We start from the raw sequence: 72,089 nt of genomic DNA on the forward strand, positions 1-72,089 counted from the left end.
GACATATGGCATAGTGATCACATAGCATATGAGGTTAATAATCAATAGATGTTCATGCTAATCAATTATCTTCCTATTAATAGAAAATTAATTATTATTCACACACAAGGTTCTTTAGCAAGCTAAAATAACAAAAATTCACCAACTTAGAATTAATCCTACCAATCAATCAAACCATATTGTCAACTTTGTATCCCCAAACAGAAGTCTAAAGGTTTTAGCTCATAATTGAAGTAAATAACAGCAAACAAACAAAGTCAAATTGCTTAACCATAATGATAAAACAAAAGAATAAGTGGAATGATGAAATTTTGCCTCAATTACTCTCCGGGATTGAATTCTAGCTTCTTTCGTCGTCTTTTAGGGTTTTTCTGCCTTCTCAATCGCAGCTAAACTCTTCTGAATCGTTCCAGACTCCTCCTCTATCGTTCTGAGGAGTTATCTTTATATATACGAACCGACTCGTCGAGTCCCTCTCACATTCCCCGTATTGTGATAACTCTCTGGGATCCCGAGTCATTATCTTCTTGATTCTTCGATTGGACTCGCCGAGTCAGTGCCATTTTTAGTGTTTTTCTTCTTTATTCCATTCTTGATCTCTCAACCGCTTCTTCTGCTTCCTTCTGCTTCCGAGCTTCATTTTTGGACTGAAAATATAATTCGAACACTTTTAAGTACCTTTTGTCCATAAAATGCAATAATTTAGCTAATAAATGAATAAAAATATATACTTAATATGAATTAAATATGCACATATCAAAATACCCCACACTTGACTTTTGCTTGCCCCCAAGCAAAACTAAAATTTAAAACATTAGAATCATATATGACAACTCCAATTTAACCCAACCATTACGCCATGACCGCAACGCATGCATTTGTGTCTAAAATTTTTCCTAAGGACCTCCCATACTCCAAATACTCACAATCCTCATAAACACTCGCCTACTCACCCCGAACTATGCTCATTTTATGCAACCCTCCGAATCCATCCGCAGAAAACCTCTTACCCTCAAGGTGTTTTTAATTGAGCAACCCAAGCATACATAATCTATAATTACAACTTTTTCGATAACACTATGGAGCTCTTTTGGAATTCTTCACTTCCTTTAATAATTTGATCTTTGATCTCTTTGAATTCACCACCTTTATTGTTTGATTTTTGGTATCTTCAACTTTTTGAATCTTCGGAATTTTGATCTTCTAATTTCATACTTAACTTTTATGCTCCAAAAATTCTTCAACTTTTCTTGTAATTCTCTCTCTCTCTCTCTCTCTTTTTTTTTTTTTACATGTACCTCACTTTTTTTTCACTCAAATCCCTACATGCTTAAGCAGGGGCGCTCAACCTCAACCTTTATTGGCTAACGATAACAATTTTCTTGGATACATTTCCGGTTTAGGCTGCTAAACATATTGCATCCTTCAGGCTGAGCAGGGTCGTGTTTTTGTCCCATGATTTCACTGGAATAAGGAAGCCACAAATGCACTAGAACGTATATAGGCTCAACTAAACATTTGGGTCTTCATGCAATTATCAACACAACTCTAACATGGAATCCTAATTATCATTTTTACCAAAATTTTCTAAATTAAATCCTAAGTAATATTTTTAATATGCAACAAAATTTTAAAATTAACCTAAATTAAGACTCTAAATTTTCTAATATGTAACCAACCCCCTACCCCACACTTATTTTATGCAATGTCCTCATTGCATATTATGCATGATAAAAACATAAAAAGAGAATAAAGAGGGAATTGGAACAAACTCCCCTGGGATAGCAGTGGATAGGTTGGTCACTTTCATTTTAGCTTCAACTTCATTTGACTTTAGACATGGTAACATCTCATCCATGCCTTGGGTGTCAATTCTCGTGTGGGTAGCTCCAAATACGCGGAAAACAGTATAAGATCTTCAAAAGTTAATATGGAAAGAATAGATAGTCAAGTGGTACTCTAATCAGCATCAATTTAGCAGCCCCTTCGACATGAAACCAAACAACCCGTCGAGTATATACCAGACTCGTCGAGTTACTTCGGGAAATCTTCGGATTTTTGAGAATTAAGGGCGACTCGTCGAGTCAACTTAATGCACTCGACGAGTTGGTCACTGAATGAAAATAATAGCATTCTGCATCTGATCCAGCTTCCAATAAACTCTTTATACTTTCTATTCACTTCTAGACTCCCTTGCCAACATCTCTAAGGACTGGACTCAATACTTTAACTCTAACGCTCCTCTTTCTTGACTCTCTTTCTCACTTTGATTCTATGATTCTAAACCCTTTTGAAGCCAGCACTCCTAATTCAATTCTGAAAAATTTTCAAAGCATCAAACATCAAATAAACATCAAAAGCAAGTTTTAAAAACATTAAACAAACCAAATAAAAACAAACACAAAAATAAAAAGATTGTTTTTTTAAAAAAATCGCAATGAAACTAATCCTCATCATCATCATGATCATCTAGCCCTGCTCCACTTCCTCCTGCACCACTTCTTCTTGCACTTATCACCTCTTCCCATGATGGAATATATGGAAAGTTACCACCATCGATGTGCGGAATGTTAAAGTGGTCGAAAAGTCGGATATGTGATTGGTTACTAAAATTCAAGCGTCGCGCCATTTGATTTTGTAGCCACCTCATCTCCACATTGTACCAATCCATTGGTACTTCGTCGTTGTCAACCGGAATCACCGGTGGCTCTTCCTCAACATCCCGCTCCCTCCTCGATCTAACCCTTCTTCCCGGTGCTTCGGAACCAACTACCGGATCATCATTTGGAATGGCATAATGGCCACCACCATAGTCTTCAATAATCCTCGCTCTCCGGAAAAGAATTGGATTGAATGGAGGTATAGGGATCATCATCATGAAGTTCCATGCACTGCGGTTCATCAACCCGAATGAGTTGGCTAACCGGGTGACAAACATCCCACCATTGATTCGAGAAGTTTTGCGATCCTTGACCGCACCCTCCGAGAGATATGAAGCTAGACACCAAGGAATATTGCAAAAAACGCCGGGTGTGATAATGCTCCATAAATAGAAGACATCTAGGTTAGAAACCTTGTCATAATCCTTCCTTTGGTTGATGGTGGATGAAATGAGACGATGAATGAGGTGGTGTGTTGGGGATCGAATGCTCCCTTCTTGTGCCGACTTCGGAATATAGACCTTGTTACCAATTGTATTCCACCAGCCCGCGCTCGTAACTCCTTCGGGAAACACCATATGGGTTTGTGCCAAAAAGGCCCGAAAGATGGGTGTTGAGACCAAGGGCTGATCATAAACCCTTAATTGACAGGCAAGATCCACCACAGAGCATTAATGAAATTCTCCCTCAAGGCAGAAACTAAAGCTTGACGGGTGATAAACATCCACTCCCCCCGTGAAAGATACTGTGGAGAAGAACTCCAAACACAACTCCAAATAAACCGACTCTTGAATACGGAAGACCCGGCTCCACCCGTCGCAAATCATTGTTTCTCCTTCATGGTGAAACTCCTTTAAAAGATAAGGAGCCAACTCCTCCTCATAGCGTACACTTTGCAACCAATCCCAATCTATCCGGTTGGGCACGTAGATCTCTTTCTTCTTTATGTCAGCCAACTTCTTCTTCCACTTCCGCAATGTTGAAGCGGACTCGATTTGTGGGAAATTCAAACAAGGAAAGTCCCCTTGGTGGCCACCGGAACTTTGCCCCCTTCTGAACATGATTTCTTTTTAGATGGTACTTGAAAGATTCGAAGAATAATTGAAGGAAAACGATGAATGCTAGAGAAATTGGAGAGAAAAGGAGGCACGACGAGTGTGTGTGAAAGAAAACTGAAAACTTTAGGGTGAAAACCCTAATTACCGATTGTAAAAGTTAATATTTTTTTTCTGTGAATAAGACCGACTCGTCGAGTCAGGGTCAGACTCGGCAAGTCTGGTCGCGATGACACTTCCTTCTGAATTCTAAATGGACTCGTCGAGTCATGGTCAGACTCGGCGAGTGTCTTGCAAACCATTAAAAAATTTTAAAATTTTTATCATTTGTTTAGAAAAGAATCTTCATTTCACCCCACACTTAGTCCATGCATATTCTCAAGCAGACATGTTCGATGATTCAGAAAAAAAAAATAATCAAACAAAACCAAAAATCTAAAAAAAAATAAAAAAATAAAAGAAAGCAAACTCTAAACAACGGGTTGCCTCCCGTCAAGCGCTTCTTTTTAAGGAGTCATTAGCTAGACTCCTTCCCTTCTACGTTTCGTCATCTTCGAGCATCGGGAACGCACGCCTAACTTTTTGTGTTTGTACTTGGTCTTGTAAGCGTGAATCTTCTTCTTGTAAGCCCTTTTCAATGCATCTCTTTTCTTTTTCACAGCATCATCCTCAGCTGCTTGGGCTTCCCTTTTCCTCTTTTTCCTTCTTTACCCCATTCTTTTTCACCTTCTCTTGCACCTCCTTCTCTTTAAATTTAATTACTTCATATTTCGTGATGGTTCGTGCTTTAGGTTTAGTAGTGAATGGTTGATCAACTTCCACCCTCCTTTCCTTTGTCTCTTCATCCTTTCCTATGCTCAACTCATCTTCAAACGGAATCGTATCAAGACATGCTACATCGGCGTATTGAACTTTCATTCCCATTCCTCCTTCTGCTGTTTGTTCTTCTAAAGAATCATGAATAATATCTAAATCCAAGGTATGTGAAGAACTAGTAACAAACAGATCTAAGTCGGCCAAGTCTTTGTCAAATTCGACTGGACCCGTCGAGTCCATTAAAGTGACTCGACGAGTCTGATCGGGTTCCATCAATTCTTGGGTGTTTTCTGAGTTGGCTCCTTCCAGTAGCTTTTCTAACTCCTCAAAGTCCTTGTTAACATCTCCATCTTCTTCAGAGTGTATCAAAAACTTGCTTGGATCTTCTTTTAGCAAAAGTGCAAGCTCTTTTTGTAATATCTCATCATCCAATTGGATAAATGAGATTTCTTCATTCTTTTCTTCTTCTTGCTTGGCTTCTGGAATAGCTTTAAACATTACAGACTCATCACCCACCCTTAATGTCAATGTAGACTCACATATATCAATTAAAGCACACACGGTGTTCAAGAATGAACTCCCCAAAATAATTGGAATTTCGGGGTCTTCTTCCATATCAACTACCACGAAGTCTACTGGAAAAATAAACTTGTCAACTTTTATAAGGAGATCCTCACAAACGCCTTGTGGATGAATTATCGTCTTGTCCGCCAAATGGATCTTCATATTCACCGGCCTTGGTTCTGGTAAATTCAACTTCTTAAAGAATGAAAAAGGCATCAGATTGATGCTTGCCCCCGAATCAGCTAATGCTCGGGTGAAAACTTCATTACCAAATTGGCACGGAATCACAATATTTCCCGGATCACCCTTCTTTTCAGGTAGCTCACTCATTAATATTTCCGCGACCTCAGCCAAATCTTTCCTAGCAGCAAAAAGGCCCTTAAGCAAGTTGAAGTACTTAGGTGTTTGGAGCATTGTTTCCACAAATGGCATATTAACTTGTAAGGCTTTAACATGCTTCATGAAGGTTCTATATGCTTCGACTTTTTCTGCAGGCATGGCTTTAATTAGGGGGTTTAAAGGACTGACAGTTTTATCATTCACGCACGGACTCGTCGAGTCCATTAAAGGGACTCGGCGAGTCAGATCGGGTTTTGCTGGAATCGACTCTTCTGCCCTTTCTGTCTTCCTCTTGGAGATCCTTTGTGCATCTGTGAAAATTTCTTCTTTTCTGGAGGTCACTGCACTCACATTCTCCATTCTCGGATTGGTTTCGGTATTACTTGGAAGTTGACCCGGTCTTCCTTCGTTCACTTGGTGTGCAAGCTGTCCCAGCTGTTTCTCAGTGTTGAGAATGGATGCCTGCTGATTCCTTAGCATGTCTCTGGTCTCATGTATTGCAACATCGTGATCATTGTGTCGCTTTTCGGACGCGGCTATGAATCTAGTGAACATTTCTTCCAAATCAGCTTTCTTTTCTACCGGTTCTTCTCTTTGGTATAGTCCTCTCTCCTTCTGCTTGTATTTTTCCTCCTTATCCTTCTTATACTCTTCGTATGGGAGCCATTCCTTCTTAGGTTTTCGCCAATTTTTGTCGTATCGATCGCCACTTGAATAGAAGACTTGAGCTTTCTTATTTCCATTCTCATCCACATCACAATCTTTGGTGAGATGGGGCCCTCTACAATTTTCACATCCCACCCTCATAGCATGGATTGTTTGATCCATTTTTGTCATTCTTCTATCGAGACTATCATGCTTAGCTATCACCGCCGCTATGCTATCATTTGCCGCGTTCACTACTCCCCGACTTACTTCGTTTCTCGGATTGTGGTATTCTCTAGAGTGCTTAGAGAATTCTTCAATTAATTCTTTAATTATCAGGGGCGCCTTCTTCGTGAGCGGACCTTGAGAATCTAGCAATTGCCTTGTGGTGACATTGACTCCATCATAGAAGATGGAGACCTCTTGTTGGCTATTGAGGTCGTGATGTGGGAAATTTCTAAGAAAACTCTTGTATCTTTCCCATGCTTCATAAAGAGACTCTCCGGGCTGTTGCTCGAAGTTGGCAATTGCTTTCTTTAGCTTGGCTATTTTGGAGGGCGGACAAAAGTGATCAATGAACTCCTCTTTCATCTTGGCCCATGTGGTGACTGATCCGGGAGGAAGTGACTTTAACCAATCCTTTGCAGCTCCTTTGAACGTGACTGGGAGCATGCGAAGAAGTTGGGTCTCGCGGGGGACATTCGGTACATTAAAGTAGTCGACCACATCATTCACTTCGTCCAAGTGTTTGTAGGCGTCTTCGTGATCCTTCCCATAAAAAAGGATCTCCTTGAGTTGAGCGAGAATATGGCCTTTTAGTTTGAAAGTGGCGGTCGCGGGAATTGCGGGCTGCACAAGTCCCGGGCCGGTGTCATCGCGCATCCTCTTCTTCCATTCCCCCATGGGGACTTCATCGATATTAGCCATAGTGATGACTAAATCGTCTTCAAACTCGGAGTCGTGCTCGAATGTGGGTTCTTCTTCTTCCTCGGTCTCGTATTCGATATCTTCTTGAATTCGGTCTTCAATAGTCAAAGAGGAATTGGATGCTCCGGATTTGCTGCTCCTCTTCTTGCTGAAAACGGACTTGAGGTTTTTGAGTGGCGAGTTCTTTGACGAAGCGGATTCTCCAACGGCTTTGCCCTTGCTCTTCCTTAGCGCGGATTCCGGGTCTTCAAGAGGGGGGACCAGAGGTGTATCAGATCCTCGAGTCATGAAACAACTGTAAACAAAACAGAAAACACGTAAAAAGAACAAAAATAAAATAAAAAAATTTAAACTGAAACAGCGATGTACTCGCCGAGTCGGCACGAGTGCACTCGGCGAGTTCAAGGCAAAAACAAAAAAGAAAATTTCTAGTTACTCTAAAAAAGAAATTGTAATAAAACTAATTCTACTTACTGAATTGCTTCTTAAATAACTTTGTGTAAGATAAATCTCATACAAAGGGTCGATTAAACTAGAATTTAATGTTAATTTAGAACCGTTCCCCGGCAACGGCGCCAAAAACTTGATGTGTGCAAACTCACTTAGTTTTAAACCTACTTTTAATTATTAAATAACACACAAAAGGCAGTGAACCTATCAATTGTGGTATAACTAAATAAGCAGGGTATCGATCACAGGGAACGGTAAATTATAATTAAAAACTAATTTTATCTAAGTTAATTAATAAGTAGGGGTTTTCTCTAGTTTTACAAGACTATAAACTTACTAACTATTACTAATTTAAGAACTAGAAAATAAAGACTTAACTAGATTCATTAATTGGAAAGGAACTTCTGTTTAGTTCAACTTGGTTGACTCTATGGTTGATTTCGAGGTAATGGTGCAATGGATTAATTCTCGTTGGTTACCGATTCAAATGATTAGATTCGTATTCACTACCCTAATCCTTAGCAAATAAACTAACTTAAACAGTGGCCAGTTGTCTAATTTAATTAGATTCACTAGATTAATTATTCGGGTTAAGTTAGGCTTGCAATAGTTAACTAATTTATTCTTTTAATTAACTTCTTGTTCGATGGTCATCTTACAAGCTTGCACATGGATTTACTCAATTTTCTTATTAATTCTAGTTTCATATTCATTAATCCTAGATATATGGCATAGTGATCACATAGCATATGAGGTTAATAATCAATAGATGTTCATGCTAATCAATTATCTTCCTATTAATAGAAAATTAATTATTATTCACACACAAGGTTCTTTAGCAAGCTAAAATAACAAAAATTCACCAACTTAGAATTAATCCTACCAATCAATCAAACCATATTGTCAACTTTGTATCCCCAAACAGAAGTCTAAAGGTTTTAGCTCGTAATTGAAGTAAATAACAGCAAACAAACAAAGTCAAATTGCTTAACCATAATGATAAAACAAAAGAATAAGTGGAATGATGAAATTTTGCCTTAATTACTCTCCGAGATTGAATTCTAGCTTCTTTCGTCGTCTTCTAGGGTTTTTCTGCCTTCTCAATCGCAGCTAAACTCTTCTGAATCGTTCCAGACTCCTCCTCTATCGTTCTGAGGAGTTATCTTTATATATACGAAACGACTCGTCGAGTCAGGTGGTGACTCGTCGAGTCCCTCTCACATTCCCCGTATTGTGATAACTCTCTGGGATCCCGAGTCATTATCTTATCGATTCTTCGATTGGACTCGCCGAGTAGTCGATCTGACTCGCCAATTCAATGCCATTTTTAGTGTTTTTCTTCTTTATTTCATTCTTGATCTCTCAACCACTTCTCCTGCTTCCTTCTGCTTCCGAGCTTCATTTTTGGACTGAAAATATAATTCGAACACTTTTAAGTACCTTTTGTCCATAAAATGCAATAATTTAGCTAATAAATGAATAAAAATCTATACTTAATATGAATTAAATATGCACATATCACTACATTTTCCAAAGTGCTTTTTCTTACACTTATCACACCACTTCGCTTTGCCTCCTTTTCCTCCACCAAACTTTTTCGAATCAGATTTCAAAAATTTGCTTTTCTTACCGGAACCAGATGTTCCCTCAAACTTTCTCTTCTCACCAACCTCAACCTTGTTGGTGGTTCTCCCCTTAATCATGTTCTCAACAGACTTGGCTGCCCAGATAGTTGCCTTTAGAGTATGTGCCTGACGTACTGGCACCTCGTACTCCCATGAGAGTCCCTTCGCATACCAGTGCACCTTTGTCAACTCGTCTGGGACGATACGCAAGGCAAAATCCATCTTATCGGTAAAGTTATTAGTGTATTCATCAAATGACATGCTGCCTTTCGTCAATGCCAAAAACTTATTCTCCAACTCCAACAGATTTTGAGCCGAGCAGAGCTTGCGCTTGAACTGCACCAAGAACTCTGCCCATTTCAATTGCAGTGGCTCATTAGGGCTTAACGTCTTCCCTAGAGTGTTCCACCAATGAACGGCTCCACCTCGGAATTGACGCACTGCATAGATAGTCTACAACTTGCCTCTACAGCTACAAGTCATGAAGGCTAACTCCATTTCGGAGATCCAATCCATAACTCCAATCGGATCCTCCTTTCCATTGAAGGTCGATGGTTTGCAAGTTAGAAAGTCCTTGTACTTGCATCCCATTCCATCATGGTTGTTTTGCCTAACTATCGGTGGGTTGGCTTGACCAATAGACCCACTGAAGTTTCCACCTTCCAAGTGCCCTTCATTTAATTCGGGCTCTTCCACACGAATTGACAGTTGTTCACGATTCTGTTGAAGCAACCGCCTATTCTCCTCCATTTGACGATCCAACATTGTTTGTATCATCATTTGCACACCAGCCATGGTTATTGGCTCAGGTGCTGCTGCTACGACAGGTATTTGTTCAATCACTGGTGGTTGATTCCTGTTTTCATCAGCATTTCCAACTCCACTTCTTGTTCTCACCATTTTTGATCTACACACCGAATAAGGTGAAATTAGATCCTCATTCATGATAGATATTCAAATCATGATTATCACTCCGAAACGTTTACATGCTAGTTCTAAATTCGTAGACGTACGCTTAGAATCCTACACACATAAGGTTTCTAGATCCGGTCTGCAACAGAGCATAGATCCGAACAAGTAATATCATATATGGCAACATATAACATTTAGCACATTAGACCTGGCAATTCGTGTATTCGTGTCATGAAAACGGGTCGGCCACGAATTTAACACGATACGATTACACGATGAGAAATAAGCTTTATCTCAATTTTTAAGATGTATTCATGTCGTGTATTCGTGTTGTGTCGTGTCTCTCACAGATTCGTGTTTGCGTGTCTGAAATTGCCAGGTCTATAGCACATAAAGCATTTTAGGCAACTTTCCTAAAATAAACTAGTGCTCGTGTCTAAAACATAACAGTCACATATCTCAAAATTTCACTTACCATTCTAAGTTTAAGTCTAGAAATCCTACAAATTCCTAGTTCGCTTAAACTAATGCTCTGATACCAACTGTGACATCCCCAAAATCTCGGCAAGAAAAGACCGATTTTCATTTATGCTTAAAAATAATTTCAGAGTAAATCCTTTTGATTTGAAAGAGTTGCGAAATTTGTTCCCAAAAACAAAACGTGATAAAATAATATTTACCAAAGCATTTCATAAAGAAATGTATTTTCATTATATAATCAAAACTCGAGATGTCATGTTCCGATATAGACCATAAAGCATAAACGATAACATTACAAGTTATTCAACAAATATATACATATACAGACTTGTTAACAAAATAACTTGATGGTTCATCCATCTTATGCCCTTGCGCCACTTCCTGTAATACAAATAATCTGAGTGGGTCAGGCTTGGGAGCCTGGTGAACATATAGGGTTTTCAACCCACAATAAATAATTATATTTAATTTCCACCAACCAACAATAACCCAAATTACCCATTCCCGTTATTCTCACTTTACGTCCCTAAGACAACTAACATAAGGGACCTAGTATAAGAATATTTCATCGGGGCGACAACACATGCTTCGGGGGTTCCTCAGCAATATAAGTCAAATAAGGCAACCATAAGGGGATGGAATACAGCGAATGAACACCCAAGTTCATTAACACCTACAGGTTATGAGCCTGCTAGCGTTCCACTGGACTGTCTAGAAAAGTCCGTGCTCGTCATCTAAATTCCGCTAGATGACTGGATCAAAACAACATCGAGGTCTCTCATCTGTTTATTACACACCAACTATCTACCCATGTTCTATCCAACATATTAGTAGATAAAATATACATTTTTATACATAGTTTTAAAACCTGTTTAGCATGCTCAAACAATATATTTTCCACATAACAGATAAGGCACACACACATAATACGTATTTCATAGAGAAATAATCAGATCTATAAGATAGAAGAAAGTGAATATATATTCACACACATAACAACAAAATATACACATAACACGTATTTTATATAAAATACTTCATAATTATGCGTTAGAAGAAAGTAACTACACACTCACTTGATCAGAAGATGATCAAACAACACTACGGCTTGTAGAAGTAGTATTCTTCGGCAGATCTGGAAGATCTTCACAAAAACCGGACTCCTCGTGGGCAGAGCTTCGGCTCGGGAATCTTACTTCTCGGGATCTTCGGGACCTCGGGACTTGCTTCGGGGCTCGGGAATGATACCGGGGCTTCAGGATAATTCTTGCACGAAAAACGATGCAAAAACGCGAGAAAAAGGAAAAAATGAGCAAACAACTCGGTTGCCCTCGACCTCCTTTTATAAGGGATGGAACTTCAAATTACGCTGGGCGTAATATGAAATTACGTTGGGCGTAATGACGATAAGGTCGCTGACTCCCCAAGGATAATATCGGTTAATATATATTTAAATTAAATATCGAAAATATTTAATAAACTTCAAAAATTCATATCTTCCTCATACGAACTCCGTTTTCGATGTTCTTTATATCCCCGCGTAGGTGACACTACACTCTACAACTTTCGTTTAGACTCCGTCGGCTAATTTTGACTTTATTTTTATTATATATTTTTAGTAGGCCGGGACAGGAAAACTCCGTTATAAAATCATAACTTCTTCATCCGACGTCCGTTTTCGCCTATCTTTTTATCGTTTTACTCCTATTAACGAGACCTTCGATTCTCGTTTAGATTGTTTTGGCTAAAAACCGCTCGATCTCAAATCGAGTATTCGGGCTGCATACTGCTAAGTCGAAACTTCGAAAAATCATAACTTCCTCATTCGAAGTCAGATTTGGGCGTTCTTTTTATGCACGCTCTCAGTTTAACGAAATCTACGACTTTCGTTTAGATCACTAAGGCTAAATATTGCTCTAACGTAAATTTCACTTTTTACGTCATTCAGCGTTGTCGGTTCTATCGCGAAACTTCGACAGGTCATAACTTCTTCATTATAACTCGGATTTCGGCATTCTTTATATCTTCGAAATCCTTGTTTTGACCACTACGTCTTTATGAAAAGATATCGGGCTTATCTCACACTTCAATTTTGACGCTTAGTTTTATCATTTATTAATTATATCTTTATAATTAAGTAATAAGCACACAAATACACATAATTCACATAATACTCAAATATTTCATCATTAATACTCCAAAAAGAGTTACGAGGGTTAACTTAGACTATTACATCAATGATAATGCCTAGCCTGGAAACGCGGGCGTTACATATACGATCTGTTCCTTTGGCACTTGATCCATTCCTTTGTCAGACGACCATTCCTTTCTCAGATGATCCGTTCCTTTGTCACATGTTCCATGAGCCCCAAGTGCTCCATTGTGATCTAAGTGCTCCATGTTGGCCAAGACTTCATACACCAATAATCTCCCAATTGAAGGCTTAAACAACTTCATTTGCCATTCAAATTTCACCATTCCTCAAAGTACTCCCTCCCCTCCCCCTCTCTTTTCCAATCCCTTTTCTTCAAACTTCTGAAAGGTTAGTTGAAGCCATGCAAAGCTTCAACTTCTCCATGGGAACCACCTTGGTGAACATATCAGCTGGATTCTTCATTCCAAGTATTTTCTTCAAGTTTAGAGTTCCTTCATTGATTAACTCTCGAATGAAATGGTACCTCATCTGAATGTGTTTTGTTCTGCTCTGAAACACTAGATTCTTTGCTAAGTGAACTGCACTTTGGTTGTCATAATACAATACACAATCCTCTTGCTACATTCCAAGTTCTAACAAGAAACTCTTCAACCATATGAGCTTTTTGGTTGCTTCTGCAAGTGCCATGTATTATGCTTATGTGGTTGAAAGAGCAACACTCTTTTATAACCTTGACATCCAGTTGATTATTGTACCTCCAATTATGAACACATAACCCGTTGTGATCTTGCTTGAATCTGCACATCCACTTAAGTCTGCATCACCAAACCCTTCTAAAACTACTCATTTTCTTCTGAAACACAAGGAACACTCAGTTGTTCCTTTTAAGTAGTGTAGCAACCATTTCACTCCTTCCTAATGTTTTCATCCTGGATTTGACATGAATCTACTCACAACTCCCACTACATAAGAAATATATGGTTTGGTGCATACCATTGCATACATTAAACTACCAACTGCAGATACACAGGGAACTTTAGCCATGTATTCTTTGTCTTCTTCCATTTTTGGGGATTGCTTCTTAGTAAGTCTCAACTGACTCCCCAATGGTGTACTTCTGGCTTTCGCATCTGCCATGCTAAACTCATCTAAAACTTTCTTGATGTACTTGGCTTGTGAAAGTTGTAGTGTACTAGTAAATTTGTCCTTGGCTATGCTCATGCCCAATATTTGTTTAACAACCCCTAAGTCCTTCATCTCAAACTTATTGGCCAGCTGCTTCTTTAGCTTGTTGATCTCCTACATGTCGGGTTCAACAACCAACATGTCGTCAACATATAACAATAGGATGATATAATCATAAGAGGACTTGAATTTCTTTAAATAAAAGTAGTGATCCATCTCACATCTGTTGTACTCATTCCTCTGCATGAAGGTATCAAACTTCAAGTATTACTGCCTTGGATCCTGCTTCAAACCATATAGACTTTTCTTTAGTTTGCACACCATATTTTCCTTGCCAAATGTGGGAAAACCTTTTGGTTGTGCCATGTAGATGTCTTCTTTAAGGTCACCATGGAGAAAACCTGTTTTCACATCTATTTGCTCTAGATGGAGATCTTCAGAGGCCGTAATTCCAAAAACCATTCCCATTGTAGTCATCTTCACAAATTAGAGAAAAGATCTCATTATAATCAACCCCCCTCTTCTGTTGGAAACCCTTAACTACCAACCTTGTTTTGTATCTCTTGGTGTCGTTAATCTTATCCCTAACTCGAAACACCCACTTGTTTTGCAGTGCTTTCTTCCCTCCTGGGAGCTTGACCAAGGTCCAAGTGTGATTCTTCTTAAGTGAGCTCAATTCTTCTTCCATAGCCTTCTTCCACTATATGGATTCTTTCATTCTCAAGGCTTCTGGATAAGACTCATGTTCGCCATTCTCTTTCAGAAACAAGAAATTTGCTGAAGGAGAATACCTGACTGGAGGCCTTCATACTCTAGTAGATCTACGGACGGTAGGATTTTTAGTTTCTACACCTTCATTATTTGAACTACTATCATCCATGCTCCCACTTTCTCCAGTTTCATTAGAGCTCCCACTGCTTCCCGGACTTTCACCTATCTCTGGAGTATTGACAAGTTTTATAATGTTGTCTTTTGAAATTTCTTCTTACTCAACTTGTTCTACTTTTTCTGGTTGTTTTTTACTGCTTGAGCCCCTAGCAAGTTCATCCTTGTATAGCACATTTTCATTGAACACCACATCCTGACTTCTGATAACCTTTTTGTGCTCTTTATCATAGAAGCGGTATCCCATGTCATCCAACATATAGCCTTTAAAGGTGCACTTCCTTGATTTTGCCTCTAGCTTGTCTCTCTCAGAGTCTTTGCCTTTTACATACAAGACACAACTGAAGACCTTTATGTGTTTGAATGAAACTTCGCGACCTTGCCATTCTTCTTTTGGAATCTTGAACCCTACGGGAACTGAGGGTCCTCTATTGATTAGGTATGCAACTGTGTTGAATGTGTTTGACCAGAACATATTGGGTAAACCTGCGTGCAGTCTCATGTTCTTCACCCTTTCATTAAATGTTTTGTTCATCCTCTTAGCTACTCCATTCTGTTGAGGTGTTTCTGGAACAGCCGTCTACATCCTGATTCCATGTTCAACACATAAATCAACAAATTATTTGCTATTGTAGTCGCCCCCATTATCAGATATGAAACACTTGATTTTCAAGTTAGTTTCGTTTTCTAACACTGCTTTCCATTTCTTGAAAGCACTGAAAACTTCAGACTTCTGCTTCAAGAAATAGACCCAAATTTTCCTAGTGCGGTCATTTATGAAAGTAACATAATATCGGGATCCTCCCTCTATAGCAACTGAAGTGGGACCATAAACATCTGAATAAACAAGCTCCAATTTCCCTGTCTTTGGTGGATGTCCTATCTTTGCGAAAGTAACTTTCTTCTGTTTGCCAAGAACACATGGCTCACATAAATCTGCTATCACATTCTTCAAATATGGAATTCTTCCTTTGGAGGTAAGAATCTTCATTCCTTTTTCACCCATATGTCAAAGTCTTTGGTGCCATAGAGTAGAGGCCCCAACTTCTTCAACAACATGTGCCTCATCATCAGAAATTTCCACCATGTAAAAGTGACATGGTGACCTTCATCATCAGAAACCTCTAACAACCACCAAGTTTCCCTTTGTCACCTTCCACTGATGATCACTAAAAGTGACATTGTTACCTTTATCATCAAGTTACCCCACTGATATCAACATTCTTTGTAAGTCTGGAATGAACTTGACATTCTTCAAATTCTAGTTCGTGCCCAAAGTAGTCATGAGGACCATATCCCCAACACCTATAATATCAAGGCTCTTGTTGTCTGCTAGTCTGATTTTCCCTTGGTATTGTCTGAAATTCTGCATTACATCTTTGGAATGACTAGCATGGAATGACGCACCAGAATCCATGATCCAGGATTCAACTGCACAGATAAGAGCATCAACTTCAGAGTTTGATGCAATGTTCATCTCATTCTAGAATTTTTCTGCAAGAGGCTTCGGATATTGATTCCTGAAATGACCCTTTTCTTTGTAGTTCCAACATGTGATGTCCTTCCTGTTTTTCGATACACCTCTCTTCCTCGACTTTGATCTTCCTCTACCCCATTCCCTCTGTTGGACTTCTTTCCTCTTTCCTCAGTACTAAGAAGACTAGTAGAGGATTCTCCAGCACTTCGTTTGCACACAACCTCACCAAGGATTAAGTCGTGTATGCCTTCAAATGTCAGCTTGGCACCTCCAACTGAGCTGCTGACTGCTGTCATTATTTCTGACCAACTTTCATGTAATGATGATAATAGTAACAGTGCTTGGACTTCATCTTCAAATTTAATCTCAACTGATGTCAACCTTGACAAGATTGAATTAAATTCAGTGACATGATTAGTCACCGATCCACTTTCTTTCATCTTCAGGTTTACCAATTGTCGAATCAAATAAAAATGGAAATGATTTACAGTGAACCAAACCTTACCCCTTGTGGCAAAAACTGATGTACACAATAATGTTCATTTCTTTTATCTATCGACTACACACATAACAGGTCTGTGTCACTGCTAATGGTTTTAGCATCAAATTTATGGGCTTTTAAGCCTAGGAATTCACCACCAAAGCCGTTAGTGGCGACATGTCGCAATTACTACGTCGTCGCTATTAGCTCATGTCACAGTTAAATGTTTCGCCATATATATATATATATATATATATATATATATATATATATATATATATATATATATATATATATATACACAACAACTATTATTATACTATATTAAAATTATTATTTACATCTATAAAAATAGTATTTAAATTGCATAAATACATAATCCATAATACCATATAATATTCTTAATATATTAAAGTTTTTTATCAGACACAAAACATAAAATACGACTCTTTACTAGAATTACATGTCGACTATTATAATGATTCCCATAAAAAAAACATAAAATACGACGCTTTACAAGAATTACATATCGACTATTGTAACGATTGTCATTTATCAGTTTGGTTTTGTTAATACGATTCTTTTACTTTCTTATTAACTATGTTACTTTTTGATATTTGGCTACCGGACAACAAAATTCTCAAAACTATATATGTCTGGTCAAGATTAACACTTTTGACTTTATGGCATTGTTGTTAGCATTGCTCATTAATTATGAAATTCGTTCCATTATCATCTATGAACATTGAATTCTTGGCGACAAAAAACTATGAACAAGATTGATAACTTATTATTTACATCTTACTTAAAGATGCACCCATGCATTAGTTTGTTGATACATAGACCTAATGTGAAGAAAGCTTCATAGTTATGGGTAAGAGTAGTTAGGTGACCATTCCCTTTCCAAGAAATTCAATCCCAAAAAACCTCAAAATTCCCCATACTTGATGAAAGCCATCTTGTGGTCCTATCACTCAATCTATCAATTTGAATATGGACCCCAAAACTCTCGCCACCATATAGTAAAATGGGAAAGCAAAAACTTTCTAAAATTAGAAACCCTAGTAAGTTTGAGACTTTGAGTTGAAGAATTGGGACTTAGAAGTACGTAGGAAAACCTAATTATTGAATCATGGCCAACCAATCAAGAAGCTTATGTACCATACATCTATCTTTTTCTCTTTGTTTATGTCCTATTATACAAAGTACAGTTAGGCATGTCTTCCAACTTTGTTATTAAACAACTCTCTCAATAGTTGATGAGATTACCCTAGAAATCACCTCAAAGATGGAACTGCTCGACAACAATATGAACACCGCAGTTGAGAATTTCAACTCATCTGACGTTAATTTTCATGGGTTTATGCCTATGCAGTCTGGTGACAATTTCTCAGATCATCATCTTCGTCCTCAGAGGTCTCATCCTCTTCCGTTTATGCCTGTACAACAAGATAGTATTAATTCCATTCAGAGCTTTGCTTTCAATGGTGATCATCAATCTGGTGCAGTCTATGATTCTATCAACCATTTCCCTACAATGGTTGAAACATGTGTCCTTCAACGTGATGCAGGTATGGCCACAATAGTAGAAAGCTTCATGAATTCGAACCCTCCTCTCTATGACCCTGGATGTATTGGAGAAAACAAGGTAGCTTAAAATTGCTAAATTCTTCTTTCTTGAATCAGTTCAATCTCTCTTTTTGGGAGTTAAATAATTTCTTCGTTTTTGCTACAATTAACTTTGTACATCCTAGGGCTATGGTGGCAAAAAGAGAAAGAAAAACAAAGAAGCCAGTGGGGAGAAACCGAAAGATGTTGTTCATGTGAGAGCAAAGAGAGGTGAAGCTACTGATAGTCACAGTTTGGCTGAAAGGGTCTGTTTCATATCTTTCATTTATAATATGAAGAAAAGCAATTTATTCTTAAAGAAAACGCGCAAATCACAATTCTGAGCTAATTTTATGCTTTCAGAGTTCGTGTAATTCATCTGATTGGTTGTCTTTTTTGGATTAATTAGCTGAGAAGAGAGAAGATAAATGAAAAATTGCGACGCTTGCAAGATCTTGTTCCAGGATGCTATAAGGTCTGAATTAATCTTCATCTTTTCGTCTCATTCATGCTCTTCAATGTTCTTCGATTTCTTTATCGATCTTCATCATATAATATAAAATTTATCACCTTTTTTTGTCTGTTTTTTGTCATAGACAATGGGAATGGCGGTTATGTTGGATGTAATAATCAACTACGTTGGTTCATTGCAGCATCAAATCGAGGTAACAAGCATTATTTAAAGAAATTATGGCGATTGAATTCAAGATTGAAAAACTTAACTTAATTTCAAGATTTGTTATTATTCGGTTTTTAGTTTCTCTCAATGAAGCTTTCGGCAGCAAGCATGTTCTACGACTTTAACACCTCTGAAATGGATCCCTTGGATGCAATGAAGGTATAACATCTTTAACATGGCTTAAGTTAATCTCTAGTAGTTTTGAGGGCAATGGTTTGATAAAACAGACATGTGCATGCATATGAAGATGCTGAGTTGGTTATCCATTTTTCTAAAAACATGTTTAAAGCTTCTTTTGTTTGAAATATGTGAAAAATAATCAAGGTGCAGTTACTCTATAAAGAAGGCCAAATTCTAACCGATCATAGGAAGAAAGTGCTAATTAAACCTACAGTAATTATCTTTAATATGTTGTAAACCATGTAATAATATACACATATATTAGCATCTATATAGGAAATGAGCTCTAAATTAGATGTTAAACTTATTTTTGAAAACTAATTTTTTATAAAATGTAAATATATACTCTACCAAGTTCATAATATAGTCATTTTCTGGTTTTAAAATTACAGAGAAGCCATTTTTTTCTTAGGATGTTTATTTACTGTTTATTGATCTCATCTTTGTTCTTCTTCATATGCAGTAAATGGATCACATAGGCCGTTACTCTCACATTATATGAATAAAAAAAACAATAAATTTGTTGGATAAATAATATTAATATACTCGGATGAACTTACTATAGGGATAAAGTAGTAAAATAATACTCGTTCAATTGGATTAACATAAAGTAAAGTTAGATACTATTTATTAAGAGGGTTGAGTGATGTTCTTGCCTTATTATGGCTTTCACATTTTTTGACCTCTCTAGCCTCTCTCCAATTCTTTTCTAATAATATTACGGTTGCTCCAAAAAAGTAAAATTAGTAGAAGAAAAAACATTTTGAAAATTAACCATTTGGTTAGTACTTTTTAACAACTAAATTTCATTTAATGCAATGAGAAATAATGTTCAATTTATGGAAAATGTTGCAGGGAAATGGGCATGAGACACAAGTAATAGAGAAGATGATTGGAGAAGGGTATGGAGACCTTCCTCGCTTTCAATCAACATGGTCTCCTTGAATTAGATTGTTGGCATGAAACACAAGTAAGAGAGAAGTATGATTTGAGAAGGGTATGGAGACCCTCGCTTTCAAGTTTCAATCAACATGGTCTACTTGAATTCGATTGCTATTAAATAGACTTCATATATAATTTTACACTTGGAATATGCTATCCCATCTCTTTATTTTAAATTTAAATAAATGTAAAACGTGTTTGTTCATGACATAGGTTGTATGCTTTGTTTGAATATAAAACGTATTTGTTAATGTGAGACGGTCTAATTTTGTGACACCGTGAGATGCAATCCTAACAACTTATTTAATAGAAAAAAAAACATTTTTAAAATGCAAAATAATTAAAAAAATTTGAATTTTTTTTTCAAATATTATTTTCGGAATTTATATTTTCCAAAAAAAAACAAAAAAAATAAAAAAAAAAATACATTTTTTACATATTCTAATAGAATATTAGAATATTCTACATATCTGACTAATCTAGTAGAATATTCTAACATTTTAAAATCACATTAAATATTAACAGTGTAATATTCTATTATACTAGTTCATGTATTTAAAAAAAACGGTAATTTTTTTTTATATTTTATAGGTAATTAAAGTTCCAAAAATAATAATTAAAAAAAGAATTTTTGGATTTTTCCTTTTATTTTGCATTTTAAAATTATTTTTATATTTGCTCTCACGGTCTTACAAAATTAACACGGTCTCAAATAAACCTGAATATATATATATATATATATATATATATATATATATATATATATATATATATATATATATATATATATATATATATATATATATAGTTTTGAGACTGATATTTAGGCTATAATATAGTCTTCTTATTCACGTACTCATCTTTCTAAAGAAAACATGCATACTAGTCTGAGGAATGTTAGCATATCCTAGAAGCATGAAAAGGATATGTATGATTCTCACGCACATTAAAAATATTCACTACAAGAAAAGAGACCATTAAGCGGTGACACCTGAACTCCGTGATCCTCCGTTGTTTGGTGTTGCCGCAACTAATGAGGGTAAACATCGATTCGAGTGAAAGTTCAAGAGTGCACCCTTTTGTTGATCACTTATCTGAATTTGATGATTAAGTTTCAACTATTGTACAATATTATTAGCGGTGATTATGTCATCGTTAATACCCTAAAAAATGATAGAACATTTTCCCTCTATTACCACTTTGTGTCGTAGCTAATTGTTTTTATCGCCGCTAAAGTTCGTCATCTACATCAGATCCTTTCGACTTCATTTTCGACTTTATTTCCAGAATACACGATAACCCTCATTCTCTTCGTTCTCCTCGGCGATTTTGACCGAAGAACTACCTATGACGATCTCATACGCGTCAGTTAAACCACCATGCTACTAGTTACCACCGAATTAGAATTATCGACGATGTATTAAGGTATAATGACGGCGAAATCGAGCATCACTGGCGACGCTTTGCTTTCCTCCTTCCTCATTTCTCTTTCTCTATCTCTTGTATCTAAGATTTCCAGTTTAATGGTGGTAATTTCTTATTTTAGTGCATACCACCGTCGTCACTGCCTTCTCTCTTTTGTTGTTGTTCTTCGACGACCTACACCACCACAACACCGACGACTTAGGTGTTTCTCCTAACTCCTTTCTATTTCTCTTTCTTTTTTGAGATAAATGTCAAGATTAGTTGCAAAAAGTCTTTTGATTTTAGAAATACCACATTTACCAACAAATCTTTTATACATTAAAATACTTTGATTTATAAAACATTTTCTATCAATTGGTCCTATTTATAAAATATAGTCCTCAAATATTCTCATTTCATTTACAAATACATTTGTAAAGATATTCCTTTAGGTATTACAACCGATAAAATAAATCATAGTAAAGATGGTTGTTTACATCATGGAAGATACACGTAGTTTCTATACACTGGCTCTCTGTTATCCGTCTCAACTTAGCTCTCTAACTATATCCCAATACCTAGAATACATGGCATTTCAAACAAAATGCGTAAGACAAAAATTGTTTCATGAGCTACATGGGTTTAGACACAAAATAATTCGATACAACTATAATTTGACATGCACGTATAAACAAAATGCAAAGCATGTATACGTGTCCTCACTTATTGCAAATTGTTAGGAACCTTGTTTGATTTGATATTTCAATTGCTATTTTTTAGTGATTGCATTAGTACCATTGATGGTCATCAGGGATTGCATCCCTATTTTTTTAGTGATTGCATAAAGTCCAAGCCATAAAGATTGAAGATATGATCTGTATGTGTCAAGGATTGCTAAAAGATTAGGTTACCACAACAAAAGACTCCTATTTTTGTAGGGGATTGCATTTCCATGTTTATCTATCCTATATGTTAGGATAGATCTTTAGGTCTTCTGTTATACATATCGATACCCCATTGTGTAAGGTGTTATCAATCATGAGTGTGTACGTAATCACGTTTGTTCTCTAAATTACTTCTTGACTATTGAAACCTTTTAATCGTTAATATTTTGGTTTAAGTATTGTTATTGTTCATATCCATATTATTGCTTGTTGAATCTCTTGTTTTGGGACCAACAACTGGTATCAGAACAATGTTTAGATCTTCTAAACAATCCTCACAATGGATTCAACAAGTTCATCTTTGTTATCCTCCTTTCGATCAAGTTTTGTGAACAAATGTCTTACCTTTGATGAAAATAATTTCTCAATATGGTTAAGCAAAACCATGATGGTTATCGAAATCATGGATGTTTTTATGTATGAAATTCAAAAAGATGGTCCCTTTGTTTCTACAAGGACTATCGTGGAGATAGGAAAAGAGCCTGTCACTATCTGAGTCGCTATTTATCAGTGGAAGAAGATGAAAAAAAAGGCAATCTTGATGTTCGTTCTAAAGCTGCTATATGTGGTGCCCTTCCTTATTATATTTATCAAATTGTTGAAAACTGCTTTTCCAAAAAGGAGATTATTACTACTCTTAAAGTCACATATGAAGGTATTAATGAAGTGAAAAACAACTTGAAAAAATCTCTCATTCGTAAGTATGAGTATTTTTTTGCTTATAAAAAGGAGTCTCTCACAAATTCCTTCAATAGATTTAATATTCTAATTAATGACTTGAGAAACTTTAGTATCACAAAAGATAATGACATGTTCGTTCACAAATTTCCTGATTCTCTTGATGATAATTATGAGCATCATGTTGATATACTGATGAGAATTATGTGTGGTAGTCCATTCGTTTCTAGATAGAGAATCAGTGCTATGAGTGAACTGTCAAAATTATTGCTTGTGCATATGCATGGGATTCTTGATGTTAGAGGCGGTTATGATTAGGAAGTTTCCGAGATCTCCATCTGAGATTCAGAATCTCTTTGAGTTTGCTTGGTCTTTATCAAGAATATCATCTTGTGTTATGTTATACATTGCAAGGGTCAGGAATGCTATGTATCTGGTTGAGCTGATTTGAGTATAGGTATGTTTGCAATGTATGTTGGTGGTAGTTAAATCCATAAGTTGGGGAGGACTGGATATTCTACTTGTAGTATCATTGATATGTTAGATTTTATGGTTTAAGAAGAATAGGTCATAGGGATCTGTGGTTCGGGTTTGCGAGACTTTGGTTCAAGATTTGGTCAAGTCGAGGGTGCAGAGCAAGTTGCCATCAAATGTATGTGCTCAAGAATGCATGAATTGTCTTAGTGGTAGGAAGTTGTTGGAAAAGGAGCTCGTTGTAGCCAATGATTCCTTTCGGGATGCTGATAAAAAGATCAAGAGGTGTTTGGGTCACTCAAGTTGAGTATCGGTTATTGAGGGATTTGTTAGCTCATTATATAGATTGTTATTGATAATCTAGGTTGGGCAGTTGTTGATCGATAATCAACTTCAGAGTTAGGTATGTTTAGTTCCACATGGGTTTTGTTTAGTAGTGTATTTGATCAGTGGGTTAGTTTTCAATGCATTCTCGATCGTTGGCCATTTCGTTCATCGTTAATGGTTGAGGTTCTTCGAAAGTTTCTAGTTGTATCAGTGGAAGTTCAATGGATGCGTTAACTTATCATCAAAATATGTACATTATACCTTTTAGTTTCTGGGTATGGGTACCCTCAATTGTTGGTTATGGAAGTATTGTTCCTAGTGGGATCTTGTTTGGAAATTGTCCATGGTTATTGGGAGTTCGGACATTGGAGTGATATTGTTTAGTTTTTCACGTGTGACTTTGGATCGATGCAGAATCCAATTTGGCAAGTCATTTTGATATGTGTATATTTAGCTATATATTTAGTATAGATTTTTACCATTTATTAGCTAATTATTTACATATTATGGACAAAAGGTACTGAATAGTGTTCAAATTGTATTTGCAGTCCAAAAGAGAAGCTCAGATGCAAAAGGAAGCAGGAGATACGATCGAAAGCTTGGGAACTAAAGAAAGAAGAAAAAATGCCAAAACCTGAAGCTACTCGACGAGTAGGGACGTCTACTCGACGAGTACATACGGAGATTTGCAAAGCTACACGTGGAGTCCTTGTCATATACGGATTCCTCAAGGGGACTCGTCGAGTCGGTTGTCTACTCGACGAGTAGCCCCTGTTTTGGGATATCTATAAGTAGAAGCCATAAATCCGAATTGATTCTCTCTCTCTTTCTGGCTTTTAGGAAGGATACTTGGCGACTAAGGAGACTGCTGGAGATCTGAAGAACGTGAGAAGAACCCTAATCCTCAATTCTAAGAAGAATAAGGCAACTTAGGTTTAATTTTCCACTTTACCTTTGAATAGAACTATGTCTAGATTGTTTAAATTTGTTTTTGAGCTTGTTTCTACTACAATTATGAACTAAAACCTTTAACTTCTATTTAGGGTAGATGATTTTGTGAATATGAGTTGATTTTATGGTTAGGATTAATTTTAATTGGTGATATTGTTTTGTTAAGCTTGTTAAAGAACCTCATATATTAATAACAACTATTTTCTGTTAATAAATCAGTAACTAAATTGTATGAACATCTCTTAGTTATTAATTTCATATGATTTATGTGACCAAATAGTTACATGTCTAGGAATACCGAATGTGAAACTAGAATTAACTAGAAGATAGGTAAGTTAATATGTGAGCTTATGTGATACACCATCAACAAGAGGTTAATTGAATCACCAATTCAATTAACCATTACAAGTCTTACTTAACCCGAATTAACTAACTAGAGAACTTATTGATTTAGACAACTGACCACTGCTTGAATTAATCTGTTTTCTAAGGATTAGCAATAACGAACGTGAACCTAATCATCTCAATCGGTAGTCAATGAAAAGTTAATCCGATATATTTACCATAAAATCAACCATAGGATCAATTGATTCGAACCTAAAAAGAAGCCCTTTTATCATTGAATTTAGTTGCAATTTAATTGTTTAGCTGTTAGTTGCTTAGTTTAGTGTTAGTTAAGTTTTAATTAAGTTTCTATTCTTGTAAAACTAGAGAAACCCCTTCTACTTTAATATTTGTTTTAGATAATATTAGTAATTAGTTTAATTTCCGTTCCCTGAGTTCGATACCCTACTTATTCAACTATACCACAATCGATAGGTCCACTGCCTTTGTGTGTTTAATTCATAATGAAAGAGTAGGATAAAACTAGTTGGTTTCACACACATCAAGTTTTTGGCGCCGTTGCCGGGGAACGGTTTTCAAAAATTAATTCTAATTTCAAGTATTATCGACCCTTTGTGTGAGATTAATCTTGCACAAAGTTCCTGCTTTAGTAGTCTAGGCATTAGGTTTAGTTTTAATTTATTTAATTAGTTAGAACTTTTTGTTAATTTTTTTCAGTTTTAGCGTTGAACTCGCTGAGTGCACTTGAAGCTACTTGGCGAGTCCATCGTTGAAACCCAGTTTCGTTTCATTTTATGTTTGTTCTTTTTACGCGTGTTTTCTGTTTTGTTTACAGTTCGTTTATGAACAAGGGAGGAGGTACACCTTTGATCCCACCGCTTGAAGATCTGGAAGCAACCTTGAAGAAAAACAAAGGCAAGAACATAGGAGAAACCGCAACATCGAAGAATTTACCTTTGAAGAATCTAAAAGCTGTTTTTGGCAAGAAAAAAGAGCAAGAAAGTAGGAGAATCCAACTTCTCTTCAGTGGCGGACGAAGACCCGAAGAAGGGGGACACCGAGTATGAAACCGAAAGGGACGAATCCGAATCCGAGGAAGAAAGCGACTTTAGAGGGGAACCTGTTAACACCATGGCAAACATTGATGAAGTTCCCATGTGCAAATGGAAGAAGAGGATACGTGACGATACCGGACCGGGGCTCGTGCAACACGTGATTCCCATGACAGCTACTTTCGAACTCAAAGGCCACATACTAGCTCAACTTAAGGAATTTCCCTTCTACGGGAAAGATCACGAAGACGCTTACAAGCACTTAGACGAGGTCAACGATGTAGTCGATTACTTAAATGTTCCGAATGTGCCTCGTGAAGCCGTTTTGATTCGTATGCTTCCCATAACATTCAAAGGAGCTGCGAAATATTGGCTCAAATCACTCCCTCCCAGATCCATCACTACATGGACCAAGATGAAAGAAGAATTCATTGACCAGTTTTTTCCTCGTTCGAAGATAGCCAAGTTGAAGAAATCCATTTCCAAATTTGAACAACAAGCCGGAGAGTCACTTTATGAGGCTTGGGAGAGATACAAGGGCCTACTAAGGAACTGCCCACATCATGATCTAAACAGTCAACAAGAAGTCTCCATTTTCTATGATGAAGTCAATGTAAAAACTAAGCAGCTCCTTGACTCACAAGGACCTCTCACAAAGAAGGCACCCCTGGTGATCAAAGAACTAATTGAAGAATTCTCTAAGCACTCTAGAGAATATCATAACCCTAGGAATGACTTGACTCGAGGGGCGGTAAATTATATCACTGATGACATGGTAGCAATGATGGCAAAATTGGAAAGCATGGACCGAATAATGACTAAGATGGACCAATCCATCCATGCTATTAGAGAGGGATGTGAAAATTGTAGAGGGCCCCACCTTACAAAGGACTGTGATCTTGATGAGAATGGAAACCGGAAGGTACAAGTGTGCTATTCAAGTGGTGATAGGTTTGATGACAATTGGCGGAAACCAAAGAAAGAATGGCTACCATATGACAGTACAAAAAGAAAAATGAAGAGAAGTATAAGCAAAAGGAGAGAGGCTATTACCAAAAGGAGGAACCGGTACATGAAAAGAAATCAGATTTGGAAGACATGCTTAGAAGATTCGTGGCCGCATCCGAGAAAAGACACAATGATACTAATGCTACACTTAAAGATTAACAAAATATGTTGAGAGAACGTCAACTTAGGATGAAAGATCAACAAGCCTTGCTTAGGAATCAACAAGCATCTATCTTCAACATAGAAAAGCAGCTACGGCAACTTGCACAACAAGTGAATGAGAGAAGACCGGGTGGACTTCCTAGTAACACCGAAAGTAACCCGAAAGGTGCACATATAAATATTGTGACAACTAGGAGTGGGAAGATTATAACCCCTCTGACTCCTATTCAGCAAGAAGATCCTAAACTGGTGCAAGAGGATAAAGAAGAACATGAAGAATCACAGAAACCCGACTCGACTTGCCGAGTCGACGATATGGACTCGACGAGTCCCCCACTTGAACAGAAAAGCCAGCCTCCTGTTAAGCCATATCGGCCTCCACTTCCCTTTCTGGCTCGAGCTAGACAAGAAAAAAAAGAAGTTGACTACAAGAAGTTTCTAGAACATATAAAGGCTCTCCAGATTAATATGCCATTCATAGAGGCGGTTGCACAAATGCCGAAGTGTGCAAAATTCCTCAAGGAGCTTCTAACCAATAGAAAGAAGATGGAAGAGGTACGTGAATAAAGTGGTCCTAAATGAGAATTGTTCAGCTACCATGTTGAACAAACTACCTAAGAAAAAAGGTGATCCGGGAAGCTTAACATTGCCTTGCCAATTTGGAAACTTTGCTACCATTTATGCATTGGCTGATTCACGGGCAAGTGTAAATCTCATGCCATACTCGTTTTTCAAGAAATTAGATCATCCGGAGCCAAGTCCAATTCGAATGGTGATTCACCTAGCAAATAAAATGGTTACATTCCCAAGAGGAATATGTGAAGATCTATTAGTGAAGGTTGATAAGTTCTTGTTTCCTGCGGACTTCATAGTTTTAGACATGGAAGCGGATCCTCAAGTCCCGATAATACTTGGAAGACCTTTTCTTAATACCACAAGTGCTATAGTTGATATGAGAGATTCTAAACTTACCCTTTGGGTAGGAGACGAATCAACCACTTTTGGGGTTGACCAAGCCATGAAACATCCAAGGAGTAGTGATGACACAACATTTTCGGTTGACATGTTGGAAGAATTAATGGAGGAATGGGACGAAGACGAGTCAAACAAATCCACCGTCACACATGAAGAAGAATTTGATGCAGAAAAAGACATGTTGGAAATAAAAAGACTGCTCGAGGAAGCTGAGTATAATGATCTAATCAGAAGTGCAGAACACCCGACTCTCCGAGTAGCCTCGGCCGACTCGATGAGTCCATCCGAAGAAACCCGATCAGTCATGGATGTTGCCAAGGGCTCGACGAGTCCCCTCACTGGACTTGACGTGTTCAACATTCAGAAAACAAAAACTGAACTTAAGGCACTACCAAATCACTTAGAGTACGCGTTTCTTGAAGATGGACAACAAAAACCTGTAATTATAGCTGTTGATTTGGCCAAACATGAGAAAGAAAGTCTTATGGGAGTATTGAGGAAGAGGCAAGGTGCTATAGCATGGAAGATCACCGACATTAAGGGAATTAGTCCAGCTTATTGTTCCCATAAGATTAACTTAGAAGATGGAGCTAAACCTGTAGTTCAACGCCAAAGAAGACGTAACCCGAACATGCAAGAAGTTGTAAAAAAAGAGGTGGTTAAACTATGCGATGCCAGAATCATTTACTCAATCTCCGATAGCCCGTGGGTGAGCCCGGTGCAAGTAGTACCAAAAAAAGGAGGCATGACGGTGGTGGTCAATGAATATAACGAATTAATTCCAACAAGAACAGTAATCGGGTGGCGAGTTTGCATAGATTATAGGAAGCTAAATGATGCCACGTGTAAGGAACACTTTCCTTTACCCTTTATGGATCAAATGCTTGAAAGACTCTCCGACCATTTATACTATTGTTTTCTTGATGGGTTTTCAGGGTATTTTCAAATTCCAATAGACCCCCAAGACCAAGATAAGACCACTTTTACATGCCCGAGTGGAACATTTGCATATAGACGCATGCCTTTTGGGTTATGCAATGCACCAGCCACTTTCCAAAGGTATACGATGGCCATCTTTCATGATATGATAGAAAAGTTTATGGAGGTCTTCATGGATGATTTCTCGATATTCGGGTCATCTTTTGAAGATTGCTTATCTAATTTTGACTTGATGCTAGCTAGATGTGAGAAGACAAACCTTGTCCTTAATTAGGAAAAGTGCCACTTCATGGGGAAAGAAGGAATTGTATTGGGTCACAAAGTTTCATGGAAAGGGATAGAATTGGATAGAGCAAAAGTGGACACAATAGCTAAGCTACCCCCTCCAAGTAATGTAAAAGGGGTAAGGAGTTTTCTTGGCCATGCGGGATTTTATCGACGCTTCATCAAAGATTTTTCGAAGATTACTAGGCCTTTGACTCAATTACTATTGAAGGATGCCCCATTTGATTTCTCCAAGGAATTTCATGAAGCATTTCATTTGTTAAAGGAAAGATTAACCACTACTCCAATCATGATAGCACCAAATTGGAATCTTCCTTTCGAGCTAATGTGTGATGCAAGTGATTATGTTGTGGGAGACGTTTTGGGAAAAAGAGTTGACAAGCATTTTCAGCCGATCTACTATGCAAGCAAGACATTAAACCCAACTCAAGAGAACTACACTACTACCGAGAAGGAGCTACTAGTTGTGGTATACGCTTTTGATAAGTTTTGCCCTTATTTGGTATTATCCAGGACTATAGTTTTTACTGACCATTCGGCCCTAAAGTATCTTTTTACTAAACAATATGCTAAGCCCTGATTGATACGTTGGGTCTTACTTTTGCAAGAGTTTGACATTGAAATACGCGATAAAAAGGGAATGGAAAACATAGCGGCCGACCATTTGTCAAGATTAGATAACTCGCATTTGGAGGAGCTGGAAGAAAACAAGATTGGAGACGATTTTCCCGATGAATACCTTTTAGTAGTATCCGGGGAATTGCCATGGTTTGCGGATATAGCTAACTACTTAGCATGTAACGTCCCAAAATTCAATACTAAAAATTTCTTTTAATAAAGCATTACTTAAAGTAAAATCATCAATTCCAAACATAATCAGAGTATTAATTTCCAAAATACATATCCGTTATCAGAGTAAAACATTCCCAGGCTATCTAGTCTATGGTGTGTGCCATGCGATCACCCCGAGCTCTTCCCTCCGCTACCGGAAGTAGCTGAAACCAAAACTGAAAACCGTAAGCACGAAGCTTAGTGAGTTCCCTACCCTACCACATACCATGCATAACCACATACTGGGCCACGCCCGCTATCCTGGGCTTCGCTCCCTACCTCATGCCTCGCAGGATACAACGGCCCCACCGCTCTAGGCCCCGCCTGGCTTCGAGCCCCGCTCGGATACATATATGTTTCACTTAAGCCTCGCCTGTCATAGGGCCTCGCCCACTAACATATAATAGCACGTAAACATATCACAACACATAAGCTAAACACATACTAACGGATCTTGTCCAAAGGCCTCGCCTATCCTGGGCCTCGCCCTTATCCTGCTACTGATGGGTCATGGAACCCCGTCCATGCTCCTATCGATAGTGAGATACGGACCCAGCCCACACTCACTCTTTCCCTAACTTGGGCCTCGCCCCTGATCTGTTGCTAATGAGATGTGGAACACCATCCACACTCTGCTATTGGTGAGATACGGGACCTCGCCCACACTCACCTCCCTACCAGGCACATACAAGTATCACACAGACAACAAGTATAAACTATCAAATATACCATTCCTTGGGCACCCGCCCGCTATCATTGGACCTCGTCCCGAATATCATACTAGCATAGTGTGCCTAGGGCTAACCCCTGGGTCTTCTTACTAATAACTACATGGGCCGGCATTGTGGCCATAGACCCGTTCACACAAAAAGGAAACTCACATGCACTGGCTGAACTTGCTGATGATCCCACTAGCTGCTGCCCGACAACTCTCTAAACTCCTGCTCCACTAGCTCCCCGAGCTACCAATATCAATGCAACACTTAGTCTAACTGGCCCCCGAAAGACAACCAAGTCAACTCCGTTCAAAGTCAAAGTCCTGGTCAAGGTCAAACCTACTCGCCGAGTCACCCTACTGACTCGCCGAGTTCATATATTCAGAGTCCTTCCAATCACAACTCGAATCGCCGAGTCAATCCATGACTCGCCGAGTCTGCCGATTCCCGAGTCCTGACCTTCCCAACTCACCGGGTCTCCACTCGACTCACCGATTCGAGTCTCAACTCGAAGGGTTTGGGGGTTTTGTGACTTGACTCGCCGAGTCCAAGACAACCTTCAACAAACTCGCCGAGCTGTTCTTCCAACTCGCCGAGTTGTTCATCCCACTCGTCGAGTTCCTCCTAATCTTCATGCTACTCGCCGAGTCCATTCAGATATTCATACATGCATAGGACTTTTGAGTCATGCATGGACTCCAAACTGTAGATCTAACCTTCCCAAGCCTATTCCTCACGTAAAGTTGCAAACTTTACATGTAGAGAAGGATATCTAGGCTAAATACACCATAAACTAGGGTTTAAGGCAAAGCGGATCCATAATCAACTAAAGGGAAGATACTTTATACTTCTCAAGACCAAAATATGCTCAGATCCGAAGTAGCAACTTCAGAACTGGCTTCTAACTCAAATTGATACTAACCATGGCTAAAAAGCCCCAAAACTCACACATAGATCTAGGTGCAAAGGAGTCCAAGAACTAGTTTATTACCTCCAAATGTTCAGAAATATCTTCCCAATCCCAGATCTATAGCCCCTTCTTGCACCTCCAAGATCCTTTTTCCTTCTCCAAGCTTTAATGCACTCTTCAAGGAAATAATTGGCTCAACAATGGATATGGCGGCTAGGGTTTGGTGTTCTGGGTTAGAGAGGCAGTAAAGGAATCCTAGGGAAGAGAATAAGGCACTTAAATAGGCTCCAAGTCCCGAATTTAGGGTCTTCCTCATACAGACCAGACTCGACGAGTCTCCTTCGCCGACTCGCCGAGTCGGTCACTTACTCCTTGACCCGGATCCCGCTCGGACTCGCCGAGTTCCTCCTTGGACTCGACGAGTCGTCCCTTGAACTTAAGGTTTCCTTTCCTTTCTTGGCCTTCCTGACTTTGGGTGTTACATAGCAACCAATAACATTCCAAAAGACTTGACCCGCCAACAAAAGAAGATATTCTTTTCAAAAATTAAGTACTACTTTTGGGATGAGTCGTATCTCTTCCGAAACTGCGCAGACAGAATGATAAGAAGATGTGTTTTTGGGAAGGAAAGTCGAGAAATCTTGGCACACTATCACAGCGGGCCCGCCGGAGGACATCATGGAGCACACTACACAACTAGGAAAATTTTTGATATTGGGTTTTATTAGCCCAAAATTTTTAAAGATGCTGCTCAATTTGTCAAAGAATGTGATTCGTGCCAACGAGCGGGGGAATATATCATCCCAAAATGAAATGCCCCAACATTGTATTCAAATTTGTGAAATATTTGATGTGTGGAGGATTGATTTTATGGAACCTTTCCTAATGTCCAAAGGGAATAAATACATCTTGGTGGCGGTCAATTACATGTCTAAATGGGCGAAGGCACAAGCATCACCAACTAATAATGCTCGGGTGGTGGTGCGATTTCTAAAGAAGTTATTCTCAAGATTTGGAGTTCCTAAAGCTCTTATTAGTGACCGGGGCACTCACTTTGCAAATGATCAATTAGCCAAAGTGTTGAAAAAATATGGGGTACATCATAGGTTCTCCACATCTTATCATCCACAAACTAGTGGGCAAAATGAGGTGAAGAATAGAACGTTAATTTTTTTTAGAAAGATTGGTTTGAGGAAATCGAAAGGAATGGTTGGATAAATTAGATGATGCACTTTGGGCCTTTTGAACAGCTTTCAAGACACCTATTGGTACTACACCATATAGGCTAGTTTATGGAAAGAACTGCCACTTAGTGGTAGAAATTGAGCATAAAGTTTTTTGGGTTCTAAAGATATGCAATTCTGATTTGGCTGAACTTCGAGTCAACCGGTTGATGCAAATGAATGCCCTTGAAGAGCTTAGAAATAAGGCCTACACTAGTTCCTTGATATACAAAGAAAAGACAGAGAATTGGCATGACAAAAGATTAAAGGGTAATAAGGACTTTCATGAAGAACAAAAAGTGTTACTCTTTAATTCGAGGTTCAAAATTTTCCCGGGAGAGCAAAAGACACGATGGGATGGTCCATTTATAGTGAAGCAAGGTTTTCCACATGGAGCTATTGAGCTTATATCAAGAGACGGACCTCCTTTCAAGGTTAATGGTCATAGAGTGAAGAGATATGAAGAAGGAATTCCAAGAGAATAATGTCTTGAATAAGGGTTGCTTCTGGGAGGAACTACAGAAACTTAAGGTGGGAAGGAGTCCAACAAATGACTTCTTAAAAAGAAGCGCTTCTGGGAGGCAACCAGAGTTTAGAGTTTGCTTTCTTTTTCCTTTATTTTTCATTTTTATTTTTGTTGTTTTTCTTAGGATATGCTTTTATCATTCTTCTTCTGAGCTTATGATGATTGCTTGAGGGCAAGAAATGCTCAAGTGTGAGGTTGGCAACATATATTTCAAAAAAGTCAAAGTTTTTAGCTTTCTGAATAAAAGACCCGTCGAGTCCCTAAACCTGCTCGGCGAGTCCGCATAAGAAATCTCGATTAAACGCAGAATCGCGTTACTGCTCGGCGAGTAGGTATATCTACTCGGCGAGTCCACGTATTTTAACGAAAAAAATAATTATTTTTACATTTTGTAAAAGGAGTTTTACCCTAATTGTCAAACATTTTCAACCATTTACCCGGCCGCTACTCATACTCGACGAGCAAAACCCTCTCAAGCTTTCATCTTGATTTTTTCTAGTTTCTTGCAAATCCAACTTAAAGGTAATTATTTTCACTCTTAATCTTGTAAAAGTTTCAATCTTTGGTAGAGTTATACCCTTAATTTCTGCAAAATCCCAATTTTGACTAAACTTGGATTTTAGGGTTTTGAGTTCTTGATAAATTAGGATGGTTTAGATGAAATTTCTTACATAGTTATGCTCCTGGAACATACCAAAGCAAACCCCTAAATTAATCTATAGAAATTGCATAGTAAAGTTCATCCGACTGGATTGAACTTGCAATGTTCATCCTGCTCGCTGAGTCGGTTCGCGGACTCGGCGAGTCCGGGTCACAGATGCCCAAAATTTCATTGTTCTTAACTGTTTTTTGTTTTGTTTGTGGTCTTCTTGATTCTATTTTGCAGGAATTATGTCGGGGCATGGACAGAGTTCAAGGGGAGGCAGCCACGGGGATCTCTCATGGTTATCTTTTCCTAAAATAACCTCCAAGTCTTCCCTTGCCCGTGCAAAGAACAAGCTGACAGCTTTAAGGCGCAAGGAGATATATGTCCCTAATGAAATTGACTGGCACTGGATTGGACAAACTAGATTGGAGGAGGAGTTGACCTTTTACTTGGTCAAGTCTTTCAACAATAATGGGGTGACAATAATCTGTGATGGCTGGAGCTGACTCTTTAAAATTCAAGAATTTGTTTATCAGGAGTTGTGTTGGGAGTTCTTTTCTACCATCTCCTTCCGAGGTGGTAGTGACTATTACAATCCAAGTATTATATCTTTCTGTCTTGGAGGGGAGCTACTCCAATGCAGCCTTGTAGACCTTGTGTGGAGGATTGGGATTTATGATCAAGATGTGATAATGTCTGAAAATTTTGAATCATTTTTAGAACATTGTCACAAGGACTTACTCAAGGGAGTGCTTGCATCGACTTTGTGAAACACAATTGCCAATCGGGTCTACATTCCATCATCCGCGCAAGAGAAGAGTATCTGTTCCCCAATTCACCGCTTGATACATCGTCTGATCGCAAGTACAATTAACATGCGAAAGGATGACGATCAAGTCCCTACTCTTGACATTTTCTACATGTGGAGTATTATCACTCTTGATGTGTTCTGCAATCTTCCATATTTCTTGGTGAAATATCTGGCAGAGGGGGCAGTAAAAGAGCGGATCACCTTCAAGATTAACGGGGGCATGTTTGTCACAAGATTAGAAAGGACATATGGTATTTTGGGACAACGGGCCGCTCGAATGTTGACCATGATTCCTACTCCTCCTTTCAGCACCACATTATATTGGAGGGCAAGGATTGTGGAAGATTTTGGTGGGGGGCATTTTTGTTGGGTTTTGAGCAAAACATCAATCCTATGGTGTACATGCAAACCCTAATAGCTTTTGGATTTATTTTGTCTAATGAACATGCAATTGAATATCCAAAGCTATAAACCCTATATCTATCATATAAGAACTCAAATAAGGGTTTAGTAATTACCTTTGATTGTTATATTGCAATAACAATCAATTCCTTGCTTCGATCGGCTTCAGAAAGCTTAGTGCCTCAAGTGTTGCACCTCTAATGGAGTCACAAACACCACTAAGCAACAAGAATGAAGAGAGATGAGAGGGGAGGCACCAAAAATGGTTGGAAACCCTAATCCAAGTGTTGGCCACGTTTGTGGTGCCTAAGGGCTCATTATATACTTAGGCAATTAGGGTTATCTAACAAGGAAACCCTAATTTGACTGCTTAAGCCCTAAGCAGCCCATTGACTCCTTCTTTAGAAGCCTTGGACGACTTCTAACGGGTTTCCCCCATAGAATTTGTCTACTCCACCTTCTATGGAGCCCATAGGCCCATCTATGTAATTATCTTATAATTACACAATAAGTCCCTTAAATTTAATTAATCTCTTTTAGCCACAAAATTAATTCTTTATTAATTCTTGACTAATATTAATTAAACAATATGATTTCTCCTTTAATATATTATTCTCATAATATATTAATAAATCATATTTAAACCTTTCTTTCCTTAATTCATCCTACATATTGCTATGGTGAAGGCAACCCAAAAGGACCATGGTCATAATCGGGTCAAGTACATACCAAAATAGTTATGGACTTAGACACTAATCCAACAATTTTAGTATCCCTAATACGGATGAAGTATTAGAGCCCGAGGAGCAGGGAAGAAGGGTGAGGCAAAGGCGGGAGCAAGTCCGGTAAGACCCACTGATCATTCCGGTAGATGAAGAGTTGCCTATGGATTGATACAACATTGAAGCAAGAAGGTACCAAGATGACCTTGGGTAAAGTATGAATTATAACAATGAGTCATTTGTTTATTTGTTTGAACAAATGAATATCGCACCAAGTCCCGGACCCAGATTCCCCTATGTGCCAAGTTGGGAGGAAAGATTGCAAGCAAGGAGGAACCAAGCTAGTGGAAGCGGGATAGGAGGCGATGAAGAGGAGGATGATGATTGATATGTTTATTTGTTTTGTTTTGGATGTTTAAAAACTATTTCTTTTTGTTTTGTGGGTTTGAAACTTTTTGAAACTTTTAGGACGATAAGTAGGAATTTGTTTTTATCACTTGTGGTTGCTCTTATTTTTCAGATTGAGGCTAGGATGCATGCGAGAGTTTTAAGTGTCAAGGCTAGAGTGAGGGTCGTCTAGAAGAAAATGTGCAATTTTTGAGTTTAAGGTCGAGTCTGTTATCAAAGAGGATTTAAGAGTGTTGCTTATTAAAGAAAAATGAAGGAAAGACACTAAATTATCATACCCAACCACATCAGGAATGAACTCAAAAGCAGAAGATATGTTTATCACTCAGCGATGTACTCGTCGAGTGCATATTTTGGGCTCGGCGAGTCCGCTTGCGAAACCACGACTTTTTCTTCTAAAAGCCCTTCTGCTCGTCGAGCATTCGTATTTACTCGGCAAGTCACTCAATATTTCACTATCAAGATTTGGATTTTGACCACATTTGATATGGGTTTACTCGTATTCTTTAAAAGCTAATTCCCAAAGATTTTCCAAGACAATTTTCCTGCATATTTGGAGCTGTACCACACAAGATTTGACACCCAAAACATGGATGAGTTGTTCCCATGTTTAAAGTCAATTGAAGATAGAGCTTTCAAAGAAGGAAATCAACCTCGCGACTACTATCCCAGGGGAGTTTTTTCCAATTCTCTCTTTATTTTATTATTCTTTATCATGCATAACATGCAATGAGGACATTGCATAATTTAAGTTTGGGGTAGGGGTTGGTTATTACATTAGTTAAATTTTCAAAATTTTTGCATAAAATTGATAGGAATTGATTTAGAAAATTCAGTAAAAAGCAATTAGGAATCATGCTAGTATTATGTTTGGTGATTGCATGAAGACCCAAATGTTTAGTTGAGACTATATATGTTACAATGCATTTATGGCCCCCTTTATTATAGTGAAATCATGGGACAAAAACATAACCTCGCTTAGTTTGAGGGATGCAAAACGTTTAGCATCGTGTACTTGAAATGTATCCAGGAAAACTATTATCTTTAACTAATAAAGGTTGAAGTTGAGCGCCCCTGCTTAAGCATGTAGGGTTTAGAGTGAAAAAAAAGTGAGTTACATGTTAAAAAAACAATAGGGAGAGAATTACAAGAAAAGTTTGAAGAATTTTGGAGAAATTAAATTGAAGATCAAAAGATCAAAATTCTGAAGATTCAAATAATTGAAGATACCAAAAACCAAAAGGTGGTGAATTCCAGGAAATTAAAGTTGAATTATCAAAGAAGTGAAGAATTCCAAAATAGATCCATATTGGTATAAAAAAAATTGTAATTTCTAGTTAGGTATGTTTGGGTTGCTCAACCAAAAATACCTTGAGGTTAGGAGGTGTTCTGCGGATGGATTCGGAGGGATGCATAAAATGATCATGGTTCAAAAGAAGTGGGCAAGTATTTATGAGGATTGATAGTCTTTAGAATTGAGGGGGGTCCTTAGGAAAAAATTTAGACACAAATTCATGTGTTGCGGTCTTGGCATATTGGTTGGGTTCGATTGGAATTGTCTTATTTAATATTAGTATGCTTAAATTCAGTTTTGTTTGGGGGCAAGCAAAAGTCAAGTGTGGGGTATTTTGATATATGCATATTTAGCTATAAATATAGTATAGATTTTTACCATTTATTAGCTAATTATTTACATATTATGGACAAAAGGTACTGAATAGTGTTCAAATTGTATTTGCTGTCCAAAAGAGAAGCTCGGAAGCAAAAGGAAGCAGGAGATATGATCGAAAGCTTGGGAACGAAAGAAAGAAGAAAAAATACCAAAACCTGAAGCTACTCGGCGAGTAGGGACGTCTACTCGACGAGTACATACAAAGATTCACAAAGCTACATGTGGAGTCCTTGCCGTATACGGATTCCTCAAGGGGACTCGCCGAGTTGGTTTTCTACTCGACGAGTAGCCCCTGTTTTGAGATATCTATAAATAGAATCCATAAATCCGAAATAACTCTCTCTCTCTCTCTCTGGATTTTGGGAAGGATACTTAGCGACTAGGGAGACGGCTGGAGATCTGAAGAATGTGAGAAGAACCCTAATCCTCAATTCTAAGAAGAATAAGGCAACTTAGGTTTAATTTTCCACTTTACCTTTGAATAGAACTATGTCTAGATTGTTTAAATTCGTTTTCAAGCTTGTTTCTACTGCAATTATGAACTAAAACCTTTAACTTCTATTTAGTGTAGATGATTTTGTGAATATGAGTTGATTTTATGGTTAGGATTAATTTTAATTGGTGAGATTGTTTTGTTAAGCTTGTTAAAGAACCTCATATATTAATAACAACTATTTTCTATTAATAAATTAGTAATTAAGTTGTATGAACATCTCTTAGTTATTAATTTCATATGATTTATGTGACCACCTAGTTATATGTCTAGGAATATCGAATGTGAAACTAGAATTAACTAACAAGAGGTTATTTGAATCACCATTTCAATTAACCATTACAAGTCTTACTTAACCCGAATTAATTAACTAGGGAACTTATTGATTTAGACAACTGACCACTGCTTGAATTAATCTGTTTTCTAAGGATTAGCAATAACGAACGTGAACCTAATCATCTCAATCGGTAGCCAATGAAAAGTTAATCTGATATATTTACCATAAAATCAACCATAGGATCAATTGATTCGAACCTAAATAGAAGCCCTTTTATCATTGAATTTAGTTGCAATTTAATTGTTTAGTTGTTAGTTTCTTAGTTTAGTGTTAGTTAAGTTTTAATTAAGTTTCTAGTCTTGTAAAACTAGAGAATCCCCTTCCACTTTAATATTTGTTTTAGATAATATTAGTAATTAGTTTAATTTCCGTTCTCTGAGTTCAATACCCTACTTATTCAACTATACCACAATCGATAGGTCCACTGCCTTTGTGTGTTTAATTCATAATTAAAGAGTAGGATAAAACTAGTTGGTTTCACACACATCAAGTCGTTTCGACAGGGTTGGTATTTGGATTGATCCAACCAAGTTTTTAGTATCATTTCTAGATAAGTTTAGAAGTTTTATCGAGGTAGTTACATATTGGTGAAATCTGTTCAGTTTTGAGTCAAGGGATAGGACCTTGTTTCAGATGTTTATAAGGATGTTTTTGTTAACAATTGAAGATCTTCATTTCATTAATCTACTGGTACTTCACCCTTTAGGTAAGGTGGTGAGGAAAAAAGGAATGTAGTAGATCTAGGGTTGCTTTTGGGTCCTTTTGAGGGTGTGTATTGTAGTAAGTTCAATAGATATTGTCATGAGGGGTGTATGTGGACTGAACAAGAGAGCAAAGGGCACTTGGTTCGAATTGTAGGTATGGTTCTTATTTGGGTTATATCCTTTGAATTGGAACAACAATACAACAACCTATATCATTCTCTAGTTGTGTGTGTGACCATCTTTTCATCTAATTTTCCGTTGCTAGAAGTTTGTTCTATGAAAGGAATTAGGCGGTGTAGAAACGTATGGCTCATGTGGTGTTTGGTTAGTATTGAGAGTGATGTTGATTGGGTTCCTGGAAGTCAGTGAGTTGATGGTTGTATATCTGTAGGCTCTTGTGGATACAGTTGGAAACTTTATCCATTATGGAGCTATTAGGAACCAGATCTGAGCTTTAACGGAAATGTCTTAATGTATTTAGTGATTAAAATAAAGTTTGGCATGGATGCCGTACGCGGGGCATAATCTGGGCTATGCCTAATTTATCTTGATTCTTGTCCATTTTCTGGATAAGATTCTACACCCTGCATAGAATAAGATGTACGCCACACATAAGTCAACGAGAGGTAACATTAACTTTTTTACCAGTTTGACTTTTGGTCAACTGTGAGGGGTTAAGGACGTAGAAGGGAAAAATGATATTTTGCCCAAATGAGGATTTATCTTGGTATTTGGACTTGCTAAGTTGGAGTATTTACCTTAATTGCTAAATAGGGTTTGGTTTTGGATATGTTTAGTGTGAGAGACTTTAGCACTGACAGCTCGTGTATGAGATCTAATCATTTACCGATCGAGGTGAGTCTCCTCACTATAATGTAGGACACTAGATGCTATTGGATTGTTATTGTCTTTGTAACTCTCGCATGTTATGTATGTTGGGTAGTGCTCGATGAATACCGGACCGCGCCCGATGAGTGTCAGGCGGGACCCGATGTATGTTTGGTATGTAGTGTTTTGAGGAACTCACTAAGCTTTGTGCTTACGATTTATGTTTACGTTTCAGGTACTTCTGGTTCCAAAGGGAAGAACTCGACGTGATTGCATCGTGTCAACCATTGTTCCGCATTTTTTGACTTGTTTTTGTTGGATTAGGTGTCTAAGCCCATAACTATAATTGGTATGTAATTAAATTGATAGCAGTACAGTCCTTTTGGGTTGCCCTCAAACCTAGCAATTGGACAAGGAAATTATGAAATGAGAGAAATTAATTTATAATAAGATTAATAAATTAATATAAATGATTTATTAATGTGTTATGAAAATAATATATTAATTAGAAATCATAATATTTAATTAATAGTTAGCAAGAAATTAATTGGAATTAACTTTGGGGTTAATTGTATTAATTGTAAAGTATAGGGACTAGTTTGCAATTATTAAATAGTTAGAAGTGATGTTCTAGAACCTCATTTGAGGAGATGGAAGAAATTCATAGGGGAAACCCTAATGAATTCGACCAAGGCCTTGGATAAGGCTTCTGGATTTTCTTAGGCCTTAAGCATGGGGAATCCTAGGGTTATCCCTTAACCCCTAGCTTTGAGGTTAAGTTATCTTGACTATTTACGGAGCCTCCTAGCTCCTAATTTTAGCCATCCCTACTCTTGGAGAAATCCTGGCCGAAAATTGCATCCTTCATCTCCTCTCTCTATAGTTTCCTTATTGCTAGCACTTGGCTGTGATTCCATTAGAGGCACAACAATTGTGGTGCTAGGCTTCTAAGAAGATCAAGATCAAAGGATTGCCAATTGTTTACTTTAACAATTGAAATGTATGTAATTCTAAACCCCTTTCTAGTTATTTTCGAACATAGTGTAACACCCATAAAATTCAAGCCAGTTTAATACTTTTTAAAACATTTAAAACCATTAAGTTATTACAATTTACTTTCAAAATAGTTTAAAGATCAGAGTATCCCTAGAATCAATCATGATAATATAAGGAGATGCACGATCACACCTCCGCCTTCTCGCGATCATCAGAAGTACATGAAACAATAATCGATAAATGTAAGCTCGAAGGCTTAGTGAGTTACCCCCAAAATACCAACGCCAAAAATATATAACCATATCATATAACATATAAGCAAACATCATGCATAATGAGCCTTCAGCCTAATTGGATCGCCTCGCAGGCCTTCAGCCTATATGAACTGCTCTCCGAGCCTTCGGCATGTCTGGACCGCCTTGTAGGGCCTACAGCCTATCCGGACCGCTCGTTAGGCCTTCAATCTAACTGAAACCCTTTGCAGGGCCTTCAGTTTATCCGGACCGCCCTGGGTATGTTGGCCTTCAGCACAAAGCAGGACCGCCTCAACCCAACCCCTAATCAACAAACATGTGCACATACATATCATACGCTAGCATATATAACAGTCAAACTGATCCTAATAGATCACTAATCATAGCAACATCCTATTACCAGGATACAGACCTAACCGGTCACTAACATAGCATCATCCTATATACTAGGATACCCACCTAACCAGGTCACTAAGCATATCACCATCCTAACTACCAGGATGTAAATCAATAAGCATATCATGCAATAAACCAAGATACAAATCCGATAAGGGCCGACATTGGTGCCTTAGACCCAGTTGATATAGTGAGGATAACTCACCTTACAAGTATCACGCTGAAGTGATAAGCTCAAGCTCTCGGATCGCTGACACAAATTCCACCACCTATATTCACCATAGAACCATAACCATAAATTTCCAATTTCCCAAAATGCCCCAGAAGCCATCTAGTCAACCCCTGGTCAAAGTCCAAGTCAATGGTCAAGGTCAACAGTCCATGTTGACCCGACTCGTCGAGTGTAGTTCACCGACTCGTCGAGTCGTTCCTGAACTCGATAAGTCATGAAATCCCCCATCGATTCGTCGAGTCTTCCTATTGACTCGCCAAGTCCATGTAGAAACCCTTGCACGACAATCTTCATCGGACTCGCCGAGTTGACCATGCAACTCATCGAGTCCCTTCAGCCGTTTCTCCATTTAGATGTTTTTTAAGCCATTCCAAAGCTCCATAACGTAGATCTAAGCTCCTAAGGCATACTTCTTACGTAAAGTTGCAAACTTTACGTACATGCAAGGTGATAATGACTTAAATTAAGCTAAAGAAGAGATTTTAGGCAAGGTAAATACACTAGCATGCTAAAGACTGAGACTTTATGATTATAGGGACCAAGATGAGCCTAGATCTGAAGTTGCAACTTCAGATCTTGGTTCATCACTTGAAATGAAGTACCAACACACCAAAGTGGCCCTAAAACTCAAATATAGAAGGATCTAGCTAGAAGAAGATCAAGGTAACGACTTGATACCTTCAAATTATGCTAAACTGGGGTAGACTTCAGATCCACACACGTTCCTTGCCTCAAACTTCTTGATCTTCAAGCTCGTCTCACCAAGATCCACCTTCCAAGCTTAAAACACACAAGTATGGAGAGAAAACGGCGATTTAGGGTTTATGGACTCACAAGGGGCTGTAAAGGAGGATAAGGGAGGCTAATGAACCTTTAAATAGGGTGCAAAAGCCCAAAAATTAGGGTTTCATCCCCCAGCTCCAACTCGTCAAGTCGTGTCCTCCGACTCGCCGAGTTGGTCACTTAAACTCACGGTCAAAAGTGTTGCTACTCGACGAGTCAGGGCCTCCAACTCGTCGAGTAGACTTTTCAATATGAAAAATAAAGCTGGAAATTAATACCTAAGAGTCGAGGCGTTACAATTCTCCCCCATGTGAACTAAACTTCGTCCTCGAAGTCTGATGCGGTGAACATCTCCGGATAGTGCTCCCGCATCTCAGCCTTCGGCTCCCACGTCCACTCAGACCCTCTACGGTGCTCCCACTGTACCTTTACCAAAGGTATCTCCTTGTTCCGCAGAATCTTCACTTTCCTCTCTAGAATGGCCACGGGCCTCTCCACATAATTCAAGCACTCATCAACTTGAATGCCATCCAATGATACCACCATCTGCTCATCCAATGATACCACCATCTCCTTAGGAAGATCTAGTATATATGCCACCTTGTCAACCCTGTCAATGATCCTGAATGGTCCAATGTATCAGGGGCCCAATTTCCCCCTCTTCCTGAAGCGGATCACACCCTTCCAGGGCGAGACCTTCAGGAGTACCATATCACCGACCTGGAACTCTAACTCTGATTGGTTCCGGTCGGCGTAGCTCGTCTATCTACTCTGTGCGGTCTGCAGCCACTATCTAATCTGTTGAGTCATATCGGTAGTCTGCAAGACTACTTCTGTCCGACCCATCACCCTGTGGCCCACCTCACCCCAACAGACCAAGGTGCGACGTCTCTGCCCGTACAACAGCTTAACATGTGGGGCACCAATACTGGAATAAAGGTGTTGTTGTAGGCGAACTCTGCATGGGGTAGGTGGGAATCCCAGCTCCCACCGAAATTGATAATACAAGTCCTCAACATGTCCTTAAGGGTCTGTCTAGTCTGCTCACTCTGGCCATCGGTCTACGGATGATATGTTGTGCTAAAATGCAGCCGAGTGCCCAGCTCCTCATGCTACTTCTGCCAGAAACGAGAGGTGAATCTAACATCCCGATCGGACATAATAGAGACCGGAACTCTGTGGAAAGCAATGATCTCGCGGACGGACATGTCGGCCAGCTTCTTGGCCGATGAGCTCTCCTGTATGGCCAGGAAATTGGCATTCTTGATGAACCGACCCACGATGACCCATATAGCATTAAATCCCTTCGCCGTCCTCGGGAACTTGGTTATGAAGTCCATCGTGATATGTTCTCATTTCCACATGGGAATCTCTAGAGGGTGCAGCTATCCATGTTGCCTCTGATGCTCGCCATTGACCATCCGGCAGGTCAGGCACCTCTCAACGTACCAAGTGATTTCTCGCTTCATGCACAACCACCAATAGCTCAAGCTCAGATCTCGGTACATCTTAGTGGATCTCGGGTGAATAGAGAAGTGGGACTTATGAGCCTCCTCCATCACCGTATGCCTGGCCCCACCAGACATCGAAAACGCATACCTGACCGGATCGAGTCAATAATCCCCGACTATCCTGCACAAATCGGGTGTTCTCGCCCCTGATCCTCTCCAATTCCAGTTCTCGGGTTGCATGTCCTCAGCCTGAGCATCTCTAATAAAACTCACGAGTGGAGAGTCCACCGATATCCTCATTCATGACACTGGTGTGGAGGACCCAGCTGACTTGCAGTTCAAAGCATCCTCCACCACATTCGCTTTACCTGGGTGGTAGAGGATCTCACAGTCATAGTACTTGTCTACATCTAGCCACCCGCGCTGTCTCATGTTCAGGTTCGGCAGATCCATGATGTGTCTCAGACTCTTGTTGTCCATGTAGATGGTACAATGGACCCCATAGAGATAATGCCTCCAAATCTTGAGGACGAATACCACCGCCCCTAGCTCCAGATCATGAGTAGGGTACCTCGTCTCATACGACTTCAGCTGCCGTAATGCGTAGGCTATCACCCGTTCTCTCTGCATGAGAACCACTCCCAGTCCAGTGATGGATGCATCATAGAACACCACAAAATCCTCGACTCCCTCCGGAAGAGTCAATACTGGAGCCTCACACAAACACTGTCGGAGGGTCTCAAGCGCCCTCTGCTGCTCAGGGCCCCACCGGAAATCCACCCCTTTCCTCGTCACAAGAGTGAGGGTACTACAATCTTGGGAAATCATGTATGAATCTCCGGTAGTACCCTGCCAATCCAAAAAAGCTCCTGATGTCTGAGGGAGATTTCAGAACCTCCCACTGCATAACCGCCTCGATTTTGGCCGGATTGACCAAAATCCCCTCCTGGTTAATGAGATGCCCTAGGAACTGAACCTCTCATAACCAAAACTCACACTTCAAGAACTTAGTGTATACACGTTCTCAGCTCAAAACTCCTAATAACTCCCGTAGATGTTCCTCATGATACTCTCGGGTCTTGGAGTATACCAAGATATCATCTATGTTACAATGACCGAGCGATCGAGCATTGGTCTACAGACCCGATTCATCAGGTCCATCAATATTGTTGGTGCGTTGGTAAGCCCAAACGGCATCACCACGAACTCGTAATGTTCGTAACGAGTCTGGAATGCGGTCTTCTCCACTTCCTCCTCCCTAACCCTGACCTGATGGTACCCGGGCCTCAGGTCTATCTTGGAGAACCAAGATGCACCCTAAAACTGATCAAATAATTCATCTATCCTCGGGAGTGGATAATGGTTCTTCACTTTCAACTTGTTCGATTCCCAGTAGTCGATACACATCCGGTGTGAACCATCCTTCTTCCCGACGAAGAGTATCGGTGCTCCCCAGGGGGAACTGCTTGAACGGATGAACCGCTTGACTAGCAGTTCCTACAGTTATGATGATAGCTCATGCATCTTTGGTGGTGCCAAATGGTACAACGCCTTGGCGATGGGAGCCGCACCTGGCACTAAGTCGATCCTAAACTCGATCTGCCTCTCCGGAGGCACTCCGGGTAACTCTTCTGGGAATACATCAGCAAACTCTCTGACCACTGGAACCTCTGATACTAAAGTCTGATCTCTGAACTACGTATCCACCACATACGCTATATAACCCGCACACCCGTGCTGAACAAAACCCTGATCCCAACCTGGTACCCTCGCCATAGACAATCAGTTCTCCCCCACTTGGGGTTCGAACCACCACTCGCTGATCCTCACAGTCGATCATAGCACTGAAACAACTAAGCCAGTCCATACCCACAATCACACACACATCCCCCATGGCGTCGGAATCAAGTCGATTAGGAAGGACACCCCGAAGATCTCCAACTCACATCCTCGATAGACTGAAGAAGAAAAAACCCCGTGTTTGTTGGCGATAGAGACTTGCAACGAACACTCTAGCTCTCCTACTGGTACTCTTAACTCCCCACTAAACGCATGAGATACATACGACCGACTCACCCCCGATTCAAATAAAACCAATGCAGGCAAGGAGTTCACTAAAACGTACCTAATCACATGTACAACCGATACCCATAAAACGTATATAATTAATAAGATAAGGATAGAAACATACCAGCAACCACATCCGGTGCTGCTCTGGCCTCCTCGACTATGTGCTGGAAGGCGCGTCCCTAAGCCCTCGGGGGCTCTACTTTACCCTGCCTCCCATCGGTAATCCTCAGTGTAGCCGGCGCAGGAGCCTACATCGGCCTAGCAGCGAGCTGCGGACAGTTGGCCTTAATGTGACCAACCTGATGACAATGATAACATATCCTTATATCTGGGGTTAGGGCGGTCTGGCGGTAGTCCCTCGCATAATTCCCCTCCTTACCACATTTGTTGCACCCGCTACCTGATCGGCACACTCCTGAATGAACCTTCCCACACTTCCCACAAGTGTGGCCCTGCTGCCCTCCAAACCTAGAATCAGTGGTCTTAGACCGCTTCAGCACCGACTGTGACTGTGTCAGGGCCCGTCGCTGCTCCCTCAACTGCAGCTCAATCTCCAACTCACGCCGCCTACCAGCCTCCTATATCTCTAGTAGGGTATCACACCGATGCGTAGGACCAAACTAACGGATGTCAGTCTTGAGCATGTTTAGATAACATGTCATCTGATCCTGATCAGAGTCAAAATCTGGGCAAAACATCGCTCTCTCCGTGAACATACGGGTGATCTCAGTCACGGTCTCACCATCATGTCTCAAATCCAAAAACTCTTGAGCCAGACGCTCCCGCTCGACCTGTGGAATATAGCAGGAGCGAAACATATCCCTAAATTGCTCCCAAGTAACCGCAACTCTCTAGTCATCTAAATAAGACCTAGTCATCAACCTCCACCAGTCCTTTGCCTCGGACCTCAGCAGGTTCAGGGCACATCTGACCTTCTGGTCAGTAGGACATGAACATGTGAAGAAACACCCCTCCACATCCTATAGCCACCTCATGGCCTTGATGGGATCCTGAGTCCCATCAAAAGTAGGGGGCTTCGTGTTATCGAAGTCCCAGTACTGGAATGCCTACTAGCTCCTCCCCCTGCCGTTGTTATAGTCGCTGAAGCTGCTGCGGTAGTTGTCTCAGCAAGGGTTGCATATTTGTCATCAAAAAACTCCATCATAACGGTCTTAATAGACCCAAACATCTCCAGAATCTGACCCCGGACAATCTCGACCACCCCCTTGCGGATCATCTCCCTGACACGATCCTCCGACAACACTAACCCATCTTGGCTAATAACCTCGAGCATTGTCGGGGCCTCCTGATCGCCCTGCCCTGATCCGATCTGGATCCAGTCACAAAACGCCTTGTAACCACCATACTGAAAATATAACATGAAGATATCAGATAATCCGCATGAATAACAGGGAACCAACTCCCAACTAAACCCTAGGCATTGTGACTTCCTTGCTACGCGTATGGGTCATGTGCTTTCAGTAGTATGGGCCCATACTACCTTCCACACCTACCCATATTTGTCTCAAGTATCATCACAACAGCCAACAATATACACATACATGGTGGTCGCTCAATCCCTACTCCTAGAGGAAAACTAAATGTCGCATAACTGACCTACCGGCCTCACATAACCCACCCATCCATGAAACTTCCACTAACCCTGCAGCACCAATGTACGCTAGCCATACATAATGCTGGACCCTAAACACTTTCGAATACCTGATCCTCCCCTAATCCCTTCATCAAACAAGAACATGAAATAAGTCCAAACCAAACATTCTTAGGCTATAAGATCTGAATTATGTACGACCGTGATGCATACAGTAAGCAACTACAGTAATGATGTCAATTTCATATAAGGAAAACCCTAGACTATCAGGCATCATACAATCAGGAAATTCTACCATGCAATTCCTGAAGATCCCTAGCCTAGTACTAGCATGTTGTTTCTAACATATCACATAGTCAATATGCGTGGTATTTTGGGGTCTGCTTATTGGCTCCGGCTGAGCGTACACTCTGCATCCTGCTTTACTTATTTTGAAAACCATTTAAAAATCATTTTGAAAACCTTTCCATGATTTGAGAAGGGATTCACACGAGTGTTCCTCCAATTCACTCAAACCAAGGCTCTGATACCAACTTGTAACACTCATAAAATTCAAGCCAATTTAAAACTTTTTAAAACATTTAAAACCATTAAGTTATTACAATTTGCTTTCAAAATAGTTTAAACATCAGAGTATCCCCATAATCAATCATGAAAATATAAGGAGGTGAACGATCACGCCTTCGCCTTCCTGCGATCATCAGAAGTACATGAAACAATAATCGATAAATGTAAGCTCGAAGGCTTAGTGAGTTACCACCAAAATACCAACGCCAAACAGATATGACCATATCATATAACATATAAGCAAACAACATGCATAATGAGCCTTCAGTCTGACTGGACCACTCTCCGAGCCTTCGGCACGTCTGGACAGCCTCGAGGGCCTACAACCTATCTGGACCGCTCGTTCGGCCTTTGGCCTAACTGAACCCCTTTGCAGGGCCTTCAGTTTATCTGGACTGTCCTAGGTATGTTGGCCTTCAGCACAAAGCAGGACCACCTCAACCTAACCCCCTATCAACAAACATGTGCACATACATATCAAACGCTAGCATATATAACAATCAAACCGATCTAACAAATCACTATTCATAGCAACATCCTATTACCAAGATACAGACCTAACCGGTCACTAACGTAGCATCATCCTATATTCTAGGATACCTACCTAACCATGTCACTAAGCATATCACCATCCTAACTACTGGGATGTAAATCAATAAGCATATCATACAATAAACCTGGATACAAATCCGATAAGGACTGGAATTGGTGCCTTAGACCCAGTTGATAACTTGATATAGTGAGGATAACTCACCTCACAACTGTGAAGGTGAAGTGATAAGCTCAAGCTCTCGGATCACCGCCATAAACTCTACCACCTATATTTACCACTGAACCATATCCATAAATTTCCAATTTCCCAAAATGCCCTAGAAGTCAACTAGTCGACCCTTGGTCAAAGTCCAAGTCAATGGTCAAGGTGAACAATCCATGCTGACCCGACTCGTCGAGTGTAGTTCACCAACTCGTCGATTCCTTCCTGAACTCAAGAAGTTGTGAAATCCCCCATCGACTCGTCGAGTTTCATTGCAACTCGCCGAGTTCATGCATGTTCAAAAGTCGGGAAAACCCCAGCTAACTCGTCGAGTCTTCCTATTGACTCGCCGAGTCCATGTAGAAACCCTTGCACGACAATCTTCATCAGACTCGCCGAGTTGACCATGCAACTCATCGAGTCCCTTCAGTCGTTTCTCCATTTAGATGTTTTTTAAGCCATTCCAAAGCTCCAAAACATAGATCTAAGATCCTAAGGTATACTTCTTACGTAAAGTTGCAAACTTTACGTACATGCAAGGTGATAATGACTTAAATCAAGCTAAAGAAGAGATTCTAGGCAAGGTAAATACACTAGCATGCTAAAGACTGAGACTTTATGATTATAAGGACCAAGATGAGCCTAGATCTGAAGTTGCAACTTCAGATCTTGGTTCATCACTCGAAATGAAGTACCAACACACCAAAGTGGCCCTAAAACTCAAATATAGAAGGATCTAGCTAGAAGAATGTAACATCCCAAAATTCAAGGACAAAAATGTCATTTTTAAATACATTATTATATAAAACCATCAGTATAAAAACATTCATATTAATATCTCATGTCAAAACCAAAGTGTCAATAATCAAAACATATTATCATAAAACCATATCAGAGTGTAATCCCAAAGATCTCATGTGCGGAAAACATAGTGTGATGCGCTGCGATCAAGCCGGCTCCTTTCCTTTGAAAACGAGCACCTGAAACCAAAACTGTAAACCGTAAGCAAAAAAGCTTAGTGAGTTCCCCCATCATACCACATACCATACGATCATATAACATACATATACTGTCAGGCATATCTAGGTGCCCGACCTACCCCTTCGGTCCTCTCGACCAGATACTACCTAGCATATCTGGGTGCTAGCCTCCCCTTCGGTCCTCTCGACCGGATACTGCCTAGCATATCTGGGTGCTGGGCTCCCCTTCGGTCCTCTCGGCCGGGTACTGCCTAGCATATCTGGGTGTTGGCCTCCCCTTCGGTATCTTTCAACCGGTAACCGGGGACTATTTCACCCCCTAACACTACCACATAAAAGCATAGCATAAACACATAAGTCATATACTGCCTAGCATATCTGGGTGCTGGCCTACCCCTTCGGTCCTGTCGACCGGTAAGTGGGGACTATTTCACCCCCTACTACTACCACATAATATCATATCACATATATCATAATCTGTCTAGCATAGTTGGGTACTAATCTACCCCTTCGGCCCTATCGACCGATAATCGGGGACTATTTCACCCCCCCTACTACCACTATCACATAACATCATATCATGCTAGTACATAAACATAATAGGTAGTAGCAAACATAGACAATTATCACAAAGACAATCATCTAACAACAACTCCTACTGGTGGGCCGACATTTTGGCCGTAGACCCACCGCTACTGGAAGGTAACTCACCTCACACTGCTGAAGTCCCGTAGACACAATCCCATACTGTTGAAGTCCCACAGACTCAACCCCAGCTGCTGGCTGACAGATTCCCGAACTGTCAACACCAAAATAACACCCAATTAATAATTGGGTCCCACTACATAACCATAAGTACATTCTTTGGGTAATTACTACATTACCCCTAGCTTGGCTTATTCAAGCCCAAGGCCCAATCCATAGGCCCGAAGTCAATTAGGAATCAAAGCCCAACACATGGCCCAATTTTCCAAATTGGGCCTAGGCCTATACATGGTCTCATTCTAAGGCCCAACATCATATAATCATTAAGGCCCAAACTATGGCCCATCTAGACAATTTGCTTGATCTTGGATAGCCCATTTAATAACCCAATCACCAAGGCCCGATAGAAAGGCCCAACAATAAACCCAAGTGAAATTAGGGTTTCACATAAAATGATGATTAGGGTTAAGTTTCCTACTTAACCCATTAAGGACTTAATCCATTAAATCCAATATTGCTTAGATTAATTCCCGCCAAGGATTATTATTTAATATCTCAAGTTATTAAATAATTCTCGTGTGTGTGACCCGATTAGTTCTTAAAGTTAGGTTTTCATTGGCATTAGGGTTTTCCAATCCAAATATTAGCCCACTTATCAATTTGTTGGCCTTTTATGTCAATTAGGGGTTTATTGGGCCTATCAAGCCCACTAAAATCTTAATAAGCTCATTAGGGTTTTATTGGGTCCACTAGAGTCCATTAAGCTTCATTGGGCCCATTAGAGCTCCTTTGAGCCCATTAGGGTTTCAAGCATCCCCAATCGAGTCGACTCACAAGACAAGCACACCGCCACCCGACACGCCGGCCGGTGGCGGCAACCACCACCCTAAGGTGGTGGTTTTCAATTTTCTTTTTATTATTTTTCTTTCCGGTTACATTTTACAATGCTAAAACCCCAAATAATCACACACACACTAATACAACACATGTACACAATAACCTAATGGTGTTTGGCGGTGGCGAATGGTGGCAGCCACCATGGCTGGCGGCCATGGTGGTTTCTTGACAACTCCGGCCAACAGAAAATGACCATACACCCGATTACACTCTCATGGTGGTGACAACAGCGGACTTGGGATGGCAGCCACAATTAATCAACATGTGGACGGTAGTAGCCACCATGGTCGGCTGCCATGGTGGTTCTTCACAACCCTACTCGACCGACAGTCCACACACATAAACACAACGACATTTCGAGATGGCAAATGGTGACCAGAGCAACAAAACGTGCCAAACGGCGGCGACAGCGGTGCTCACGGCGGCATTTTGCGATTGCTAGAGCAGCGACTCGAACCACGATTGCAGCAGCAATAGCGACGAAGCCACAGGTGGTGTTTTGTGACGGCAGCGCAGCCCAATGGGGATCGAATCGGAAGAAAGAGAAGGAGAGAAAGAGCAGCATTCGGGAAATAGCAACAACATCCACAGTCTTGTCCTTCACGCTTGTTGCCGGAGTCACTCGATCGGTGGTTAGCAATATCGACGGAGGAGGGAACGGCCGCTGGAGATGAGGGAGGTATAAGGTGGTAGAGGGTCGGCGGCTGCAATGGGTTTCTAGGGTTCCAGAAGAGGGGATGGGTTATATACCCGATCCTTTAACTAATTTTCCATAATGACACTATTAGCCCTTCCCCTTCTCTTTTATTTCCAGTTAAGTCCATATTATACCTTTCCCACCCTGACTTTGGAATTCCTTTCAAGTCAAGTCCATAACTTTTACCAATGGCCCCTCTATAACGAATTCTTCTCAAAATAACTCTAATAGTTACTCTTTAACCCCTGATTTCATAAATTCTTACAAAATAAATCTGAAACTTACAGTTTTAACCCCCAACTTCTAAAATTTTGACCATTAGCTCTTCGAAGCCATCCTTTGATATATTATTATTTATTTTAAGCTACCATTCGTTCATTAACTTCTTTATTTAACTTAATAAATAAACGGGTGTTACAACTCTCCCCCACTTAAATTAGATTTCGTCCTCGAAATCATTCCTTACCATTCCTTACTCACCCAACCACTATAGTAGCATGGTCACCAACCTGGGCACGCCCTAGCCTTCCCAGGTAGTCATGACCAATCCTCGCAAAGCCCTAATATCCTTATATGAATGAATTCCTCGCAACAACATCACGTCTAATTCGTCTGAATCTACTATCTCGAGGTGGTCTGATTCCTTGACAGACCACTCATATTGATTCATCACCGACGAACACAGTCCGTTTATCCCTCGACCAACTACTCAACTTTTAATAGCTCGAAGCTCCCACTATAAAACAGTTTCACAGACCTAATTATCCTTGTAGATCACTTATTCTTGGTCGAGGCTCAGTTAATCCCGCTGGGAGTGACTTGTCACTTCCCAATCAACCAGCTTTTCCGTCCGAACTTGCAACCTATACACAAATACTAATAGTGACAATCGTTGAAACTGTCCTAACATTGAACTGCCTGAAGCAGTATGTTGCCACATGGCTGCTTCCCAACATCTACCGAGACCTACCTGGTCTCAATTTGTTTGCCAATCATCTGAAATATCGGGTTCTGACCCGGCTACGGAGCCAAAGGGACTCCCACTTAGTCGCCTCACACGACCTTCTAATGAAATCCTTCTCTGGAATTAGTTGCCACTAGTTATCATGCCACTGAGGCTCTAACAACTCTTTGATCTAACCGATCGGGTCCATGCGTCGAATCCTGTCATCATCAAATCCAAGGCTAAAAGTGACTGCCACCTAACCGATGGTAGCCTTATATCAAAAGCAATCTTATACAGTCCATTGCTTCCCTGATCTCATAACTGTAGTGGCGCTCCTATAGTCTCGTCATTGGCTCAACCAGACCTAATCCATCTGGTTAATTCCGAATCCAATCTGTAGATTTCCATATCCTCACTGCTACCCCCGAACTGGTGGGTACTACTGTTCCTTCCATGTCCTAACAACGCGCTCAAGCTATCTACCAACCTAGTGAATGCTACGGCTACACCGCCAGACTTACAACACTCTATCACTATCAGGCTGCTAGTGAATGCTACGGCTACACCCACAGACTTACAACACTCTAATACTATCTGGCTGCTAGTGAATGCTACGGCTACACCTGCAGACTTACAACACTTCCCATGCTAACTGACCACTAATGAATGCTACGGTTACCGCCGTAGTCTTACAACACTTTCCATACTAACTGACCACTAGTGAATGCTACGGCTACCCCCGTAGTCTTATAACACTTTCCAAACTATCTGACTACTAGTGAATGCTACGGCTACCCCCGTAGTCTTACAACACTTTCCAAACTAGGTCGAACACGCACTTGACCTAACACACAACTGAACTTGAGTCCTAGCTGGAACTCAAATCTGGTTCCCAAAACTTGCTATCACGTGATCCCACTGTATCAGTACCGCACCCATGCTCGTGATCCAAGCGTCACAGTAAACCACAAATTCATCTACACCCTCTATCAGGGTGAGAATCGGTGCCTTGCACAACTGTTGTCTGAGAGTCTCGAAGGCTGCTTGATGCTCAGGCCCCCAACGAAAGGCCACCGACTTCTTGGTCAGTCGGGTCAAAGGAACCACAATCTCAGAGAAGTCTCGTATAAGTCTCCGTTAATAACCTGCTAGACCCGGGAAACTCCGAATCTCAGATGGAGACCTCAGATTCTCCCACTGCATCACGACCTCTATCTTGGCCGGATTAACTAGAATACCCTTCTGGTTGACAAGGTGCCCAAGAGATTCCACCCCGTGCAACCAGAACTCACATTTGGAGAGCTTTATAAAAAGTATCTCCCCCACTTAGATTCAACTAAGTTTTCATAACACGCAAGAATTGAAGGATTCCCAATCCTTCTCGCTTTCTAGTATCCGACTGATGACAACCTGTACTTACCAATCCTAGCGATTAGTCACCGGTTAAACCTTAATATCGCCCATACTCGGGAATCTCGATGAGTACTCTTGAAATCTGGTCCAATCTGACACCTCAATCCACCTCACGTGCTAACACTAGAGGCCTTAATCTTCACTATGGCTGACGAGTCCTCGTTCCCACTTCCAATCTTACAGTACCACTGAACTCTAACCGAACACAGCCCATGCGGAAATACAATTCTCTTGAACATCCGATAACCAACCACTTATGCGCCTAGCACCCACAACTGACATTACCCTCTTCATGTTACCAGTCCTGTCCTAGCAACAGTAGTGCCTTGAAATCCAAAGTTCATCCATAGACAATTACCGACCATACCTGAACTAGGATAGAACCCCTAAACGTTGACTTCACTGGAGAACTATCACTCCAACCCTAACCGAGTATCCTCTAAATAACACTCCTGCATAGATCCCGAAAAAGATCAGGAATGGTAACGGTACGCGCGGAAGCGACTCTGCAAGATGCGTCCCTCTTTGGGTTCATCAAGGACCTTTCGGCATGCATGATGGCATATATAACCCTTGATAACCCAAACACTAGCAGAAAACTGACCCGAGGTCTGACTTATCCAAACTCACTCACAATTCCAAAGCGATATGTATTCCAAACATCCACATAATATCATAGAAGATGACATACCTGCAACATCTGGAGGAATACTGACCCCCTTCTGCTGACATGACCAATCCTGCTACCCTGTAGTAGCCTAAACCCTTGGAGTGACAAACTCCCTCATGTAATTTCTCGTACGCGCTGCACTGACTCAGGCCCTACTGGCCTTTCTCCCGATGATCAGAAGTCATGGGTCTCTTCCCGGGACCCTCTCCTATATGCACCTGGCATGAACCTCTCTTTCCAAGGTGCTCCCAAATCAATCCCGCATCTGCAACTCTTGGAAATCATGTCCTTCAGGGTCTGACACCCTGTCACGCTCACAAGCTCGCTTGCCAATGGCTATGCTGCAACAACTGGAACATCCTCTATCCCCAAACTGGGTCACGAACTCTTCCCCGAAGCTTCTTAGATTCTCCAAGACTCTCATTGATTCGAGTATGGATCATGTGCTTTCAGTAGTACGAGCCCGATACTACCTTCCACACCTATCCATACTTTCCTCAGCAATCCTCCCAAATCCTCCAAGTCACTTCCTCAAACTGGTACACCCAAGTCTAACTGAGCCTCACTACTAACTCACTGAAATATATCCTAGGCTTCCCTAGGTTCCCGAACTCACCCAGTCCTTAGCTGCTAAAAGATTCCCAGTAATTTCAACTAGCTACCTCATGAATATAGCCACATGCAACAGAGATCAGATAATCCTTCAAGTAACAGACTCATCCCTATAACGGTTAGACTCAAACGAGAGCTGCACAATAGGGTCAAATCTATCACTCTGAGATTATCCAGCCTGTGCCACATGTGACTTAGTATATTCACTTAATAGCTAACTCACATTACTAAGAGTCCCACAAAGCACAAAGCAAGCAGCATTCAGACAATGGAAAATCTAACCATCATATTCCAATCAAATCATTCTATCCTCTAATCAGGAATTTGTACATGCAATTCAAAGGCTCATATAATCAGGCATAACCTAAACAGGCTATCCTATTACTGACTGATCAGTACTAGCATGCAAGTCTACAAGCACATACAATAGGCATATAAGGCATCCTCCTAGATCCTTAGCCCTAATCTAGCATGCAATTCTCATAACCATATCATAACATAACATGTATGGGTATCTTGGGGAAAAACTTACATGAGCTCGGTTGATTGCACGCATCACACACTTTGTTCTTCTCAAAGTTCTTTTCTCTTTTCAGATTCTTTTCAAACTCCTTTTTATAAAATGGTTTTACTTTTGAAAATTTTAATACCAAGCCCTTAGTTTGAGTTCAGTCACACCCGAGAGTATGTCCGAATCCCTCAAACTAAGGCTCTGATACCAACTTGTAACATCCCAAAATTCAAGGCCAAAAATTTCATTTTTAAATACATTATTATATAAAACCATCAGTATAAAAACATTCATATTAATATCTCATGTCAAAACCAAAGTGTCAATAATCAAAACATATTATCATAAAACCATATCAGAGTGTAATCCCAAAGATCTCATGTGCGGAAAACATAGTATGATGCGCTACGATCAAGCCGACTCCTTTCCTTTGAAAACGAGCACCTGAAACCAAAACTGTAAACCGTAAGCAAAAAGCTTAGTGAGTTCCCCCATCATACCACATACCATACGATCATATAACATACATATACTGTCAGGCATATCTGGGTGCCCGACCTACCCCTTCGGTCCTCTCGACCGGATACTACCTAGCATATCTGGGTGCTAGCCTCCCCTTCGGTCCTCTCGACCGGATACTGCCTAGCATATCTGGGTGTTGGGCTCCCCTTCGGTCCTCTCGGTCGGGTTCTGCCTAGCATATCTGGGTGCTGGCCTCCCCTTCGGTATCTTTCAACCGGTAACCGGGGACTATTTCACCCCCTAACACTACCACATAAAAGCATAGCATAAACACATAAGTCATATACTGCCTAGCATATCTAGGTGCTGGCCTACCCCTTCGGTCCTGTCGACCGGTAAGTGGGGACTATTTCACCCCTACTACTACCACATAATATCATATCACATATATCATAATCTGTCTAGCATAGTTGGGTACTAATCTACCCCTTCGGCCCTATCGACCGATAATCGGGGACTATTTCACCCCCCTACTACCACTATCACATAACATCATATCATGCTAGTACATAAACATAACAGGTAGTAGCAAACATAGACAATTATCACAAAGACAATCATCTAACAACAACTCCTACTGGTGGGCCGACATTTTGGCCGTAGACCCACCGCTACTGGAAGGTAACTCACCTCACACTGCTGAAGTCCCGTAGACACAATCCCATACTGTTGAAGTCCCACAGACTCAACCCCAGCTGCTGGCTGACAGATTCCCGAACTGTCAATACCAAAATAACACCCAATTAATAATTGGGTCCCACTACATAACCATAAGTACATTCTTTGGGTAATTACTACATTACCCCTAGCTTGGCTTATTCAATCCCAAGGCCCAATCCATAGGCCCAAAGTCAATTAGGAATCAAAGCCTAACACATGGCCCAATTTTCCAAATTGGGCCTAGGCCTATACATGGTCTCATTCTAAGGCCCAACATCATATAATCATTAAGGCCCAAACTATGGCCCATCTATGGCCCGATTTTCCAAATTAGGCCCAAGACCCTTACATGGGCCTTACCCTAGGCCCATTAAATTACTCTAGACCATTTGCTTGATCTTGGATAGCCCATTTAATAACCCAATCATCAAGGCCCGATAGAAAGTCCCAACAATAAACCCAAGTGAAATTAGGGTTTCACATAAAATGATGATTAGGGTTAAGTTTCCTACTTAACCCATTAAGGACTTAATCCATTAAATCCAATATTGCTTAGATTAATTCCCGCCAATGATTATTATTTAATATCTCAAGTTATTAAATAATTCTCGTGTGTGTGACCCGATTAATTCTTAAAGTTAGGATTTCATTGGCATTAGGGTTTTCCAATCCAAATATTAGCCCACTTATCAATTTGTTGGCCTTTTATGTCAATTAGGGGTTTATTGGGCCTATCAAGCCCACTAAAATCTTAATAAGCCCATTAGGGTTTTATTGGGTCCACTAGAGTCCGTTAAGCTTCATTGGGCCCATTAGAGCTCCTTTGAGCCCATTAGGGTTTCAAGCATCCCCAATCGAGTCGACTCACAAGACAAGCACACCGCCACCCGACACGCCGGCCGGTGGCGGCAGGAGGCGGCAGCCACCACCCTAAGGTGGTGGTTTTCAATTTTCTTTTTATTATTTTTCTTTCCGGTTACATTTTACAATGCTAAAACCCCAAATAATCACACAAGCACTAATACAACACATGTACACAACAACCTAATGGTGTTTGGCGGTGGCGAACGACGGTAGCCACCATGGCTGGCGGCCATGGTGGTTTCTTGACAACTCCGGCCAACAGAAAATGACCATACACCCGATTACACACTCATAGCGGAGACAACAGCGGACTTGGGATGGCAGCCACAATTAATCGACATGTGGATGGTAGTAGCCACCATGGCCGGCTGCCATGGTGGTTCTTCACAACCCTACTCGACCGACAGTCCATACACACGAACACAACGACATTTCGAGATGGCAAATGGTGACCAGAGCAACAAAACGTGCCAAACGGCGGTGACAGCGGTGCTCACGGCGGCATTTTGCGATTGTTAGAGCAGCGACTCGAGCCACGATTGCAGCAGCAACAGCAACGAAGCCACAGGTGGTGTTTAGTGACGGCGGCGCAACCTAACGGGGATCGAATCGGAAGAAAGAGAAGGAGAGAAAGAGCAGCATTCGGGAAATAGCAACAGCAGCCATAGTCTCGTCCTTCACGCTTGTTGCCGAAGTCACTCGATCGGTGGTTAGCAATATCGACGAAGGAGGGAACGACCGCTGGAGATGAGGGAGGTATAAGGTGGTAGAGGGTTGGTGGATGCAATGGTTTCTAGGGTTCCAGAAGAGGGGATGGGTTATATACCCGATCCTTTAACTAATTTTCCATAATGACACTATTAGCCCCTCCCCTTCTCTTTTATTTCCAATTAAGTCCATATTTTACCTTTCCCACCCTGACTTTGGAATTCCTTTCAAGTCAAGTCTATAACTTTTACCAATGGCCCCTCTATAACGAATTCTTCTCAAAATAAGTCTAATAGTTACTCTTTAACCCCTGATTCAATAAATTCTTACAAAATAAATCTGAAACTTATAGTTTTAACCCCCAACTTCTAAAATTTTGACCATTAGCTCTTCGAAGCCATCCTTTGATATATTATTATTTATTTTAAGCTACCATTCGTTCATTAAATTATTTATTTAACTTAATAAATAAACGTGTGTTACAAAGAAGATCAAGGTAACGACTTGATACCTTCAAATTATGCTAAATTGGGGTAGACTTTAGATCCACACACGTTCCTTACCTCAGACTTCTTGATCTTCAAGCTCGTCTCACCAAGATCCACCTTCCAAGCTTAAAACACACAAGTATGGAGAGAAAACTGTGATTTAGGGTTTCTGGACTCACAAGGGGCTGTAAGAGAGGCTAAGGGGGCTAATGACCCTTTAAATAGGGTGCAAAACCCCGAAAATTAGGGTTTCATCGTCCAACTCCAAGTCGTCGAGTCGTGTCCTCCAACTCACCAAGTTGGTCACTTAAATTCGAGGTCAAAAACGTTCCTACTCAACGAGCCAGGGCCTCCAACTCGTCGAGTAGACTTTTCAATATGAAAAATAAAGCTGGAAATTAATACATGAGAGTCTGGGCGTTACAAATAACTTTTTCCCTTAGGGTTCTTGTTTTGCAATTCAACGTTATATGTTCAATAGTTAAAACATAGATCCAAAGTAGGTTGCATGCGAACTTAGGAACTGTTGTTCTAGTTTATTTGTTTTACTTAAAACCTAGCAGTTTTGTACTCTGATAAATATTTGATATATTTCTATACTTTGATGGACTTTTAGAATGATGAATGGTTGATTTGGTTGACTTAAAAAAAATTTACTTAGTATTTTTGGACTTTACAATTCAGGTTGTGCAAGTTTTAGATAAGAAGGATTCGTAGGTCTGGGTGGTTCACTCAGATGGAAGGGGGGGGGGGGGGGAGTTAGTCAGTGAGAGTTCATATAGATCATTAGTTGTTTCCGGCTAACAGGATGAGGGTTTGTTAGAACAAGCTACCTATCAAGGTTAATATTTTTGTTTGGCATCTTCGATTCGGCTACCCACTCGCTGCAACCTGGATTTACGAGAGGCGGATTTGGATTCTTTGTTGTGCCCTTGTTATAGTGATTTTGAAGACATTAATTATTTGTTTTCGGTTGTTCATTTACGGTACAACTTTGGCGTCAGATTGGGAAGCAGATTGAGAAGACTATTCCGAAGTATGAGAACTTATATATGTTTTTCCTTTGGATCGAAGGACATAGTGTGGTTCAATTTCATAGATTGATCGTAGACTAGGTGTATGTTACTCTTTTATGGCTTTTATGGATGTGTCGGAACGCGCTTGTGTTCTGGAACTTGGAGGTTAGGAGAATCTCATTATTTGTTTCATTTTTTCGTTGTCTTTTAATTAGTGTCAATTTAGAAATCGTAAGTCTAGTATTAATGGGAATGAGTGGATGCAAAATCCACTAATGAACTAATTGTTCCATTTTTCTTTCCTAGCTTAGCTAGCTTTCTATCTAATAATATTCACCCATTTAATTTTACAAGGGGTGATTCATAAGTTTTGGTAAAGGAGTAGGGGTGGTACTTGTATATTTGAGTCTTTGACTACCATTAATATAGACGTGTTCGCCGAAAAGCAGGCGAAATCCCCAATCTTTCGATAGAAACGAAGGCGAAATGTCGCAGGCAGTCTTCTCCCCGGGGCACGTGATCATTCCGGCCTCACATGTCAAGACGTCAGCCGCCGACGGACTCCACCTTCCTTCATCAAATGTTCACTTACTTCGCCGCACAAACCACCGGCGGAAGCCGCTGCTACGGTCACTCACAACGCCTATTCGGTGCTCAACCAATTTTTCCTTCGATCTCAAAAGTGGCAAAGGGTGAGTACTAAATCAATCCTCTTATTTGGCGTCCAATTCAGATAAGTTTTTCCTGATATTATACGCAGAACATTTGTTCTATTAATTTTCAATCACAGGGTAATCAATTTTTTCTTCAATTACCACTGTTTGCTTTGAAATTTGATGTTATGAAGTTAGAAATGTTGTAAGTTAGGGCATTTTCAATACGAATGCCCTAGTTGGGAGAAAAAGATTCTGAACTTTCTATCGGTGGATTGAATCCAATTTTGTTGTTAATCCTTCTTTACAGAATGAGTCAATTTCATGAGATTGAACTCAGGGTTAGAGATTACGAATTGGATCAAGATGGAGTTGTGAACAATGCAATCTTTGCTAATTATTGTCAACATGGTGAGTCTTTACTTCAAATAATTCAATTAACTATTTAATGAGATCAAAAAGCTACAATCTTTTCAATCATTAAACAGCTCGTCATGAACTTTTGGAAAAGATTGGAATAAATATCGATACAGTTGCTCAAACTGGCAACGCAATAGCTCTTTCAGACTTATCACTCAAATTTCTTGGACCTTTGAGAGTATGTCTTTATATTTTTTAATAATTATTCTCAAAATTTAACTACCCTTTATAGTTTCTTGATGTTATTCTGGTGAAAACAGATTGGAGATAGGTTTATTGTGAGAGCGAGGATATCTGACTCATCAGCTGCTCGTATATACTTTGAACATTTCATCTTCAAGATCCCAAATCAAGAGGTTACATTCTTTTATCCTTGTTTTATTTGACTCGATTCTAAGATGTTAAAAGACAGAAAAGCCCTTCAATGGTGGTATTTTTTGATGTAGCCAATTTTGGAGGCACGTGCGACTGCAGTTTGGCTTGATAAAAACTATCGCCCAATTCGTGTTCCACCAGAGGTAAGATCCCAACTTGTAATGTATCTCCGTCATGATGAGGGAAACTGATGTTATCATATCATATCTAACCATTTTTTGTGGGGGGGAAATAAGTATTAATTTTTCATAAGTAATGTTCATCATGTAATTGTAGGCCTTGTTTTTATTTAGTGATGTTATATACTTATATTTATGATCTTTTTTTTTTTTTTTTAGTTTCAGTTTTTAGTATTGGTATCATTATTTGTTCTTGAAACTTGAAATTGTACTTTTCATGAAGTGGAAATTGTTTCACTTGATAATAGCAAAAATACTCAAATGCATTACATCCTTACTCACGTAGTATATATATACACACTAGTATATATATAAACATTAGTGGTTGTCGATGCGAACAAATAAATAACAATATGTTCCAACACATTTTAAAATGTATAGTAACAAGGAGATTGAATCCACGAATGCCAACAAATAAATAACAATATGTTCCAACACATTTTAAAATGTATAGTAACAAGGAGATTGAATCCACGAATGCCAACAAATAAATAACAATATGTTCCAACACATTTTAAAATGTATAGTAACAAGGAGTTTGAATCCACGACGATTGGTACAACTTGTGAATCTATATGATCTATTTGTGAAAATAATTTTCATAGCATACGTCAATCTATTTGTGAAAATAAATAACAATATTGTTCCAACACTTTGTATATTGGCATACGTCAATCTAGTTGATGGGTTTGATGAGAATGTTAGGATGTCTTCACGTACCACTAGAGATAGTCTACATAAAATTTCCAAATATTTATATAAGTTGTACCATCTACAATATTTATGTAAGCCAACTTATAATTAATGGATGCACACCACAATTAATACAAACAAGGGAATTATGGTTACTTGACTATCGCACTTGAAGCATTGGGGCGTTCATAGGATTTGTGGATATGACATGCCTTAATGAAATCAACATTCTTAACATGTCACCGATATTCAAGAACATATATGATGGAACTAAATTAGATTCTAACAACATATATGATGGAACTAGATTAGATTCTTTATTCGATGTGCATGGAACGTTCTATAATTATGATTTTTATCTTGTTGATGGGATCTATCCAAAGCGTTGTATTTTTGTTAAATCATTGCGATGCCCCAATGATAATAAAAGGGAAAATTTTAAGAAAACTTATGAAAGTCGTGAGGAAGGATGTGTAACAAATGCTTGGAGACTTTAAAAAACCTAACGCTCTTTTTTAAGGAGAAAAATCTTACAAATATAATATCGGCAATATATAATGTTGAAGTTTATCAAAGTCTAATGAGCATTAATTTTTTTTGAACGGCAAAGAGGAAAAATGCATTAAAGAAAGCCAACAGGAAGCTGGACAAAACAGTACATATAGAACATTGAACTATAATGGAAATTTGAAATGAACTAAACTAGATAAACTAATGATGAACTAGAGATTTGTGTTGTAAACCAAAACTCATGACTAAACTGGAATTCACCAAATGGGAACTACTATGGCTGAGGTATCTTCAACATTTGAGTGAGGCATCACCAACAGGGCATAACGGGCAAAATATCAGTGCTTCAGTCCAGTGCTTCGGTCCATAGGTCTAGAGCCGCCATGAAGGGGACCCCATTCAGCTGTAAGCTCTAAGCTACTTCGTACCCCTCTGTGAGAATGAGATGCATCCAATCTTTGGCTGACTTATTCAAGGCCGTCTTCAAGAAGATTCTCCAAGTGGGCATAATCGGATATTAATGGGATTTATGCATCATAAACCAAGAAGTATCCAGATGTGAGGCCCTGCGAATAGAAACAGATCGAAAGAGAGAGAAAGACACACGCCAACATAAAATTCACCCCCCACCCAAATTTAAAACACCAAACACACGAAAGAACACGAAGAAAAATGCCAAGCACAGCTATGATCCTAAAGAGATGGCTACCTAAGAGAAAGAAACACGCCAAACACACGCTTAACTGCACTTGGCATTGCTCCAAGACACCAATTAATACTGACACAAATATACCCCACCCCCCCCCCTCCCCACCACCATGAACATTACAACATATCAGACTCAAGGATTGGATTACAGCACCATTCTAACCATCTAAGCTTTTTGGATTTATGTCTAGCATTTATCCATAAATATGGTAGGGTCTGGATTTCATCTGTAAGACCAGAAGGTGAGATGCGTTTGTCTGAATGAGCCAGCTTGTTCCTATATTTCCAAATGACCCAGATAAAGACCACGGATACAGCTTCTTGGAACACTCCTAGATCTTTTTTAGGTGGAAGGTTATTCTTACACTGAAGTAGATCTGAAACCGACTGGAAGCTCGATGGAAGTAAATACCACCATAATCTAATTTCACCCCAAACTTTTAATGCTACTGAACAGGCGGTGAATAAGCGTGTCTCAGATTCTGCATGCTGGTTGCAGAGGGTGCACAGCGTGTTGGAACCAATTCCCAATTTGTACAGGTTTTCTTTTGTAGGTAATCTGCCGTGATAGATTCTCCACGCTAGGATGTTTACTTTCCGGGGCACAAGGTAGTTCCAAATCCAACAATTGTTTGTTTTTGGGAGGAGCTTGTTGTCAATGTGTCTTCTCAGTGAGGCTACAATGTATACACCCGAAGCCTCTAACTTCCAGAACCTCCCATTAGTTTGGTTTGAGTTGGGATTAGTAAAGAGGTTTTGAAAATCTAAGTCATATTTTGATAAAGTGGAGTGCAAATTTACAATGGTGCCCCAACAGAAGCCTTTCTTCTTTGCTTTTGAGGGAGCATTGAAACCCCCGTCCAAACCATAGATGGATGTAATGACTTCCTTCCACAACTCCTTTTCGTTTGATTTGAAACACCACCACCACTTCCCTAGTAAAGCAAGTTTTTGAGCTTTCAAGCTACCAACCCCAAGGCCCCCGTCATCAAATCTGGCAAGAACCTTGTCCCACGCTATCCATGACATTTTGATTCTGTCCGATGACCCTCCCCAAAAGAAACGCCTTCTATAGTTTTCTAGGGTATTGATTATCTTTATCGGAGCCTTGTATAGTGAGAATAGATATGTTCCAAGACTACCAAGAACGGATTTACAGAACGTTAGCCTTCCACCAAATGAGAGAGATGATGCTTTCTAGTTAGATAATTTAGACTGGAACTTGTTTATGAGGGAGTTCCATTGTGATATTCTTGACATGGCAGCCCCCACTGGCATTCCCAGATACGTGAAAGGTGTGCAACCAACAGAGCAATATATACTCCTAGCTAACAGTTCAGTTTCCAGATTGTTCACCCCCAAACCAAATTTTTTGCTTTTCAACATGTTTATTCTGAGCCCGGAAGATAATTCAAAACAACGCAATATTCTAATTACGTTCTTGGCATTGGAAATGGACCAAGAACCTAGGAAAATCACATCGTCTGCGTATTGAAGATGAGATACTACTGGACCTGATTTTGGAAGTGATATTCCCTTGAAGATCTGTTTTTCCACGGCTGCTTCCATAGCAACATTTAGGCCCTCAACAACCAAGATAAAAAGGAAAGGTGATAGTGGATCCCCTTGGCGTATTCCCATTTCAAGATCAAATTCTTTAGTAGCTGACCCGTTTACTATTACTGAGGCTCTAGCTAATGATAAGCATCCCTTAATCCAGCTTCTCCATTTTTCCCCGAATTCCATTTGTTCCATCACCGAGTCTAAATACCCCCAATTAAGGCAGTCAAATGCCTTTTCAAAACCCACTTTGAAAAGGAAGGCCTTGGATTTGCTTTTCCTGAGCCAAGATATGACTTCATTGACTATTAGAGGCCCGTCCAGGATGTTGCGGTCTTTAATGAAGGCTGATTGAGTGTAACTGATGACTAGTGAAATAACCTTCTTTAGTCTTTCTGAAAGAACTTTAGAGATGATTTTGTGGAGGCTCCCTATAAGACTTATTGGGCGATAATCATCAAAGGTGTTAGGGTCATTTGTTTTTGGAATTAGGGTGATGAATGACGAGTTGCAGCCTTTGTCAATAATCCCTGATCTTTCAAAGTGTTTTACTGCCATATAAATATCTCCTCCAATTTTTTCCCAATACTTCTTTATAAACGCGAATGTGAATCCGTCTGGGCCTGGGGATTTATCAGAGCCACACAACCACACTGCAGATTTGACTTCTGCCAAAGTTATTGGAGCTTCAAGTTCCAATCTAGACTCCTCAGGTAGTTTTTTGAATTTATGACTTGTGAAAATCGGTCTGGAGGTTTCTGTTTCCTTAAACTTGGTGGAAAAGTGCTTAACCGCTTCTTCTTTCACTTCATCCGGGTTTGTTGTCCAAAAACCATTTATATTGATTCCTGATAGACGTTGTGAACGTAGGTTTTTGTTTATTAAACCATGAAAGAATCCCGAATTTTCGTCGCCTTCTAGGGCCCATTTGCACCTCGACTTTTGTTTGATGTCGCTGATCCGTTTAGATTTAATCTCCATTAACTCTTTGTGTAGATTTTTTCTTGTTTCCATAGATTCAAGGTTTGCCCCGCCAGATTCTGCATCGATATCAATTTTGTCTATTTTTTCTATGAGATCCTTGCGAATCCTATTGGACTCATGTGTTTTTATTTTCCTCCAGGCTCTGATCTTGTCTTTTGTGTTCTTTAGTTTGCCAGGTACAACAGATAGTGGGGAGAGGGATGAGAAAAACCTTTTTGTTGAGTCATAGTACCACCCTGCATCCACAACAGTCTCGAGAGATTCATCTTGCAACCACGAGTTGAAAAACCGGAACGGGGATGGACCGTAGTCACATACGGGCGATGAGAGTAGGATAGGACAGTGATCAGAGTGGAGGCGAGGGAGTACGGTAACTTGGAGATTGGGCCAATCGATTTTTGTGTTGTGAGAGACTAGGAATCGATCAAGTTTGCTGTGTTTACCCCCATCAGAACTCATATATGTGAAGCGCCGACCACCCATATGAAAATCAATAAGACCCGCACTTGATATAAAGTTGTTGAAGTGATTAGCTGATGAGGCACAAAAATTTGAACCTAGCCTTTCGTTTTTTGATCGAACCTCATTAAAGTCTCCGAATATCACCCACCGGGAGTTACCATCCGAGCTCATGATAGATTCCAACTCAATCCATAAGAGTTTTCTACGTTCTGGATCGTTTGGGGCGTAAACATTTATGAAACCATACACTGATTTTGATGGGATCCATACCCCTTTGGTTAGGAGATAGCTGTGACCTGAGATTGCCTCGGTTAAGCTGAAGAGATTTGGATTCCATACTGTTGCGATTCCCCCAGAAAGCCCAATGGGATCAGAAACTTCACAATGGAATTTGGAGTTCCCCCAGATCAATCGGTCTAGACAGCCTTTGAACTCCTCTGTTTTTGTTTCCTGCAATCCTAAGAGAAAAACTTGATTACCCCTCTTAAGATTCTTGATCCAATCACGTTTAACTTCACACCCAACACCTCTACAGTTCAACGATAAGATATTCATTGATCAATGATTGCGACTCGCCTTTTCCTGATAATTTTCCTGAGTTGATCTTCATATCCTTGAACATTAAATCCAATCTTTTCACCAATTGGAGCTGTTTGTGATACTTCTTTATCCGTATTCGAGATAGATTTTGAGTTCCCGTTCTGCTGACTGTTTTGTGAATTTTGGTGGTTTGGGGACAATTAGGGATTTATGTTGGTGGAAGATACAGGAAGTGAATTTAAGTCGATATGGATATTGTTTTGATTATTGTTTGGTGGAATTTTTTGATTTGGGTTAATTGAGTATGTGGGTCCTTCTCGACTTGGGCTGTAGGGTAACTGGGTTTAGGCTACTTCTTCCAAGACTTGGGTGGTATGATGGACACCCGTGTTTTGAACTGATTGTAATTGAGGGGAGTTTGCAAGGTTTTCATTATAATGCATGATGTTGCTTGTGTGCCCAAGGGACTCTTCAGATCCTGCCCTAGCCTCCGCGATATTTCTCGGATGTCGAGGATCTCCATCTTGGAAATTGTGAGTGTAATTATTGCCCACCGGAACTCTTTGTCTTGCCGCCCGGACTGATTTCTCCGGCGATTTTGAAGGGGTTCTGCTATTGTCGCCATGGTCTCGAGTGCAGACAAAGTCTTCATCTTCGTAACTATTATTCTCTCTATCTTCTTCATAGTTTTCATCATTCAATTCATAGTGGTCTTCCTAGTTCGAGTTCTCTGTCCATTTAGGACTGAGGATAAATTCATTGCTAGCGACCACATGGCTTAACCTCGTGGACTCGAGGAGATCTTCCAAAACTGTAATTGTATATGGGGAGTTATCCACGAGTATAGTGATTGTCTGATTGATTAGCCCTGTGTTCGAGGTTAGTATCCCCACCCTTCCAAATGCCATGTTAGGATTATCGGTTGCACATTCTTCCGGTATTATTATGTTGCCCCAAGTCTTTGCGATTGCTGAAAACGCTTCTTCACACCAAGCATGTTGTGGTATTCCGAAAATCATTATTGATGATAATCTTTCGCTAAATTTTTCTTTTGGGTTCCAGTTATACATCTTCTTGAACCAGGGTTTCCATATATGCCCTCCTTCCATTAGGAATTTGGTTTTGACGGCTTCACTTTCGAATTCCACTAGGGTCTTCATTCCTCCCAAGTATCTCATCACTATTGTAGGGCATTCTTCTACTTCAGTAAAGGCTCTTACATTCATTAGTGCTTGGAAATTTTCCACTTCCCCAACTAAGGCACGTTTCATGAACTCTCTTGTTTCCTCATAGGATGTCATCCTGATCTGTTTTGGACTTGAGTTTGATTTTGGCAGATTATCTCCTATCAACGCTTCTGCATAGCTTTTGGGACTTGACTGAACGTATTGTTTGATGGGTTGTTGTGTTTGATGATGGTTGGAGGTGAATGGGTGTATGGTTTGGTGGGTATGGTGTAAAAGATGGTGGCGGTCGTCTGGGTATAGGTGATGTCGGTCTTTTGGGAGTGATGGGGGGCGGTTACTGGAAGGATTTTTCCTTTGGCATTTAGCTATATTGACTCTTAGCTTAAGACTTCCAATCCATATTCCATTTTATTTCCTTTCAAAATCTGTAATGTTCTCAATTCTGATGAATTTAGCGAAACCAAACCACTTATTCTGGATGTTTCTCTTCCTGGCGATGTAGATATCCACTATTGTGCCATACCTTAGAAATGTTTGCCACAGTGCCTTCTCGTCCCAGTCTTCAGGAAAGTTCTGAAAAAAGAATGATGTTGCAGTGTTCCTGGTTGCCTGCTGGTCATCCTGTCACCGTTTTCTTCTCTGTCGGACTTCTAGCCACTCTCCACTATCCATCTCTCTCTTAAAACCTTGCATTCATAGATACAAAGTTTCGGGGCTCATGCATGTTAAACATATCTACTCAATGACTAATGAGCATTTTTTTGTTAGTATGATGAAAATGAAATCTTTATAGCGATACAATCACTAAAGATTGGTGCCAAAGAGTATTTGGCAATAAGATCGGCAATATGTAATGTTGAAGTTTATCAAAAACTCCGTAGCAACTTGGTGTAACATATTTGAATTGTTGATCACATTGACTTGAACGCGAAATTCGAAGATGACTTGGAAAACGAAATTCAGACGGAGACTTTTTTAAGTTTTTAAGGTTTTAAAATTTTAATTTGTTTTTATGTATTTCTTAATTCAGTTAATGAAAATTAAAATTATTACTAAATATAATTTTTTAAATTAACTAATTAAAAAAAAGATTATGGAAAAATGGCAAACCATTCACTTTAAATGGAAAAAAGTGTGGCAAAGTGTATTGAGATGTTAAAAAAAAAATAGTATTGCACCTTGATACCACTTTGTCCAGTTTGTCAGATTTTAATAAATGGAAAATGACTTATAAGAATAATAATGTTTCAAAAACATTTAAAAAATACCATTAAAATTTGACATGTTTAAAAAACATCATCTAAATAGGAGTTTTATTCAAGGAGTCAAAAGGTCGAATTTTGGAAGAAATGGAGCCTCACGACGTGAGCCTTGAGTGGTCACGACGTGAGATGAGTTGTTATATAAATTTTGTTCGGGACTGGTCTCACGACGTGAGACATATAAACTATTAATACGTTGTCTTCTTTGATAAACTTTCAACTTCTTATTTCTTGATATTTTTGTGTAAACCCACTGTAAACCCACTTTATATATTGAAGGGTTTTTTATTATTTTAACTGAGTTTTTGATCTGGCACTCGATTAGATAAAGAAACGGTAACTCTTTAATCAAAATCAAATTGAACAATTTTCCATAGCAATATTTTAAACGTTGGAAGGAAATTGCATAATTTTCATAGCAATAATTCAAACTTTGTTGACTATTCGTCTATATTAATTATTGTTCACAATCAACTATGTTGATTTTTATCAATAATGTTGAGTACATTAGTTTGTTGATTTTGATTTTGAGTTTTTGGGGGTTTTTTGTTTTTGATATATAGTGAGAATATTAATTTATGGTAAATTATTTTATAAGAGGAATCTTAAATAATGCACTTGATTATTTGTGTTTTTACGATCGGATATTTGCATAAAGAATCCTATGAGCCTATGATCCTTGTATTGTATTTGTTTTGACTTCCTGTTATTAATAATGTTGTCAAGATGCTTTCTTCAAATTCACATATATAATGACTTTGTGGTATTTATACCTCTTATTTTACTTTTTTTAATATGGAAAAATTATTTTATTTACTTTCAGTTTTAATCCATCTCTTTACTCTTGTTGCAAATTGTTGGTTTGTTAAGTTTCATTATCTAGAAGTATGATTGTCAGTTGCAAGTAACATGTT

The 72,089-nt window shown here is 39.7% G+C and overlaps 5 protein-coding genes and 2 non-coding genes across 7 annotated transcripts; 5 read left to right on the top strand and 2 right to left on the bottom strand.

Annotated features, from left to right (window-relative positions):
* Positions 1-6,515: 6,515 nt before the first annotated feature.
* Positions 6,516-6,622, top strand: LOC145103637 (small nucleolar RNA R71). The gene has a single exon (XR_013706717.1). It is a non-coding gene; the product is annotated as a small nucleolar RNA R71 (small nucleolar RNA).
* An 11,244-nt stretch (positions 6,623-17,866) lies between these two features.
* Positions 17,867-20,322, top strand: LOC145100004 (transcription factor BEE 1-like). The gene is made up of 6 exons (XM_079037448.1): positions 17,867-18,304; positions 18,411-18,530; positions 18,674-18,739; positions 18,861-18,929; positions 19,022-19,102; positions 19,979-20,322. Exons 1-6 carry the CDS (start codon positions 17,945-17,947, stop codon positions 20,066-20,068), a joined length of 786 nt encoding a protein of 261 aa, XP_078893574.1. The 5' UTR covers positions 17,867-17,944; the 3' UTR covers positions 20,069-20,322.
* A 1,173-nt stretch (positions 20,323-21,495) lies between these two features.
* Positions 21,496-27,977, top strand: LOC145098139 (uncharacterized). The gene is made up of 4 exons (XM_079035811.1): positions 21,496-21,594; positions 26,024-26,046; positions 26,175-27,308; positions 27,422-27,977. Exons 1-4 carry the CDS (start codon positions 21,496-21,498, stop codon positions 27,975-27,977), a joined length of 1,812 nt encoding a protein of 603 aa, XP_078891937.1.
* On the bottom strand, positions 26,704-26,810 carry LOC145103621 (small nucleolar RNA R71). Its single transcript, XR_013706703.1, has one exon. It is a non-coding gene; the product is annotated as a small nucleolar RNA R71 (small nucleolar RNA).
* Positions 27,978-29,613: 1,636 nt separating the features above from the next.
* Positions 29,614-33,774, top strand: LOC145098140 (uncharacterized). Its single transcript, XM_079035812.1, has 4 exons — positions 29,614-30,111; positions 30,247-30,377; positions 32,927-33,252; positions 33,317-33,774. The coding sequence occupies exons 1-4, from the start codon at positions 29,614-29,616 to the stop codon at positions 33,772-33,774; spliced, it is 1,413 nt and encodes a 470-aa protein (XP_078891938.1).
* A 28,303-nt stretch (positions 33,775-62,077) lies between these two features.
* On the top strand, positions 62,078-63,410 carry LOC145101221 (acyl-acyl carrier protein thioesterase ATL3, chloroplastic-like). Its single transcript, XM_079038404.1, has 5 exons — positions 62,078-62,334; positions 62,606-62,706; positions 62,784-62,893; positions 62,976-63,071; positions 63,162-63,410. The coding sequence occupies exons 1-5, from the start codon at positions 62,129-62,131 to the stop codon at positions 63,279-63,281; spliced, it is 633 nt and encodes a 210-aa protein (XP_078894530.1). The 5' UTR covers positions 62,078-62,128; the 3' UTR covers positions 63,282-63,410.
* A 1,887-nt stretch (positions 63,411-65,297) lies between these two features.
* On the bottom strand, positions 65,298-66,209 carry LOC145098141 (uncharacterized). The gene has a single exon (XM_079035813.1). It carries the CDS (start codon positions 66,207-66,209, stop codon positions 65,298-65,300), a length of 912 nt encoding a protein of 303 aa, XP_078891939.1.
* Positions 66,210-72,089: the final 5,880 nt, after the last annotated feature.

This window comes from Lactuca serriola, chromosome 4 (assembly GCF_051521515.1).
Source record: "Lactuca serriola cultivar US96UC23 chromosome 4, Lser_US96UC23_V15, whole genome shotgun sequence".
In the NCBI taxonomy this organism is placed as follows: domain Eukaryota; kingdom Viridiplantae; phylum Streptophyta; class Magnoliopsida; order Asterales; family Asteraceae; genus Lactuca; species Lactuca serriola.

Coding starts and splice junctions, on each gene's coding strand:
- LOC145101221 (XM_079038404.1), top strand. CDS start 62,129: ATGTCGCAGGCAGTCTTCTCCCCGGGGCACGTGATCATTCCGGCCTCA. Junction 62,894..62,975: donor AATTTCTTGGACCTTTGAGA/GTATGTCTTTAT, acceptor TGGTGAAAACAG/ATTGGAGATAGGTTTATTGT. Junction 63,072..63,161: donor TCAAGATCCCAAATCAAGAG/GTTACATTCTTT, acceptor TTTTTGATGTAG/CCAATTTTGGAGGCACGTGC.
- LOC145098139 (XM_079035811.1), top strand. CDS start 21,496: ATGACGGCGAAATCGAGCATCACTGGCGACGCTTTGCTTTCCTCCTTC. Junction 26,047..26,174: donor GTTTATGAACAAGGGAGGAG/GTACACCTTTGA, acceptor GTTTTTGGCAAG/AAAAAAGAGCAAGAAAGTAG. Junction 27,309..27,421: donor ATTACCAAAAGGAGGAACCG/GTACATGAAAAG, acceptor AAATATGTTGAG/AGAACGTCAACTTAGGATGA.
- LOC145100004 (XM_079037448.1), top strand. CDS start 17,945: ATGGAACTGCTCGACAACAATATGAACACCGCAGTTGAGAATTTCAAC. Junction 18,740..18,860: donor TTGTTCCAGGATGCTATAAG/GTCTGAATTAAT, acceptor TTTTTGTCATAG/ACAATGGGAATGGCGGTTAT. Junction 19,103..19,978: donor ATCCCTTGGATGCAATGAAG/GTATAACATCTT, acceptor AAAATGTTGCAG/GGAAATGGGCATGAGACACA.
- LOC145098140 (XM_079035812.1), top strand. CDS start 29,614: ATGGGGAAAGAAGGAATTGTATTGGGTCACAAAGTTTCATGGAAAGGG. Junction 30,378..32,926: donor GTATCCGGGGAATTGCCATG/GTTTGCGGATAT, acceptor TGATGTGTGGAG/GATTGATTTTATGGAACCTT. Junction 33,253..33,316: donor AATTTTTTTTAGAAAGATTG/GTTTGAGGAAAT, acceptor CCTTTTGAACAG/CTTTCAAGACACCTATTGGT.
- LOC145098141 (XM_079035813.1), bottom strand. CDS start 66,209: ATGTCATGGATAGCGTGGGACAAGGTTCTTGCCAGATTTGATGACGGG.